The sequence below is a fragment of the Camelus bactrianus genome, chromosome X, assembly GCF_048773025.1.
Source record: "Camelus bactrianus isolate YW-2024 breed Bactrian camel chromosome X, ASM4877302v1, whole genome shotgun sequence".
Taxonomy (NCBI): domain Eukaryota; kingdom Metazoa; phylum Chordata; class Mammalia; order Artiodactyla; family Camelidae; genus Camelus; species Camelus bactrianus.
This window is the reverse complement of record NC_133575.1, coordinates 103,264,500-103,329,430: the sequence shown is the minus strand read 5'-3', so window position 1 is coordinate 103,329,430 and position 64,931 is coordinate 103,264,500. Positions and strand designations below refer to the sequence as shown.

Sequence of the window (64,931 nt, the reverse complement as noted above, 5' to 3'; positions counted from 1 at the left end):
GAACCAGGTATAAACTGAGTCTCCTGGGAAATGCAACCTGAACCCACCTAAATGTTACAGTCATCAAAAGGTTGGGTGTGATGAATGGTGAGAGAGAAAATGAAGAAAAAGAGAGAGAGAATGTGAACAATAGCTCTGGCCACTAAACAGGGGAGACACCACCTTGATACTCCGTGTGGAAAGGAGAGCACACCTACAATACATGGGGAACTACAGCTTCAGTGTCTTATGACAACAAAGAACAAGACAATGACTTATTCTTATCTGAGCAGCTGTAGTAGTGGGTCCCCAGCTGCATGGCTCCCTGTGCCAAGGGGAAATGGAAAATAATAGCCTCTCTTGTCTCCATTCCCTCTTCCTAGATGAGCTTTTTCCCACTGGAGCACTAGAGCAGGGATTTCTTCCTCCTTCTGGGATTCTGCCTGCCAGGGCCAGGGGCCAGCCTTACACTGACCTGATTGGAGGGGGACTAGGGGGGCACTAACCCAAGAAAATTCCCTTTATAGGGCCTGTCTTAAGGCCAGAGAATCCACACGGCAGATTCACTACTTTGGCTTAAGGCTTCAGATACTAGTAAAATCGAAATATCCTCCCTGCAAATGTGTCCCATCTTCGAAACATATCACACATCATTGATACACATACTATGAATGAGTTTATCATATCCCCTCCAGAGAACACAATCTGACGGTCAATAAGTGTAAAAAGTTTGGTGAGAGTAATAGCTAGGAAGACACAGATGGACTTGGTCAATTTCCCCTGGTGAGTTATGTAATAATAACAATAACACTAACTACATGGTGAAATTTATTGACTATACATGATCTCATTTTATCTTCCCAACAACACTATTTATTAACCCCATCCTGCAAAATGAGAAAACTGAGCTACAGGGAATCATGCAACTTGGCCAAGGTCACACGGCTAATAAGTGGATAAGCAAAGTTTGTGCACTTAATCTCTCTGCCATTCTGCTTCCCGGGCAGAGAAGCAACTGTGCTGTTTCTCTTTCATACATCTCTTTGAAACCAGACCTCTCGCAGTGGACTTAGCTGGATATTAGCGACGAAAATCTCTTAGGTCTTTAGTTTCCCAAACAGAAACGATGCAGCCAAAAGTACAGTGGCACCAGCAAAAATTTATTTCCTGCAGTTTGTTATCTGGAACCTGATGTTTCTATCACGAGAACTTCATTCTCCCATCTCTCCGCAAATGGCTGGAATCACAGTAGTTTTCAGAGTAGGATTTCACATGGGACTTTAAAATTTACTCAGCAAAATGTAGCATCCCAGTGTTCTAATTCATTGCCATTAAGAGTTTTCTTTGAAGCCAAATAGACCTTCCACATTCACATTCCAGAAATGCCCCCGCCCCTGCCCCCATGCTTTGCCTGGAAAAATCCTTCTTATCCTTCAAGGCCCAGCTCAAATGTCACCTCCTTTATGAAGTCCTTCCCAGCCCCACAGGCAGAATTAATTGATCCTCCTCTGTGCTCCCAGAGCACTTTCTATTAGCACTGTTGGAGAGCACTTGCCACGTTGTTTTAGTTAGTTGCGTAAGTAAGGTCCCTGAGGTCAGAGACCTGTCTTATTCATAAATCCTTTCATCCCCATATCCCTGGCCTGGCACATACCACATTTCATCAAATCTAAAACCCTATTGATTGTAACATACACCATTACTTTATGAACAAACCAAGAAAGATTTAAAAAACCAAACACTGACAATTATACTATGACATGCCATCAATTTAAAGATGTGTCCCAAATTCACACACACACACACACACACTATATATATATATATACACATACACACACAAAAATATATATATACAACACTGTGTATATATAACAATAACACTGTATATATAACAATGTGTATATATATAATGTGTGTAAATATATATATATTTAGTTAAAAGTGTGTCTTTGAAGTGATTAACTATGATAATAAGTGCTCAGCAAATGTTTCTAGGACTAGATTGTAAACTCAAAGTGGAGCAGATATTCCTAAAGCTCATGCTTCTTAGTAAGTCCAGAATTGGGAGCTGGTAGGGAGTAGTGTGCAATTGCATTGCTAATTTCAAATGTTTTACCCACCAGATTAGAGGGACGAGTGGCCTGATGAGCCATTCCTGTTAACAAACACCTCCACATCGCCCATCCAATAGACTAGAAGGTACAGTGACAATATGTTCTGATGTAAACTGGGGGCCACCTGATGCAACAAGTGAGTATGACTGTAGAGACAATGGGACAGAGCATTTGCGTCTGCCTGGATTCTGGGTCTTTAAGCAGTTCAACCCACTGCTGTTCCCATCTGCCCATGAAGACGGACAGCAACTGCTCGGCTTTCTCCCAGTTTGTTGCGGCCCTGCTTTTAAAAGTAAAAGCATCAAAAGATGTGATCCCTTCCCAGCTCCAAAATGTTGGCTCTCCTTGGCCCTCTGGACTTAGTGATTGTATACTGGCTCCCTGGAGAGTGTCTGGATCTTGGCTTTCTCTAGGTCCTTTCCACATGGAGGGCCTTGCTGGGGCCCAGCATCCCAGGCTGTCTCATCAGGAGCCTGTGTTTTAGTTCCATCCTGGAAATACACCCCCCAACCTGAGAGCTGGGCTAATCCGTGCACTTATCTTTTCTGCACCTCCCTCCACCACACTCCTTCCCCTCCCCTCAAGCATGAGCGCGCACACACACACACACACACACACACACACTCATGCAAGATAAACCAAGTTGTCACTGAAGACTTTAGATGTGTGGTTGGTTGATAGAAATTCTCCTGGAGTAAAAGCTCCTTTTTAAAAATTGAAATATACTAAGAGGATTGAGCCTAGTAGCTTAATACAATTTGTGAAATATTTTAAATGTGTAAGCTGCTCCGCACACTAGCAGTCAGGGACTGAAGGTCCTTCTGGGGCAAGGACAAAGGGGTCATTTTTAACGGGGTGATGGGGAGGAGAGTCAAACAGGGCAAAGACTTCCTAGTCTGCTTTTGTGCCTGGACTCTTGGTGGGAAGCAGTGACCATCGAAAACCTGAAAGTCACCTTCCTCTTTGAGTAGGCTGCCAGCTTCTGGGTGAAGTCATCAGGACTAAGTCAGAAAGCTCCAAAGATTATCATCTTCCAATTTAGTCCAATCTTCCCAGGCTGGGCAAGCCCTGCTCAGCTCCATGTCAGCCTAGTTCGTCTCCATTCAGTGCCTTTCCTGACCTTAAAGAACAAAAAGGAAACGAGAACGGAGAAGAAATAACCTCAAGTACTCCCTTTCTCCTGATTTATTATTGACACAGTATTTGGAGATGCTCAAAGTGTGAAAAAAAAAAAAAGAAGTTGTTGTATATTTCCTTTGAAAGGAGGGGGCCGGCAAAGCAGGTCCCCCGAAGTATTAGAACTGAACACGTCCAATGCCATGGGAGTTGTACTTCCTCACAGGTAGTTACATTTGTGATTAAAAGCACTGTGGTGAAATCACAGAACATTGAATTGAACAGAATTTGGATGATAGATCTACTCCCTCATTTTATAGACAAGGACTTTTAGGCCTAGAAGGTTAATTAGCTAGTTAATAACAAAGCAGGTCCTAGAACCCAAGTGTCTAGAGTCCCAGTTTGGGCATTTTCCATCAGGGAAAATACCTAAACCCTTACCATTGTATTCCACCTTCACAGTCTGTAGTTACATTTGGTTCATTGGACTTAAAAATACCATACAAATAGAGCTCCAATTACAAAAAAATCTTGTTGATTGATACAAACAAATGCACAGTCAATTGGCCCATAGTTTCCACCAAGGGCCTGAGTAAGTATAAAAGAAATTGTCACTGCCCGGGCTCTTTACAGGGCTGGATTCCTGTATAAATCAAGCCAGCTAACAGCTTACCTAGATGACATCCAACACCTTTCACTCCAGTCCCTGCCAGCTGGTGATGTAAACGGGACAGGAAGCTTCTACATTTTCCCCTGGTAGAATTTCCCCTGGTAGAATTTCAGAAGAACTGTGTCAACAACGCCCCTTGCTGGTCAACATAAGGAAACGCAAAACCCACTGCTGACAAAATCAGGGCTCTAGAGAAGGTCACAGCCATGTCTCAAAGTCTTCTAGTCTATGGGAACCATGGCCAGGTCAAGGCAAAAAGCCTGGGGAAAGCAGAGGGGAGGAATAAACTGCATTTTTGGGGAGATGTTAATATGTGCGTAGTTGAGGTTAGATCTCAGAGAAAGCAGATACATTTCTAGTATCCCACTGAGTCTGAATGGGCAGCTTTAAGACCCACACACATGTTATGCTTATATACATGAATGAGATTTTTATTGTTAATATCAACAAACCCAGATGGAAGAATATTCACGTGTCAAGGACATATTGCTCACAGATCACAAAATGGTTGTGGATTTGTATTCATTGATGATCTGGTGAATCACTACATGTTTTTGAGTGAAATATATATTTAAAAAAGATAGCTGAAGCTTCATTTCTGTTTGGATTCTGGCAAGAAATTCACTAGAAAGAGAAAACAGAAGCTTTGAAGTTAACATCTACACCTTTTACAGATATCCTGATTTACCAAAGAAGGAAATTATATCCCATTACACACGTTTTAAGTTGCACACAAAGAAAGCACCAGAAACACTGATTTGGCTCAGTGATTTGCCTAATGAAAGGTGTATTTTATTTTATTTTATTTTTAAGTTTTAAAAAAATCCCCCATCAAGCTGTCAGGATTATTTGATGACGATACAGAAGCAAAATGTTTCCTAAGCAACTCCAGGGCTCTGTTATTTCTTGCTTGTAGGGTCTTCTCAGCCTTCAGTTCACTCTTGATGGCACTGAGCTCTCCTCGGATCTTTTCCATTTCTAATTCATAATACAATTTCATTTCCTCCTTAAGGAGTACATTTCCGACCTCAGTTTGCCTCTTTAACTTCTTAACAGCTTCTTTTAAATCTTTGTTCTCAAGGCTCAACTTGTGGATGACTTCTTTGGCTTGCTCGAGCTCTTCTGTTAAGTTTTTGACATTTGTTGCTTTTTCAGAGAGGTCATTTCTTAAAGCTTGAAGTTCCCAGTCTTTCTTGGAAGTTTCCACCCCTGCTTCTTTAGACTTTAGGGGTTTTGTGGAGACTTCTTTTTTGGAGTTCAAAAGTTCTTTTTCTGCATTTTCGAATTCCTCTTCTATTTTTCTGCATTTCATCTTAAGCACTTCAAGTTCTTCATTCAAAATACTCAGGCGAAGTTTGGGAGACATTCCTTCAAAGAATTTCTTCTCTTTGTCTTTTTGTGGTGGAGTAAATGATTCCTCTGTACCCCAGGTAGGAGGCTCTTCCCCGCTATTAAAGCTTTCTTCAGGTGCAACATCCAAGTCAGATGACTCACAGGAGGCAGAATTTGTGTCTGCCTCATTCTTTGCAATGTTTATCTTTCTTTCTCTTAAATTTGGTTCCTGTTCGTTTTCATTTAGTTGAGAAATAAATTCTTTCCTTTTACATTTATTCTCTTCTTGAAACTTTCTACTCGACAAATTAAAAATTCCTTCCATTCTCTTGGCCTTATCTAAGGTCATTTGTTCAGAAGAAGAGTCAAGCTGAGAAGCCTCATCTAGAATATCCTGTGCACTGAAAAGAGGAGCTAACACATTCTCCTTCCAGTGTTTTCTTCTAGCATCCATTTCTTCAGGCACCTCTTCCAATTCCTGAAAAACAAAATTTAAAATCAAGGCACATATTGACACTGGCAGCTGGTGTAGTGGAAAGAACTAAGAATCCTGGCTCCTGGGTGAAAGAACCTAAATATTTGAGGGCTGGCTCTCCCTCTAACTCGCTGAGTGAGTAGGGCCTCAGCTCCTTCATTTATAAATGGAAAGGGCTAAACTAGCTAAGTTCTACAGACTCCTCCAGCCTTAAAATTCTCTGATCCTATGAAACAGAACCAATAAACGGGAAAACTTGGCTATTTATTGTGGGTAGAGAAAATAATTCTATGGGAAAACAACATGAAAACAGACTGCTTCAAAATAGTAAAAGTGATTTTAAATTAATAGGTTAATGTTAGTAAGTTAAACTTGTTTCCAAAGTGCTTGATTTTTTTTTTCTGGTTCTCTTCGGTTGGACTACTGTTTATTCACTCTTTAAAGTGACTAAAACATCAGGGCTTAATGCAATGTGAGCCGCTTTAGGTAAAGTATACCATGCAGACTTCCTTATGACTAACTCTGCCAAACGCCCTTCTGTCTTGACCTGTAAATTCCTGCTATTCCAGTCTTGGGCTTTGCTTCTAGGCAAGACTGCCAAGTGGACAGAATTCTATCCGTTTTGACAGCAATTTCGTGATGAGAACCGAATGTCAACAATTGAAAATATGAATGCCACCAAATGTGCTTTTCTCGAGATCCTGACTGCAAGTATAGTTTTAAGGTGACAACGTAGCATACTAAACCACAACCAGCTTTCTAAATTTATAAAAATTAGAGGCTATTTATTTTGTTTCCAAAAGAGTTTTCCCTATTCAAAGAGAGTCCATAACATACAGATTTCCTAAAGCACCAAAATATTTGATAAGAAACTATTTTTGAGTGAAGGGAGAAAGAAGGACCCAAACAACACACTGAAGGGCCACTGGCATCTGAAAGCACCAAACCGGTAACTGCAGTTACTGCCAAAGGGTGGGAAGAAGGAGGGGGTCACTTTATCCATTTTACACATAAATTTGCTGTAATATATTTGTAGCATCACCACTGAGAAAAATCAAAGTATGCCTGCATCTATTTTTCCCACGCACCCAAATGCAGTTTTATCTCGGCAACAGAAAAAATGGCAGTTTGTGTTCCTTTTTTAATTAATATTTTCTCTAATATTATTAAATATTACAAATGCAATATTATGTTATTTAATATACATTTATTTTATATTATATAAAGATACTAACAGATCTGCAGATTTTGGTAAAATACCGAAAAGCACACACACACACAAAAGGAATCTCATACCCACAGCCCTGAGATAAACACTTTTTGGTATATTATCTATCATTTTCTTTTTAACAACTATAGTTTAAATGCTAACACATTTTTCTTGCTATGGACAATAGAGAATAAACTTGATACCTACATGTACTGAACATGCCTGACTCCCTCCCACAGAAGAAGAGGGAAAAACCTCACTATCCCCATGGGTCCATCCCCACTGACAATTATTTGGCTTTGAGGAAAAGGAAAGGTACACATATTCAGTGAAGGTGTTAAAATGACTGGTTCCAAAGCCATAAACCAAGCTTTGAGTTGAGTCAATCGGACCACGGTAGGAAGCCAAGACTGGCAGTTCATGATGTGTATTTCCCATTGCAGCAGCATCTCCTTTCTCTTGAAACTATCCTTTCTGACTTTATCACTCTATTAGTCACCATCCAGAAGCATCAATGATCTATCTGTCCTTAAAGAGGAAGATGATCACAATCCTGCTTTCTCTCCTCTCTAGAAATACAAATGCAAACGACTGAGAGTGATTACCGTGATCATAAAGGAAAGGAACAGAGGAAAGAGAAAAGCATGGTGAGGCTAAATGCCAGTCACATTTTTTAGCGGTCAAATTTTTACCAGATGATTCTGTCAAAGTTTAAAAGTGCTCTCAGGTAGCAAGGGGAGAGAGATGACTATTCTTTCTATCTAATTCTGGATGAGAGGCACTGGTGAGACTGATCAGGAAGGAGGTTTGCAGAGGGGCAAGTAAGGTGAGGCCACTTTATAACTGGAGACAGCAACAATGACAAGCCTGAGATCTGGGTATAGAGAAAGATTAAAATGGAAAATTAATAATTTTGCACCTTGAAAAAGTGACTCCTATCTCCAAACCTCCTATAAATTTCTTGTGAAAAGTTATATATATATTTTTCAGTGTCACTACCTTTCTTCCGTGAGCCTCTGTACAATTTTCTGATATAGCCAATGCTTTTCACAGAACTGAGAAGAGTCCACTTATTTTATAACTGAGACTCAGAGAAGTTAAGTGACTTGTCCAAGTCCACACAGCCTGTAGTGGTAAAACTGAGACCCTGTCTCCCAGGTCAGTGCTTGTTCTAAAATTCCTCTTTATTCTTCTGCTAGGTTTCATTCCACAGATTGAAAGAAAACAACCCACTACTTTCAGAGCTTAGGTATTTTTAAAAGGCCACAAAAGGAGAGAGGAAAAATGAAGAGGGGAGGGTAAGGAGAATTCCATGTCACATATCAAAGGACAGAAAGAGAAAGGTTTGAAAAGCCTTTTGGAATTTCCCTCCCATGGCTTACACAGGGCAGGGTCAAAGGGTCTCTGAGCTGCTCCTTTCTTTCCCGTCCTTTCTTTCTTTCTTCTCTTTCATTGGCAAGATATCCTTTAAGGTCTTGTTCCCAAATCTAGTCACAGAGGAGGGCAAAGCCCAGACTGGGGGTAAAAGGTGCCAGTCTCATTTTCTCTTCACAAATTGCACTGTTTGTATTTTTACACAGAACAAGGTTGACATTAGCATTCTCTGGCAAGGGCAAGAAATATGCTTTGAGACAATGACACTTCTTCCTCTGCCCTGGCATGGCAGCCATTTTGCTTTCAATAAACTTGATTAGGTAATTTGTCACAGCATAAGGCAAATCAAACCAAAGCCATTACTGAAAGTATAAGCATGCCTTTTTAGTGGGTCAATTGCGAATATTTATTATTTTCAAGTGCCTACCCAACACTATATTGGGCATTGAAGGGCTGAAGGGTAGGGGAAGGAGGTCCAAGAGAAATGAAAAATTTAAAGAAACAAATAGCCAGGACACAGGAAAACAATATAAAGTCATATGACAAAAATAACATTAGTGGTCCTCTGAGCCAGTGATCCTCAGAAGTCCTTGGGACTGCACTGTTAAGGCATGGCCATCCATAGTATGGCTACACCTATCCATTTGTGGCTGACATGAATTAATAATGGACTCCCGAGGATTCTAGTTAGTGTCTCCCTGAAAAAAATCACCATTCATCCTCTGGTGACTTTCTTCTTTTTGCAGAGGCAAAGTAGTAGGACATTTTGGTGCCGCAAGGGATTTCTTGACTCATGGAAATGGTTTCTATTCACCTAAAGAATTTGGGAACCACTGATAAAATAAACTCAAAATGAATTTATAATGTAATATGATGTAACATAATGAAATTGTTGAGCTGAGCACAGAGTGATCACTTATTTTGGATCTTTAGGTAAATCGTTCCATAAAGATCTCAGGTGAATGTATATCTGTCTTCAAATAGCTCCAGAAATGAATATGCTGCTTATTGTGAAAGGAGAAACCCACAAAACCATCTTATTTTCATATTCAAGGTATGGGGCCTTGGAGAAAATGCTCATATTAAGATTGATAAGTGATCAAATATGTGAAATCTAATTATTTGTTTTCTACAATGTTCATACTTTAAATCACATGCTTTAGGAAAACTTAATAACATAAAATCAAAGATCTTTTTTCTCTGTTGCCTTATCTCATTTACATTAGAATTTGATTTCAAAATTTCAGGACCATCTCTTTTGCGTAAATCTAGACCTGTCTGCAAAATGCAATTATTCTTCCAGGCTAGGGTAGGCAGGGACCGGGAAACAGTTTGGGAAACCTCCAGGGGCTTTTCCCCATCTCGCAAGAGTCCTTTATCCCAGATGTTTAGAAAAGGTCATGTCCATCCTGTGATGGGCAACCCTCTGTCACTACCGTCAGCCCTCCTGAACTAGAGGTGTGGCTTTTAATCTCAGCTCTGGGGCAGTACGGGGAACACAAAAGGCCCTTCCTAGCCCAGGAACTTTTCCCTATCACTCTTGGATGGTTTCAGTTCTCCCAGCCCTCAGAAAAACTGCTTGGCCAAAATAGGGAAAAAAAAAAAAAGTCTGCTACAAAGAAAGGCACTGGCTTTATTTCTTTGCTCAATTGTCCAATCTGTTCTCATTTAAAATAGTAGTCCTCAACCTTTTTTTTTTTTTTTTGCTTCCACTGTTTCCAGGCACAAAATACTGCCATCATTACCTTCTCTTTGAGAAGATTCTGACCTGCCCACACCAGGGGAGTGTCCCCATCCCCCACCCTTTCAAAAATCACTGGCTTGCAGAAAACTATTAAATACCAAAATGAGGACTCCCCCAAACTGTCTGAAAGAAAGTGAACAAACATGTTTTACCATGCAGAATTGTAGGGAAGAAGGAAAAGGAAAGGAATTAATTCCTTGAGAAAGGAATTAGGCATGGACTATGGTGAAAGAAAGACTGAAGGAGTCAGATATCTTGGCTCCCTCATGTTAGAACTATGTGAAAACTTACCTTTTGTGAACCTCAGTTTCTTCACGTGTAATATAGGGACAATATACCTATTTTCAGGTGGTTAAGAGAAATTAATGAAAATGAAAATGGAAGCAATTTTAAAGTATACTGTAGAAGGGGAGAGTATAGCTCAGTGGCAGAGCACATGCCTAACATGCATGAGGTCCCGGGTTCAATTCCCAGGATCTCCATCAAAATAAATAAATAAATAACTGAATTACCTCCCCTCAACAAAAAATTTTAAAATAATAAAGTATACTGTAAACAATGGGTTTTGTTCTTTTTTAGGTTTTCCTTACCCTCCTTTGGAACATAAACCAGTCAAACAACCCAACTCTTCTCCAGAGTTGCCAGTCTGAAGTCATCAGACGTCAGAAAAAGTCAGTTTGAAAAAAAAAAAGTAAGTACTGTTAAGGTTAGTAGAGGGGGACCTACACAATCTTACATTAATTTCACCTGCATCTTTAGGGAAGAAGTAGCCCTACATCTGTAAGTTGTTGATGTCCCCAAATTTCCAAAGCTACATGGATTCTATCTAAGCAGAAAAGTGGTAGTTTTTTTCTACAACGGAAGATATTTGCATTTTTATCACCAGTTGCTTTCCCATGAACTTTCCAAATGTCGCAGTGTTTTTCAGAGCCACCCACAACTTCTTAGAAACATTACAGTTGGGGTACCAGTTTGAAGATCAGCGAGGGTGACTCTGCACTTGGAGTTTTCCCTGTGCTTCTGCATCATTTCGTACATAGTTTTATTTCACCAATTCGCTGTGACCTCCTGGCAGCTTACTCATCGTTGCAGCCCTTGCTGTCGCCTCACACATAGTAGCCCTCAATAAATATTTGTTGAATGAATGATTCTTAATATTCTTCCTGAAATTTCCGTACTTTGGTTCTAATTTAGTTTTTGTAAATACTTACAATTTCTCCTCTGGTTTATGAGGCTCTTTGAGGTGACATTTTAGGGAAAGGACTTTTATTTTTCCCTCAAAGTTTATTTGGCTCAGCTAAAGTCTTCAGGACACTTTATGAGGCTTTTTTTTTTTTGACAGTGCACAGACAGTGCTGATTAATGGTCTCATTAAAAGGTTGAAGATTTACTCTCTGTCTTTCTAAACACCCATAACAAGATAGCAGGCGGCACAACCGTACTTACAGTTACTGACATCCAAGACCTTCTGTCGGGTGCTACTGTCCTCCTTCTCCAGATTGAGCTGAAAAATAAAATGCCACAGCTTAATTAGAAAATATAATTACCCAGAATGCCTAAATCTGTGTTCATATCTGCGATGTAGCTTAAAATGACAAGTGACAGACTTAATGCTGTTTGGCCTATCTGAAATGTGATGTCAGACACTCTGAAGCAAGTTTTCTTTTAAACTTGTCAACCCAATTTCCCAACTATTACCCCACTAAGTCTTCCTTCTCCAAGCGGTGCAAATATCAGATGGGGCAAGAATCATGGTTGCATCTTATTCAACACAGTATCTCTTTGCCTTTAGCACCTATTGAACAAACGAGCCGCCACTGGCGGCGGCAGCAGCAACATGCTTGTTAGTAATGAGCTTGCCAAGTGCCACGTTAGCAGAGGCTGGAGCCCAGGCCTTGCCTCCCTCCCCCAGAGTCCAGTGAATTTGAAAAATCATTGAAAAGGGAAGTGATCCCGATTTTTGCCTTCATCTTTCAGAGTCCTCACATATGAGCCAAGAGTCCACTTCACGGGACAAACTGGCTCCTCTATTGTTTGGCAGATATTGAGAGCAAAGCAAAGTACCATTGAAAACTGGGCCCTGGGAACGGTTCCTACTCCCAACAATTCTTTGTTATTAGTGTGGAATCATTCTTTCTAGAAGAAAAGATACGGAGTCACCTTAATTCTGAAAGGCTGAGCACTATTAGTATGGAAATCACATTCTTGCTATAAAGCTGTATCTATGCATGCATAGTTTGGGGGTTTTCTCTGTAAATGGTTAACTGAAACTCCTGCCACCGCTGCTTCCAGTGGAGAGAAGGTGGCTCAGGTCAGGGTGCTGCCCCCCCTCCCCGGTCCCCACCGCAGGTGACCCCGTCCACCTCCCTAGTCCCTACCCCCTGGCTGGCGGGGCGGCGGGGAGAGGGCAGCGGGCGAGGCCTGACCCCACTCCTCTGTCCACACCCCGACTTCCACGCCCTGTTCCCTTCCCTCCCAAACGCCCGCCAGCTCCAGGCCCCGGCCCTAAAGGAGGAAGAAACCCGCAGTGGGGGATCAAGGCGGGGGAACGCGGTGCCTCCGCCCCGGGTCACCCAGGGAGGGCGAGGGGCGAGCCCCGCGGAGCCCCGCTTTCCCGGGCGCAGACGTACCTGGCGGCGTGGGTGGGGTCCGGTGGGCCCTGGCCTCTCTTCCCCCGAGCCGGTCACGAGCGTTGGGCGGCTGCCCTGGGTTCGGCGCTGGCCACCGCGACCCGGCCGGGCCGGTCCCGAGCAGAGCCTCTGCACTGCAGCGCCCGCGCGGGCCGCGCCGTTGCCTGGCAACCGGCCGGCTCGATTTAAAGGGACCCGGGCGCCTTAGCTCCGCGCGGCGGGCCGGGCGCTGCCTGGCGGCGGTCACCGCCCGCCCGAGCTCTGAGCATGCCCAGCGCGGCGGGCGCCGCGGCGGCTTCTGCCTGAAAGAAAGCCGAGCTCGAAGAGCGAGAGAGCCGAGTCGGGGTGGGAAGGGGCGAGAAACTGAGAGACGGCCCCACCCACGGTGGGCTTATTACGAAGGGTCTGGGTGACTCACAAAGCCTGGACACTGCAATTGCGGGGAAGGAGGAGGTGGCACGGGGCTAATCCCTAGGCCTACAGTTTCGCAACATGACACTGAGGACGGTTAGCACCTTCCAAGGTCGCCTGGATTCGGTTCAGGGTCCTTGACAATGTGGGAATTGCACCCCGCCCCCCGCCCCCCACCCCCTGACCATCAGCACAATGGTCCTGCCGGAATTTCTGCCTCTGGCCAACGTTCTAAGGGCCTGTGTCAAGAGAGCATGTCCCCTGGTCGTGCCCCTCTGGGAGAATGGGCTTGTAACCCGGGTAGCCCATGGTTTCCTCATTCAGCACTCAGGAATTTCTGAAAGCCACTCTTGCACCTATTTGAATTAAAATCTATTGCAGGCAACTAGTCCTACACTATTGGCAATGTAAAGTGATTTCCTTTTATCAGTCCCCAAACTAGTCTCTTCCAGCTTCAAAGGTTGCTCCCAAGTTCCAGGATTTGATTGGGAGAACAAGCCCATGTTCTTGATCATATTGTAGATTTCAGTCCTGGTATTTTGTCAGATAATTCAATGATCTTCTCAGACTTTGATTATCCTGGTTGCCCAATGTTGATTCATCCATCATCAAATCGGCCAAACACACTGACAACAGGCCTTGACCATAGTCTGACTGGGACTCAGCCTGGGCCTGACCAGAAGACAGGCCTGGCAAAGGTTGTGGGGCCTGAAATAGAGAGGGGTGGGAGTGTCCAAAATAGTCATTGTAGTGACTTTTAGGAAAGCTGGTATTTTCTAGGAAGCATGAGGGTGAAAGGAAACGCTCTCAAGTGCAAGGAGGTTTATGCACATTTTAAAAGTGGCTGTCTTATTTTTCAAGACCTAGTGAAGGGAATGACTTAGAAACAAGACCAGGATACATTTCAAAACTACAAAATTTCTTGGGAACCAGATCTAACAGGTGTTTGGTGGCTGGCAAGGTTGCATTCAGGTGCCCAGAGGCCTAGTTCTGTCTCCTTTTCCTCCTTAGAGAACCAGTATCAACAAGGGTTGGAGGCAGGAAGAAGCCTAATGTCAAAGTGTGTTTTTTTGTGGACCCCATCAGAATTAGTTTGTGGGATTCTGACATTTCTTCCCTTGACATTAGTTCTCCAAATTGCCTTGCATTTATCATGTCTATGTTAATTATTTTTAAAAGGATTCTATTTATTTTTGCCGGATGTAAGATCCCTTATTAATACAAGAAAAGAATCTTTCCTAATTGCTCTATGCCTCAGTTTCCCTGTTTGTACAGTGGGAATAATATTTGTACCTAACTCATAGGAGTGCTGTGAAGATTGAGTGAATTCATATTTTAAAAAATTTTTTGTTTAGTTTTACAGGGGGAGGTAATTAGATTTATTTATTATTATTATTTATTTAATGGAGATACTGGGGATCAAAGCCATGACCTCATGCATGCTAATCTTGCGCTGTTCCACTGAGCTATACCCTCCCCCCTGAATTTATATTTTTATTTATGTATCTGTTTTGCATTAATATTTTTAAAACCCTTAGAACAATGCCTGACAAACAGCAAATCCTATATACATGTTTGCTATTATTGTTAGTATTAGTATTATCTTGTCTTATAAATTCATTACCCTCCTAAGATATAAACACACTGATGGTGATAACTCAGGGTGTACTCTGGGAAGCGGAGTCAAAAGTCTTAAGAGTTAGAATGCCAAACCTTTATTTTCAGTAAAGTCCCAGACTCCCATTAGGCAGCCCCACTCTACTTCCATATCCCTGTAAAAATGCACAAAGGGTTACTTGGGTCTTGCTGTAATTCTATTTTTAAATATGGTGGGTCACTCCTTCATGTACTCAAGTATCAAATGGCTGACAGTAAACAACAGTGAGGACAGAGAGCTTTGTTATTCGAAGCCACTGCAGACTTGGAGATAGATTTTCAAATATGGAAGACAGAAACAGTTTACTACCCTCTGGAACTTTTATCAATCAATTCCAAAGCAACAAGGCACTTGATAATAATAGAATCATAACTCATACGATGGAACCCAACCTTCCTGTTTTAGCAAGTAGGATACTGAGACCCAGACAAGTACTGTGATTTACCCTTTGATCACACAGCAAAATCAGCTTCTTTTTGATTCCCCTGGCAAATGAGCCTTGCTTGAGTAGCCCCAAACCTAGGAAATTTGGGGTGATGAAAAAGTATATGTTTATAGGTATATGTCATATGTTGATATTGAAATTATTCATGCAGATAATAGTGATAGCTAATATTTCTCACACCTCACATCCTAGACATCAGCAGATTCTGTTGCCTGTGCCTTGACAATGTATTCAGAATCTGATGGCTTCTCATTGTCTCCACTATTATGACCCTGATCCCGCCCCCATCGTCTCTTGACTGGACTATGGCAGTAGACTCCTAGCTGCTTCTACCCTCACCCAGTGTTAGTTTTCTATAGCTACCATTATCACAAACCCGGTGGCTTAAAACAACAGACACTTATTCTCCCACAGTTGTAGAGAATAGAAGTCTGAAATCAAGTTGTTGGCAGGGTTGGTTCCTTCCAGAGTCTCTGGGAGAAAATCTCTCTCTCTTGATTTCTGGTGGTTGACTGCAATCTGTGGCCTCCTGTGGCTATAGACACATCCTCCAACCTCGGCCCCTGTCTTCACACGGCGTTCTCTCTGTGTGTCTTCACGTAGCCATCGTCCCTCTGTGTGCCCCAATTCCCCTCCTCTTATAAGGATGTTAGTTACTAGATTAGGGTCCACTTTAATCCAGTGTGACCTCATTTTAACTTGAATATATCTGCAAAAAAAACTATTTCTAACAAGAGCACATTCATAGATACCGAGGGGTAAGGACTTGAGCATATCTTCTGGGGGGACACAGTTCAACCACAAAACCTACCCACCATCTATTCCCAACCCAGATCCAGAGAGACCATTATAAAATATTAAGTCAGATCATGTTACCACTCTGCTCAAAAGCCAACAAAGTCTCTCAGTTTGACCTTGTAGTAAAACCCAAAATCCTTATCATAGCTCGCAAGGCCCTACAGGATTTGCATGGAGAATCCCCTCCCTCCTCCCCCCTCCCCTGCCAACCCCGCACACAATACCTCTTTGACCTCCTCTCCTGCCACTTTGTCCCTTGATGATTCCACTCCAGCAGTGCTGGCTGCCTTGTGGTTCCTAGAACGCCCAGGCAGTCTCCCACCATTTAGGACTTAGCTAATCTGTTCTCTCTGCCTTGAATGGTCTTCGAAACGTATGTGATTATCCACGTATCTTATCATCTTGCCTTCCTCAAGACTTTGTTCAAATCTTAGCTTCTCTGTGAGGCTTACCTCGACCCTTTTTTCTATCTATGTATCTATCTGTCGGCTCTTTTCAGTTTATTGCATGAAAGAGTTACACTAGCCCATGTTAAAAGCAGACTGCAGCGACCCTTCTACTTAATACTGTCAGCTTTCAACCTCTCCAGCATCCTCAGAAAACTAGAAATAGACTTACCATATGATCCAGCAATCCCACTCCTGGGCATATATCCAGAGGGAACCTTAATTAAAAGAGACACCTGCACCCCAATGTTCATAGCAGCACTATTTATAATAGCCAAGACATGGAAACAGCCTAAATGTCCATCAACAGATGACTGTATAAAGAAGTTGCGGTATATTTATACAATGGAATACTACTCAGCCGTAAAAATAATAAAATAACGCCATTTGCAGCAACATGGATAGACGTGGAGATTGTCATTCTAAGTGAAGTAAGCCAGAAAGAGAAAGAAAAATACCATATGAGATCACTCATATGTGGAATCTAAAAATAAAAGGACACAGATGAAATTATTTACAAAACAGGAACATACTCCCAGACATAGAAAACAAACTTATGGTTACCGGGGTTGCGGGGGAAGGGGTGGGAAGCAATAAATTGGAAGACTGAGATTTGCAGATACTAACTACTATATATAAAATAGATAAACAAGCTTCTACTGTATAGCATAGGAAACTATATTCAATATCTTATAGTAACTTATGGTTAAAAACTATGAAAATGAATATATGTATGTTCTTATATGACTGAAGCATTGTGCTGTACACCAGAAATTGACACAACGTTGTAAACTGACTATACTTCAATAAAAATATTTTAAAAAGAAATAACCTCTCCAGCATCCCCACTGCTCCTCATCCTACTCTACTTTAAAAAAATATATAGCACTTATTATTTTCAGACAAACTATACTATGTTGTTTTTCTTCTGTTCTCCCCATCCACCCCACTTCCAGGTTGCACTACGCATAAGCTCCAAGAGGGCAGGGATCTTTGGTTTGTTCACTAATATATCCGAAGCACCAAACAGTGCCTGGCACATGGGAGGCACTGAACAAATATTTGTTGACTATATGAATGAATGAATGAATGAATGACTCCATGTGCCAGGAGTGATTCCTTTAACTTTCACAACAATCTTAATGATGGAGGTACTATTATTACCTATGTTTTACGGATGAGAAAACTGAGGGACAAAAAGTTTCAGTAACTTGCCTTAAGGTCACATGGTTAGTAAGTGGTGGAGCTGGGATTTGAACTCAGGCAGGTTTGGCTTTCACAACTATGCAGCCCTGACATATAAAGGACATCTGACCACAGTTCCTGGGAGACCCTAAAGGTAGCTGTCTCTTGTTCTGCCATTCACGTTTTGCAACAGCAGGGGATGGGCAGTAATAGTTTTTAAACTATTGACAGATCATATGTTGCTGAGATGTAGTTTGATGTTTTTGTACATTGCATTGCACAAACTCTGAAGACTTGTTGTCTGGGTTCAAATACCAGCTCTACCACTTAGCTGTTATGGGTCTTTGAAAAAATTGCTTAACTTGTCTGTATCCCAGGTTCTTCACTGGTAAATTGGGAGTAATTATAGTACCTATTCACAGGGCGGCTTTGAGGGTAAATTAGCCAATATATATATAAAGCAATTAGGACCATGCTTGGTAACTAGAAAGCACTCAGTAAGACTTAGCCATTGGTAGTAGTAGTCACATGTAATAGTAGTAGTCACATGTAATAAAAGTGTCAAATTTTGACCCAGTCTTGCCTGGAGTACAGAAGTTGTTATACAGGTAAAGCTTATCTCTTGTGTTAGAAGTTGGAGTAATAGTTATCTTAGAGGAGATCGTGCCCGAAAAAGGGCACCAGGCAGGCTTCTGGGGTTCTGGTAATGTTCTATTTCTTGAGCTGAGCACTGGTTATATGAATGCTTTTCCTTGTGAAAAATCACGGAGTCGTACCCTTAAGATTTGCAAATTTTTTCTGTTTGGGTACCTGAATAAAACCTTTATTTAAAGACAACTGATTTCAGCCTTATGTGACTTTCTTCTAATTCCTCTATTCTTTTCTTAAATTTCCCCCAAGTCACATTTATTCAAGCAACAAATGCCGACTATCTCAACGTGCCTGGAGTTGGGCTAGGTGCTGAAAGTATTCAGATAGACGAATGCAGTGATGGAAGTATTAATAAAATAAGGGTGAGCTCAGATAAAAAAGCGGTCAGTCAGATGGCAAAGGGATTTGAGTCAAGAAGTGTTAAGCTCCTTAGAAGTTGAACCTCTAAGGTGGATCTTGAAAGATGAATAGTATTTCTCCAGGCAGACAAAGGAAGTAAATAGCAAGTGCAAAGGCGCGGAAGCACAAAACAGCATGACAGGTTGGAAAACCTAAGATAATTCAGATTTACTGAAACTTAAAGTGCAAGATAGGGGAAGCTGGACTGAAATTAAGAGCCTTCAGAAAAAGGTAATACTTGCTGGTGAAAGTGATTTTGGTTAAACGAACTATTTGGAAATCCAAATAGACGCATTCACATAGTTGATTTGCCTTACAAAATCATTCTGGGTTCAGGAAATATTTATTGATTTATCTGCAGCTTGTCAGGTAGTGTGCTAAGTACTGGACACCCAAAAATTAGTAAGATCAACAAATCATAAGCATAAGAAACATGAAGAAAACTACACCAAGGCACGTGATACTCAAATTGCTTAAAACTAGTGATAGAGAAAAATCTTAAAAACATCCAGAGGAAAAAGGAAATGTTGTATACAGAGGACAACAGATTTTTTTATCAGAAAAAAACGAAAGCCAGAGGACCGTGGAACAACATCTTTAAGGTTAAGAAAGAAAAAAAAGTCAACCTAGACTTCTTTACTCAGTAAATGTATCTTTCAAAGCAAAAGCAAAATACTTTTTCAGATATACAAAAGCTAAAAGACACATTGTAACTGACTGTACTTCAAAAAAGAAAAAAGCTAAAAGAATTCATCACCAGAAGACTTGAAGTCCAAGAAATGTTAAAGGAAGTCCTTCAGTCCTGATAGAGGATGAAAATCTGGATCTACACCAAGGAATGCAGAGCCCTGAAAAGAGTGAATGAATGTGAAGGTAGGTATAAAGACTTTTTTCTCATTCGAGTCTCTTTAAGGATAGTCAATTGTCTATAGCAAAAATTATCAGTATTTTGTGGATTTATAACACATATAAAAGTAAAATGTAAGACAAAAATAGCACAAATGATGGGAAGGAAGAAATGGAAGCATAATATCACAAGGTTATTGTATTATATGTGAGTGTTATGTAGCACTCGAAGGTACTCTAATAAGTAAAGCATGTATGCAGATAGTTCTCATTTTGCTTGGTTTCAATATGCACAGTTTCGTTAAATTCAGTTACCACAGTTGCATTAAATAACATCACTCTCCCAACAACACGGTTCACATTTTAGTTACCACAGTGTATTAACTGTAATTGCATAAAGTACAGACTTTGCTGCTAGCTCTTCAGTCCACAAATTAACTATGTAAATAACAGATGTGCATCATGATCAGTAACCAATCACATCATTTCGTTCCACGTTTGCTGGTGATTAGTCATTTCACAGCTGTATTCAGTTTATGCACAGACAGGAAATGTGTAGTTGCGTTGATTCCATGAATCCCAGTGATCAATCCAAGTGACATTTTACTAAAATGGATTAAACAAGAGAATTGGCCAACAATTCCTTTACATGTGGACATCCAATTTACCCAGCACCGTTTGTTAAAGAGATTATTCTTTCCCTATTGAATGCCTTAGCACCCTTGTCAAAAATCAATTGACTATAAATTTGAGGTTTTATTTCTGCATTCTCAATGCTATCCCATTCATCTATATCTGTCTTTGTACCAGTATCACACTGTCTTGATTACTGTAGTGCTGTAGTAAGTTTTGAAATTAGGACGTGTGAGTCCTTCAACTTTGTTCTTTCTCAATATTGTTTTGTCTATTTTGATCTCCTTGAATTTCCATATGAATTGTAGGGTCAACTTGTCAATTTCTGCAAAGAAACCAGCTGGGGTTTTAATAAGAATTGCCTTGAATCTGTAGGGGTTGTATACATTTTTTTGGTGTATACTTTTTCCATTCTTTTCCTTTTTTATTGTTTTGCTTCCTTATTTTTTTTTTATAATTGTGGAAGTGGTTAGTATTTTTTACTCTTATTTTTTATTGAAGTGTAGTCAACTTACAATGTTAGTTTCAGGTATATGGCAAAGCAATTCCATTTTATATATATGCATACATACATATATATTTTTTTCAGTTTCTTTTCCATTATGGCTCATTACAAGAAATTGAATATAGTTCCCTGTGCTATACAATAGGACCTTGTATAAGCTTTCTTATATTTTTTCTTTGCCAGTTTTTAAAAATTGAGTTATAGTCAGTTTACAATGTTGTATAAACTTTCTTATATTTTTGATATATCTCAGTGAATAGCTGGTTTTATGTTTCTTAAGACCAGTCTGATAACCTTTGTTCATTTTAGCTAGTTAAATATGTGGGTTAAATCTACCATCTTATTTTGTGCTGTAAATCCCTCTTTTCCATGTTTCTTTCCCTTCTCTCTCACTTTTTTTTTATTCCACAATTTCCTTCTCTTCTAATTTCCAGATTATTCCCTCTGCTTTTATTTTTTAATGGTTATCGATTCCTGAGACTACAACATGAAACTTACAAAAATTTGGAACTAATCAATACTCTCTTTCCAGACAACAAAAGAACCTTTAAATATTAGGTTCATTTACTGATCCCTCTCAATTTGTGTTGGTATTACATTTTAATTCTCTATATATATATACTTTAACTCTCTAAGACTTAATTATTTTTTATTCGGTTAATCTTTATATTTTTTCCATATATTTTTTACTTGTTTTACCCTGCTCTCCTTTCTGAATCTCTGGTATCTGCAATAACTTTTATTCTACCTTTAGAATTTCCTTTAATGAAGTCCTACTGATGGCAATTCCTCTCATTATATTTTACCGTCTTGCTTGAAAGATATTTTTGCAAGGCATACAATTGTAGGTTGATAATTATTTTTTATTGGCACATTGACGCTATGATTCGATTCTCTATTGGCTCTGCTGTTGCTGCTGGGAACCGGCTGTCTGTTAGCTGTCTAGCGTCTCTCCCTTCTTTGAAAGTAATCTATATTTTTTTCTCTGGCTGATCCACTCTGATGTCTTTCCTCAGTTCTGAAATGCTCTCAGCTATTGCCTCTCTCTCCTTCCCTTCTGGAACTCTGATTAAATGTATACTTCAGATCTGAGTCTATCACTATAAACTCCAAGTTTCTTTCTTGTTTCCTTTTTTGTCTTTTTTCTGTTAGAAAAACTTTATTATAACACCTACAAGATGTTGTATTATACAACTTGGTTTGAAAGTTACCAAACAATAGCAAAGCCTATCTAGAAAATCACTTTGCATCCTCTTTCATATACTGTATCTCTTTACCCCTCTGTGCTGATTTCTAAATAATTTTTTCCTTTTTAAAAATTGAGACATTATTGCTATATAATATTATATTAAATTCAGGTATACAACAAAGTGGTTCAATATTTATATATATTGTGAAATGATCACCACAATAAGTCTAGTTAACATCTGTCACCACCACATAGTTAAAATTTTTTTTCTTTTAAGAACTATTGTCTTATAATTTCTTCTGAAATGTTTTCCAGTCTATGGCCACACCACCCTGAACACGCCCGACCTCATCTCAAATGTCTTCCAATCCACTAATTCTCTAATTAATTGTGTCTAATTTGCTGTTAGTTTCTTCAATGTATTGAGTTCTTAATTTCAGTCATGATTCTTTTTTTACTTCCAGTTCAATGAAATCATTTTTCAAATATGGTTATGCTTTAGAAATTCTTGTTTCCCACACATATTTTTATTTCTTTAAACATAGTAAGCACAGTTCTTGTTCTATGCTTAATAATTCGCATATCTAAATTATTTCAGCATGTCTCTATTGTCTATTATTTTCACTTGTGGCAATTCAATTCCTTGATTGATTATTAACTTTTTTTGTGAGCTGCTCACTTTCCTTGTAAAATAATTTGAAGATACAAACTACTATATACAGAATAGATAAACAGCGAAGTCCTACTGTGTAATGAAGGGAACTATATTCAGTAGCTTGCAATAACCTATAATGAAAAAAATATATATAAATGTATAACTGAATCACTGTGCTGGACACCAGAAACTAACACAAGGTTGTGAATCAACTACACTTCAATATAAGAAATAATAATACAAATTGAATAAATTCTTTGAGATCTAGGACCAAGCTGAATTTCCTCACAAAGAATCTAAGACCCTTAGCTTTTGCTAAGTGTCTGGGAACATTAACAGGCTAGAATCACTTTAAATTTATGACTAGAGATTTCTTGAGTCACCCCAGCATTGTGAATTGGGGCTGCATGATGACAGCTTCTAGGTCACTTTTTTTTTCTCCTTGTCCTGCTTGGCACTACCAACAAAATATTCCTTTGTAGTCCCTGGGGGAGTAGGTGGGAAAGCATGTTAAGTTCTCCTTCACTGAGGGTTTCTTCCTTCTGGGCACCAATTTAATAGGAAAAGGGCATCTATTAGACGTTTCACATTTAATTGGTCCCCGGGCTTCTGTCTTTTACCCCTGTGTTTTGGGTGGCTTTTGCAAAGTTGAAATCCCCAAACTCCCCCAAATTCCTCAGTTGTTTTCAGGACAAAGCTGATTTCACTACTTCACTTCTCTCTGTTCTGACAAGTATCTTAAGTTTTACCCTGAGAATTCCTCACCTAGTGGATCTTCAAGGTTTTTAAGCAGATATTTTTTCATCTATGATCCAGTCCTTTTTGTTGTTTTCAGCAGTGATGACATGCCAGAAACGGAAGCCTATACTCCCTCTTTGGTCCACTTCAACATAGCTTCTGGATTCACTAAAACTCCTTTTACAGAGGTCAAAAAAGATCATGAAGCTGCCATATCGATTTGACATACTTTTCATTCCTATCAAATTCAACCTCTCCACAGTTTCTGACACACCTGATTATATCCCTTCCCTCTTGGAACCAGTTTCTGGGGTTCACAACCTCTCCCTTTCCTATGCCACTGCTCAGTGGCCACTCCTCTGGGCTCGCATCTGCCTCTGTTCAAGTCTGCATGTTCTCAGCCACCATTCTGCCTTAAGCTACCAGCATCTATCTCTTATTTTCCTTCAATAGCCTCCTCGTCATGTCCCCTGCCTACTCTTCTCTCCAAGCAATCCATTCTCCCCTCAGCAGCCAGAGTGACCTGGCTAGGCTGATCCTTTCCTTGTCCTTTGATTAAAGAGTGGAGGTTTTTACTCAGGATATTTTGGTCTGTTCCTATTGGCATTTCTGGGTTGCCAGCTTCTTCATCCCAATGTCTGGGGAAAATGAGACAAAAAGAAAACCCAAGGAACACAACACCATCTTGTTCCTTGGGGCCCAAGGTCCCTAACCAGTATAGTTTGCTTCAGTCCAACATTCAGAGTCTTCTGTTTGTTTCATATATAATGTACAGGACTTTTGCTTGTACTTGGAGAGAGGAATAAGAAAAAGTATGTCTACACCATATTCCTGAAAAAGGACATCTTCTTGATAAGTTTTTTTAAATTGAAGTATAGTTGATTTACAATGTTGTGTTAGTTTCTGGTGTACAGCATAATGCTTCAGTTATACATATATGTATATATTCTCTTTCATTATAGGTTACCACAAGATACTGAATATAGTTCCTTGTGCTGTACAGTAGGACCTTGTTGTTTATCTATTCTGTATATAGTAGTGTGTATCTGCTAATCCCGAACTCCCAATCCTCCCTGTTCCCCCCCTGGTAACCGTAAGTTTGTTTTTTATGTCTGTGAGTCTGTTTTTGTTTTTTAAATAAGTTCATTTGTGTCAATTTTTAGATTCCACATATAAGTGATATCTTATGGTATTTGTCTTTCTCTGTCTGACTTACTTCACTTAGTATAATAATCTCTAGGTCCATCCATGTTGCTATAAATGGCATTATTTCATTCTTTTTATGGCTGAACAGTATTCCATTGTGATATATACACCACAACTTCTTTATCCAGTCATCTGTTAGTGGACATTTAGGTTGCTTCCATGTCTTGGCTACTGTAAATAGTGCTGCTGTGAACATCTTGTGTCTTTTCAAATTAGAGTTTTCTCTGATAAGTTTTTTTTTTTTTACAAAGAAACAAAACACTTTAATTCTCCATGTTTCTAATATTTTAAATTATAGTATACTTAATATTCACTTTACTATATTTCTCTTTTCTGTATACATTTATAAGCAACAGTAAGAGAGTTTTAATATTTTAATAAAAAAATTCAGGATCACATAACAATTGCTACTTTGTCATTATTAGGATCTCTTTGTATAGTTCAGCTTTCATGGTCATTTTTATAGTCCAGCACTACCATGCAAAGAGAGGACTTCCTGTACTATAAGCCCTAAAAAGCAACCATTAAAATAACACTACAAAGACTATCACTAATGTCAACAAAGGAGGTAAGAAGTAATAACTTAAAATACTCAACCCAAAGGAAGACAGAAAAAGAAACTCCCCCAAAGAGAGATGGGACAAACAGAAGATAGAGAGTGAAAAGGTAGACTTAAACCTAAACATACAAATAATCACATTAAAAGGCAGAGATTGTCATGTTGAATAACAAAGAAAGCTTCAAATATATGTCACTTTCAAGAAACTTCAAATATAAAGACACATAGGTTAAAATCAAATGAATGGATATAAAGATACTGTACTATCACTAATCAAAAGAAAGCTGAAGTGGTTATATTGATATCAGACAAAATAGATTTCAGATTAAAAAGTATTACCAGAGGTAAAGAATATCATTTCATAATGATAAAGCAGTCAATTCTTTCAGAGTAGGTTAAGAAGCCTAAATATTTTTGTGCCTAATACCAGACCTTCAAATTATATGAAGCAAAAGCTGATTGAATGCAAAGGGAAATAGACAAATCCATAATTATGTTGGAGACTTCAACAGCTTCTCTCAATAACTGATAAGACAAATAAACAGAAAGTCATTAAGGATATAGAAGACCTGAACAACATTATCAATTAATTTGAGGTAATTGACATTTATACAACATTTCACCACCAGCATCAGAATACATATTGTTTTAGTTATGCACATTGACCAAGATAAAACATACTCTGCACCCAAAGTAAGTCTCAGTGAATTTAAAAGGATTCAAACAAAGCATATTCTCTGATAACAATGGGATGAAATTAGAATCAATAACAGAAGGACATTTGGGAAATCCTCAAATATTTGGAAACTAAATAGTACACTTCTACATGACATATGGGTCAAAGTAGAGCTCAAAAAGATTTTAAAAGTATTTTGAACCAAATGAAAATGAAAACACAACATATGAAATTTTATGATAGGCAGCTAGAGCAGTGCTTAGAGGAAAATATAAAACACTAAATATCTATATTAGAAAAGAAGCCAGTTCTAAGTTCTCAAATCAATGATTTCAACTTCCACTTAAAAAATCTAGAAAAAGAACAAATGATCTCAAAGTAAGCCAAAGAAAATAAATAACAAATTTCAAAGTAAAAATCAGTAAAATAGAAAAATATTCAAATAGAGAAAAGCAATAAAATTGATTCTTCTCTTTGAGAAGACAAGTAATACCTATGAACCTCTGACCAGACTGACCAGGAAAAGCGAGAGAAGACACAAATTACTAATATGGAATGAGACAGATGACATCACTACAAGGTCTGTGTATATTAAAAAGACAGAAAGAGAATGTTATGAACAACTTTACATCAATAAATTCAATGACTTAAATGAAATGGACAATTTCTTTGAAAGAAACCATTTACTAAAACTCACTCAAGAAGAAATATATAATTTGAGCAGCTCTCCATTAAAGAAATTGAACTTACTGAAAAGCTTTCCACAAAGAAACTCCAATCCCAGATGACATTATTTGTGAATTCCATCCAGCATCTACAAAAGAAATATTAATTCTACACAAACTCTTTTAGAAAATGAAGAAGCTGTATACTACCAATTCATTCTAGGAAGCCAGTGTTAATCTGTTACCAAAACTATACAAAGGAATCACAAGTAATGAAAACTGCAGGCCACAGTCCCTCATGAATATAGATACAAAAATTCTTAATAAAATATTAACAGATTAAATTAAACTATACAAAAGATAAAGCACCCAGTGAGGTTTTTCCTGGGAATGAAAGGTTGGGTTAACATTTGGAAATCAATGTAATTCAGTATATTAAACCAAAAAGAAAAAAATTTTGATCATTATAATAGACATAGAAGAAATATTTAACAATAATCAACATTCATTTCTGATAAAAATTCCCAGTGAACCAGGAATAGAAGGAAACTTCATCCACCTGATACTGGGCATCTACTAAAACCTACAGCTGATATTATAGTCAGTGGAGAAAGGCTGAAATGCTTTCCCTCTAAGATTGGGAGCAAGGTTAGAATGTCTGCCCTCTCCACTCATATTCAGTATATTACTAGAGACCAATGCAACAAGGCAAGAAAAAGCAGTAAAATCTTTCCAGATTGAGAAGAAAGAAGTAAAACTGTTTTTATTCTCTGAAACATGATCATCTTTGTAGAAAGTCCTATGGAAGCTACAAAAAAGTTATTACAATTAATGAGTAAGTTTAGCAAGGTTGTTAGATACAAGATCAATATCAGAAAATCAACATGTACACTAGCAACAAACAATGAGAAATGGAAATAAACAGTATCTTTTACAACAGGATAAAATTATGAAATACTTAGGGATAAATCTGGCAAAAGATGTTAAAGACCTATACACTGGAAACTATAAGACACTGATGACAGAAATCAAAGAAGACCTAAGTAGACGAAGCAATATACTGTGTTAATGGATTGAAAGGCTTAACACTGTTTAGATAAAAATTGTTTCCAATTGATCTGTATGTTGAACACAATCCCAATCCAAATTCCAGAAGATTTTTTGGTAGAAATCAATAAGCTGATTCTAAAATTCATATGAAATATATGACAACTGATTTTTGACCAAGTGCAGATGCAGTTCAGTGGAAAAGGGATTGTATTTTCAACAAGCAATACTGGAATATTTTAATACCCATATGCAAAAAAATTCTTTATCCATATCTCACATCAAATGCATTCACTCCAAATGTGTCACAGACCTAGTATAAAGTATAACCTTAAATCTATATAGCTTATAAAAGAAAATATTTTTTGATCTTAGATGAGGCAAAGATTTCTTAAGTATAACACCAAAACACATTCATGAAAGAATAAATTTATAAACTGGACTTCATCAAAAACTAAAACATCTGCTCTTCAAGGTAACCAGTTTAAGAAATGTAAAGGCAAGGCATTGACTGAGAGAAAATAATTGCAAATCTTATATCTAATAAAAGACTTAATAAAAAGATAAGTAACCCAATTATGAAGAAAAAGCAAAAGATTTGAATAGACCTGTTACCAAAGAAGACATATGCATGGCAAATAAGCACATGGAAAAGATGCTGAATGTCATTAGTCATTAATGAAATGCAAATTAAAACCACAATGAGATACCACTGCATACGCATAAGAATGACTGAAATTAAAAAGACTGATTATACCAAATTTTGGCAAGTATGTGGAAGAACTGGCACTCCTATACACTGCTGGTGGGAATGTAAAATGGTATAAGCGCTTTGGAAAACAATCTGGTAATTTCTTTTTCATTTTATTATTATTTTTACTGAGGTACAATTGACAAACCACATTATATAAGTTTCAAGTGTACAACATAATGATTCAATATTTGTATATATTGCAAAGTCATCACCATAATAAATCTAGTTAACATCTGTCACTATACATAGTTACAGACTTTTTTTTCCTGTGATGAGAAATTGGGGCAATTTCTTAAAAAGCTTAATATACACCTACTATATGATCCAGCCATCCTACTCCTAGTTTATTTATCCAAGAGATATGAAACCATATGTCCATTCAAAGACTTGTATGTGGTTATTTATAGCAGTTTTATTTGTAATAGTCAAAAACTGAAAAGCAACTCAAATGTCCATTCACAAATGAGTGCGTAAACAAATTCTGGTATATTCACACATTGCAACACAATTCAGCAATAAAAAGGAGTGGGGCTTTCGTTACATACAACAACATGGATAATCTCAGAATAATTATCTTGAATGAAAAAAGCCAGACAAAATGACTATATCCTACATGATTCCATTTATATAGAAATTCTAGAAAATGCAAACTCATCTATAGTGACATAAAGCAGGTCAGAGATTTTCAAGAGATGGGATGGAGGAGGCAGGACTACAAAGGGGCACCAAGAGACTTTGGGGGGTGATGGATATGTTCATTATCTTGATCGTGGTGATGATTTCATGGGTATATACAGATGGCAATAATTATCAAATGACACACACAGTTTGTTTTATGTCAATTATACCCCAATAAAGCTGTTTAACAAGTATTTTTAAAAGTTGCAACTAAAAGATGAATAAATTCTGGAGACCTAATGCACTGCATAGTGATTATAGTCAACAATACTATATTATGTATTTCAAAGTTGCGAAGAGACTGAATCTTAAATGTTCTCACCACAAAAAGAAGTGGCAATTACGGTGGTAATCACACTGCAATATATAAGTGCATCAAATCAACACATTGTACACTTAAAAACTTACACAATGTTACATGTCAATGATACCTCAATAAAAAATAAAATAAACAACAAGAAAGAGGAATAAGGACAGTGAGCATTCTGGAGAGAATTAAAGGAGATTGTAGGCTAAGACACTGTTGGAATCTCTAGGGAGGGGCATGTGTGAGTTTTGAAAAGAGGACATTTTGTTGCATTGCCATGATTTGTTTGCAGTTACAGTGTCCAGTTTATTTTTAAATTTCAAATAGCACTAAAGGACGCCACATTTTTGAGTCTATCAAAAGAGGCATAGGTTTTAAAAAATTACAAAATCATGGTATTTTGTTTTCAAAGAACAAATTTCAGCATCTCTCTTTCTATTGCTTTAGACACATACGCATTTTTTTTTAAAGTCAAACAGTAGAGTAAGGTTAAAAATGAAAAAAGAAAAGTCTTCCTCTATCTTTGTCCCACTTTAATCTTGTCCCTGGGCGTTACCATCATTAATAGTTTCTTGTAAATTCATCCCCAAATTTTCTACAATATACAAGCAGAGAAAGAAACATTTTTTGGGTTTATTTTTATTTTGTTTGGATGCTGATAGGATCACACTAAACACAGAGTTCAATACAAATAGCTCTCCATTATTATTTTTAACAGCTACATGTTATCCCATTGCCTGATGTACCTTAATTTATTTAACTGGTCACTCATTCATGGGTATTTAAGCTCTTCCCAGCTGTTTGCTATTTCGGTATTGTAATGAACATTCCTAGACAACGTTTGCTGTACTTGTGGGCATATATTTGTAGGAGAAAGTCACAAAATTTGGATGGCAGGGTCGTGTAGAGTGATAACATGCATAGACGTTAGCCCTACAGAGGTTGCCAGGATTTGTATTCTCACTGTTACGGTTTGAAGAGTGCCTGTGGGCTTCCCCTGCACCCCTGCCAACAAGGGGAGGTGCATAATGCTGTTTTAATGTGCATTCTTGAACTGTGAGTGAGGTTGAGCATTTTCTTATGTTTTACTGGATATTTGTATTTCTTCAAAGAAGGACTTTGCTAAAGAGAGTTGAAAATGAATGGATGCATATACACTTTAGGGGAACACAGCTATTATGGTAAATGAAACACACTTTTATCTTACTTGCACTTAAAAAATAAAACTTTGCTATTACTAATCTAAGTGTTAAACATATAAAGCCAAGAACAATAGAAATACAGTTTTCTGGCATTTTGAAAAATAGACCAATGATCTGTAATGTGCCATGGGCAGTAAAACATATGGTGGGAATTAAGATTTTCAGAGGGATAGAAAGGATGGCTTGTTTCTTTCACTGGCTAAAAGGTTATGACCCACCGTGCACCACGTGACCCGTCAGGACCTAGTGACCTACCAATTATCCTGTGGAAAATGGAACTCTCTAACTCTTCCTAACTTTTACCCAAATCCGCAGCTCCTGCTGTGTTCCCCATCTCTGTTAAAGGCATCACATCGGCCCAGTCGGCCGAGCTAGAAATCTAGGGGCGTCACCACTTCTTTTTCTTTTTTTTTTCTTTTCTTTTCTTTTTTTAAATTGAAGTCTAGTTGATTTACAATGTTGTGTTAGTTTCTGTTGTACAGCAGAGTGATTCAGTTATACACGCATATATATTCTTTTTCATATTCTTCTCCATTATAGGTTATTAAAAGGTACACTTCTTTTTCTGCCCCAAGCAGCCGCTCCCCGCCCTCACCTCTTTCACAGGGCCTTTGTGAGGCAGAAACAGGGTCCCAGGTCTAGAAGAACCCGACACGTTGTCAGGCAGGTGGTGGTCAGCAAAAGAGATTTAAGTCTTTTGCCTTTGGCAGCATTTGCTCTATCCATCAGCTCCACGCCCAACAACAACAAAACCCCCAAAAAACCAAAAACTATTTTTTGAAGTAATGCCCCCTTATCATTGTCTACCTAAGGTTTCTGCCCTCCCTGTTAAGCTGTATACCTGGAGGAATTAGTGTACTAGACATTTACCTTTCACCAGGCGGGGATAACGGAGTTGTCCAAGTAGAATATATTACTTGAAAAATACTCTAATCTTTTTTCTTTATAAATAGAAAGGATGCTAATGATTTCTTCTCTTCTTACAGACCAGCATTGTTATTTTAAACTTCGGTTTGGAAGGAAAATTAGATGGAATGCTCTCAGTAAGATTTTGGAGGTGGGAGATCATATGAAGGCAAGGGCAGAATGTCTAATTGGTGATGGGAAGTGAAATAAAAATCTACAGTCACCACCTCCTGACCCAGTTATAGGTTATCAGTATCTCCTCTACCACAAAGCAGATTTCTGGCCCATGTCTTCCACCACCTTCTCTTGGTGGGTGCTCCGAGACTACAAATTCACTTTAATATGTCTATTATCCTCAGCAAAACATAATTAAGAACATAAATGGCCTGCTTCTAAAAATAATATTGTGCATTTCAAAACAAAATATTATGAGGTTTGGATTATCTGCTGTTTCGGATTATCTCTGCCACTGCCCTAGAGGGTCGAATTTCCTCTGCAGCTTTGGAGCCCTTGAAAACATGTGTTTAGTTATAAACATAGGTCCCTCTGGGGAATCTCCAAATGGGAATGTTTCTCTAGTTTGTGAGTGAGAAATGCATGCATTTCCTTTGACACAAAGGAGAACATTAATGCTTGCCAATTTGCAGATAATTTCAAAGTGGGTTCTAACCCCCAAATTTTACCAGTCAGCAAAAATTTTTCTAGCATCTATTTGGCAATGAGCATGCATCAACTCAAGAAGTTTAGTTCTTAAATACTATCCTGCAACATATTTTAAAGTGTTAAAAAAATGAAAAGTATTTGTACGCACTTTTTCTTTGTTTTTTCCTTTTTTGAAAAATTTGTTTGTTTTTTCTGAGAGGAGGTACTTAGGTTTATTTATTTATTTATTTTTAGAGGAGGTACTGGGGATTGAACCCAGGACCTTGTGTATGCTAAGCGTGAGCTCTAACCATTTGAGCTATGCCCTCCCCTGTGAAAAGTATTTTTTAAATTAGAAAAGTAGTCTCCCAGAACACCCAGACCCTTATGCAGGGGCAAACACTGTTAGCAATTTCATAAGAATATATTTAGAAATTATATATACAAATACATGTACATCTGTGTATATTTATCCACTCCTTTTTACATAAATGGGAACCTATTATTCACATTGTCCTACATTATTTTTCACTCACTGTATCTGAGAGATTGTTCCATATCAGGAGATCTATCTGTCGATCAACTAGCTTTATTTTTTAACAATATCGCGGTACTCCATTGTGTGACTATACATTAATTTATTTAACCAGTTCTTATTCTAGATATATAGGTTGTTTATAGGTTTCTTTCCCATTACAAGCAACACTGCTATAAACATTACACTCGCTCCTTTAAAAAAACAAATGTAAAACATATGCAAAAGTAGAGAAACAGCACAGTGAGCTGCTATATACTGAACACCCAACTTTAACAATAATCAACTAACTCATGGGAAAAATTGTTTCATCTATACTCCTCCACTTCTCCCATCAAATTATTTTGAGGCAAATTTCTTCCATAAATATTTCATTGTGTAACTGTAGAGATAAGGACTCTTAAAAAAAAATAACCACATACCATTGCCATACTTAAAAAAAAAAACAATTTCTTGATATCAAAAACATACTGTCAGTGTCAAATTTCCCCTAAGGACAACTGTTTAGAGCTAACCTATGAAAAATCAGAATCCAAACAAGGTCTCCATACTATATTTGATTGGCATGCCTCTTAAGTCACCTTTAGTTTAGAAATTCTCCCTTCTTTTTTTTTTCCCCCTTTGCAGTTTATTTGTTGGCAAAACCGTATTGCTTGTCCTGCAATTTCCCACATCCTGGGTTTTGCTGACTGCATTGCATGGGGTTGTTTAATATGTTCGCCTCTCTTTTCTCGTATTTCATCCAAACTGGTTGTTTGATCAGCAGGCTTCATCAGATTCAGGTTTAATGCTTTGGCAAGAAGACTTCCTAGATGGTGCTGTGTACTGGTATATAGGTGGGAGGGTGACTGTTGGATAAACTCCTTTAAGTAAAATTGCTTGCTCCATTTTTAAATTTTTGATAGCTATTATCAAATCTCCAAATGCCTTTCATAGAAATTATACCAATTTACATTTCCATCTGAAATAAACAAGAATCTCTGTTCTCCCATACCAGCATTGCTTTATCAAGCTCTTCTCCATCTTTGCCAATCTGATAGGTAAAAACTGTCATCTTGTCAAGGGTTAATACAATCTACACTTGACTAGCACCAGAGTTCATATTACTGCAGCCCAGTTTCTTTCTTTTTAAAAATTAATTAATCAATTAATTTTCTAGTGCCAGTACTGAGGATTGAACCCAGGACCTCATGCATGTTAAGCATGTGCTCTGCCACTGAGCTATTTCCCTCCCAGACTCCCACAATTTCTTTCTTCATTAGCTCATGTGAGTACAATACTGTAGGTTGATAAATCTGTAACTGTGGTAACATGACAAATGCTCTAAATGAGCCAAAATGAATTGGCATGGGTGAAATATTTGTTAAAACTTAATGTAAAGCTACGTGTGCAATGCTACTGCCTTTGGTTTGCCAGTGCATACACAGTTCCAAGAAATCTTGTGTGTATATTTAGAAAACTGGTAGAATTTTCCAAGTTTAGAGCAGCAACCCTGGGTTGAGTATGTGGAGGGATCCAGTGATGACTAAGACCAAGATCATTGTGCCAATGAGCTTACAGTCCAGTAAGGGAGGTGAGACCCTTGATTATAGTGCAGAAGGAGGGGCCCCTTCACCTGGAGGGATCAGGAAGAGGTGGTATTTCAAACGGGCCTTTGAAGAATGGATACCTCTCAGAAAGGCAGAGATGGAGATGGCATTTCAGATGGCAGGGAGGGCATGAGCAAAAGCTGGAGATGAAGAAAGCATGTGATATAGCCAAGGATTCCTGATCCAGCCAGTTGGGCTCCAGAATAGATAAAGGACCTGTGAGGAACTGAAGGGACCACAAACCTGGGGAGCTCATTAGCATAGTTATTTATGAGACACAACTTTTTGAATAATTAAAGGAAGATAACTGTTAGTCTAAAAAGTAAAAGGCCAAATAGGTGATTTTTAAAAAATAGTATCAAATGCATCTTTTGACTAGTAGTCACTTTCAAACATTTTATCATTATATCTTCTCTTAACAATCTTCAATGAGAACTTTCTGTGCATTTAATATATGCCAACCAAACACAGTTTCTATAGTGTTCCACGTAGCCTGCTTAGGAAAAAAAGAAGCAGCTACATTTCTTCCTTGCTTAATCAAAGCTGGATGGCACTGAGGGATTTTATTTGTTTGTTTTTAATTATAGTTTAGAGTAACAAACAACTCTTGAGGGAAAATTTCTGAACTCTTAATAATCACATCACATTCAGCCCCAGTGAATTTCTCCACATTGTGACTGGGGAGAAGCTATACCATTCATCTTCCAGAAAGCGAGGCTTCTGTGGACAGCAGGCTACAACAATCATTAGCATTTTTTCCTGCCAGATATTAAGAGTCATGTCAAAGAATAAGCACACTCTGAAGCAGTGCTGTCCAATAGAACCTTCTGCCATGATGGACACATTCTATATCTTCATTGTCTAGTACAGTAGCCACCAGGTACATGTGGCTATTGAGTCCCTGAAATGTGGCTAGTGAGACTGAGAAACTGCATTTTTTGTGTTGTTTGATTTTCATTAACTAAACTTTAATTATAAAATAGCCACATGTGGCTATTGGCTAGTGGTGCAGCTTTTCACTAAAAATGGTTATTCACTTTTTCCCTGGAAGATTGAGTTATCTATGAAAATAACACACACCCATACAACACGAACTCACAAAACACTTTAATGTTCATGCTCTAATGAGGATGAGAGAGTCAGTCTGGAGCAATAGAACTTTTCACACCATGAACATTCCACTTATAGTCAAAGGCAATGGTAATTTACTTCTTTATGCTGGTTTACTGAGTCCTATTCTCACAACAAAGGCAAGCATGCCTGCGTTGTACAACACACTTTCAAGTACAGATAATGAAAGATTAAAATCCTTAAATGGCAATAATCAAACTAGGAACACCGCTGCTAAATTCTTTGACTTTAATGGAGCTGGATTTTCTTTTTCCCCAAATGTCTTGAAGGCTAACCCCTCTGGATGCTTCAGGCAGTAGAATTATGCCTGAAGTTACTAACCAAGAGCCCCCTTTGCAGACTTTTTAAAATGGAATTTCAGATTCATTAGAACAAAAGGATGCACTTTTCTCGACCTTGGGAGCTTGTGATCATTGGGAGATGAAAAGAGTAGTGACACTAAGGAAAACTATTGTCCAGAAAAATAAGCCTCTCCAAGGGGCACCAGGAATCCACAATAAAATCCCTGTTTCCAAGAAAATCCAGGCATTTCCATCAAAAAAGCCTGGAAAGATAAATAGAATGTCCTTAAAAGCCACAGGTTTTTAATAATACAAAATGTCTAAGTCCAGAGTAAACAAAGAGCTAAGAAAAACTAACATCTACTAACTCAAGTTTCTCAAGACCCAGGTCGTGACCTAGAGACTGATCACAAGGTATTTTCAAAAGAACTGCTTTTCCTGCGCCTGCGATGAGTTTATTTTGTGGAACTTATTTGGCTACAGAATGCAACAACTTCAAGAAATTTTAAAGCCAGGTGAATTACAATGACTCCTTCAGTTCACAACAATAAGAAATGGGATTTGGGGCTCATTTAAAAATGGATGTCAATGTCTTTCATGTAACACCCAGAATGAACTGGGCTGATTTGTTGAATCTGAAGTTAATACTTATTTTCATCGTATCATTATCCTGATACATTAGTTCCCCTCTCACCTGAATTCCCAAAAGTGATTAGTGAAGCTTTTCAAAATGTGATGGATTCTTCATCTTCGATGCTTTCTGAATGAGCTATTTAAGTATAATTCTTTCCGATTTCAACCCTCTAGGAGGCAGAAGTCAACAGATCTCTCTTCCCTTTGTTGCACAAGCTATTTAAACTTGCTGCTATACCACATCCTTTCTCTTACCGGCTGACTTCCAGGAACTAACCTGTGGTTTTGAAAACAGTATTTTCCATAGCAGGCTGTATTAGTTATTATTGACATTATTCATGTATTCTGAAGGTGTGCCCCAGGGCTTCTACCAGGGGCTATTAAAAAAAAATCAAAGAGCAACAAACGAAAAACAGAAGTCTTGTTCAACCACCTAAATCTTAATTCATTTGTTTTTGTACTTAGCATTTTGTTCACTGAAATAGGCTCTGAAAATATTAAAAGCAAGAACAAAACTTATTTCCCATGGTCCCTAAAGTGTTTTTTTGGATGATTTTATAAATAATTCAAGAATATGTCATTTTCCTTTTTAAAGTTCTGTTAAGTAACAGCTCCTGAGAATTAAGCTGTCACTACTGAGTCACTGTTCTCCCTGGAACTAGCGCTGTAGCTTTTGCAGCCTTTATCCAATAATGAGTGAAACCATCCTCTTTCATACTGGAGGATTTATTTAATGTAAACTATTTTGATTTTTTAATGATTTAGAATAAATGATGTCAGACAGGCAAAAAAAGAAATCATTAAAGAGTAGGCTCTCATCATGCTCATTAGAAGAATGGTTTTCTGAGCCCTTTTTAAAAGTCTGGTTGAGGATGTGTGTCAGGGCTCAAGTTTCTCCACTTTGAAACATAATATAGAAAAGCCGAGGGTTTTTATACGAAATCAAGTGTGTTTTGTGCTTAAGTGGGAAACATTTCAACATTGTAACTATGGTCAAGCTCTCCACTTTGAAATAGAAGGCTCCGAGGAAAGAGCTATGGCTAGTTTGTTGCTGAAAGAAAGCATCTTTGTGACATGTTACTGCTGTCCCTTTGGGTGAAATGGCTACCAGCACTAATCTAAAGGTCAAGCTGGTAACAATGCTCTCTGAGTAGTGCGTTTTAACATCATAAAAAAAATCTAAAAAACGAAAAAGCGAAATCCAACCTCTCCCTGCTGATAATTGTACAATTTCAATTTTGTTAATGATACATTTATTACGAGCTCAGAATTAGGACAGTAGGGAATTTAAATAAATGTAGGATAGTGTCTTAATCCTTAAAGAACTTAATATGTGAGTTTAAATAAGTGTATGGTGGTGTCTTAATCCTTAAAGAACTTAATATGGGGTTGGCCTGCTGAAACATTTAGGAAACAATGTAAATGCCTAACTGGCAGCATGAGCAAGGCAAGGCAAGGGAAATCCACTTTAACTCCGAGTTCTCCAATTTTAAATTTCTAAAAAGCATAAGTGCTTTTTGCAAATGCTGACGCAATTTTTTAAAATGCCATTTTGGCAGGGAAGATGAACATTTGATAAAGTGTATATTAGTGAGAATAGACTTGCTACACTCTTGCAACTTGTACATTTCAGGTTGGAAGCACTATGCATGAGAGGTATTTAGCAGATATTAAATTACTTGAGGTCTGATTATCTGGGTTCTAGTTCAGCTGTGTAACTTGGAGCATGTCGCTTTAACCTGCTGGCTGTGCTGAGCTTTCTTGCTGAGATTGGTTTTAACAGAGCCCTTCCAGCTCTACAATTCTCTGGTTGATATGAAAACTCTATTATAGTTTGTGTTTGATCTTGTTCATGTGTGTGTGTGTGTGTGTGTGTGTAGATACAGACCCACACAGATAGACACAAACCCTATATATTGTGCTACATACTGGTTGCCATGGGCAACCACCACAGAAAAGGAAAGTAGTTGGGTTCAAATTCCTCACAGGTCTGCATAGTCCGGGAGGACCTGAGAGCAAGTTGTACCTCTGTCACCGACTCAGATGAAGTGCTCCTCAGCCATTTGTCTGTTTCTCTGGTTCTAGAACATGGCCCCGTAGGAATGGGTTGGAGAGGTGGGGAAGCCTGTGAGGCTGGAATCACGGCTCCTCCACTTACTAGTTGTGTGGCTTTTGACAGTTCAAAAACTTCAGTTTCCTCGATTGTAAAATGGGGAGATGGTGAAAAGATTTGCTCATAGGGTTGCTGTGAGGATTTCTATGACTTAATATATATGAAGCTCAAGCACTTCGAAGAGTGCCTGGCACATAATACATATTCAATAACTGGTAGCTGTTATTATGAGGTGAATATAGAGGGAACCCATTATTAACAGAGATGGCTTGATGACCTGGAAACATTGGCAAAGCAATATTAACAGCTAACATCCACGCTGTGGATAATGAATGAGAAAAAAGGAAGAGTGGCTGGTGCTATTAATAGAGCGGTTGGTGCCAGAAGGCAGTAAAACTTCTATAAGCCTTTGCTGTCCAATGTGGTCGCCACCAGCCACATGTGCTATTGAGCACTTGAAATGTCTTTAGTCTCAAATGAGATGTGCTGTAAATATCAAACTTGGATTTGGTTTTAGAAGAAAGGTAAAATACTTCATTAAAATTTTATATTGATTGCATGATAAGTTTTATATTGCTATACATAAGTAGATCTTGCATGTACCAGTTTAAATAAAATATACTATTAAACTTAATTTCACTTGTTTCTTTTTCCCTTTTTACTGTAGCTACAAGAAAAGTTTAAATTGCATGGATGGCTTGTACCGTCTTTCTATTGGACAGTGCTTCTCTAAAGTGTTAGAGGACCCAGCTGTCCCTATCCTTAATTTTACCCCCAGTATGTCTCTCAGTAGAGGCTAAACCACCATGTGACTTTGTCCCAGAAAGTTCTATTTCCTGTCCTCTCAGAAGCTCTGAGAGAAGTCATATTCTGTCACCGATACGGGCACTTGACTGTCCTCTGATTTACTAACCCAAATGCTCCCACCATGGCTTTGCTAGGTCTCCTTTGTGGTGAGAATAAAGATTTCTGAAATGGTGCTGAGTGATAGCCTGGCCTGGCACTCGAGCACCAGCTCCATCATGTCAAGTTACTTATCCTCCCAGAGCTTCAGTTCATCATCTAGAACAGAAGGGTGACACTAACAATTGCCTATCTGATAGGGTCATGGTGGGAGATATTTATGTAAAATATTTATAGCAGTGTCTAGCACATAGTAAGCCCTCAATCAGTGTTAAAGATTATTAATTCCATCTTTGCTTGGTGTGTTTTTAGGGGTGAAGGATCTGAATTAGGAGATCTGTTTTGAGTTTAGGTGAAAAATCTATCCAGGCTGATAAGGTGGTAGGATCACCAAAGATTTAGCATTTCAGGTTTGGTATCCCTCTTTTAAGGGAACTGATGGAGTAGAGATAACAGCTAAGATCATTTTTTAGGGGCCACGTGGGAGGGAAGAGCAGGCTTTGCAGAAGGGGAAGCAAATAAAAGGGCAGAGATTTCCTGGAATTGTGGCATTTAAGATTGCTGAGAAGGGACGACTGAGCAGGATATATGGAGACCTGAGTTGCACACTCAACCTCTCTAGGCCTCATCTTCTGCAAGTGGAAATAAAGATAACTCCAGCCATCTACCTCACCAGTTTTGGGTGAATCTCAAACAAAACGATATATGTATATTGATGTGCTTTGAAAATTGTCAAGCTCTGAAACAGGGGCCACCGAGATAGGTACTCCTTTTTTATACAATCGAAACAAAATGGAACTCCAGCACCATGGTAGTTCAGAGAAGGCTGTGTGCTGCCTTTAACAAGGAATGTTTCCTGCCGGAGGTGTAACTCGAAATGACCCTTAACGAATGGGAGGAGAGAGAACTAGAGACCCGCCTAACTCTCTGCTAATCACGTGTCCATGTCATGAGGTGAAGTATTAATCCGCTTCGGACACAGTCATCGCCAAAGGGGTTCCCAGAATCTTTCTGCTGAGTTACATGAATGAAAACCCTTATTTATAGCTTAAAAGATGAGGTAAAATGCAACCCAAGCCTCGGTTTCCAATGCTCACTTTTGTGGAGTATTTTTCTGTATGGTGTCTACGTGGAATTATGCCACATTCATTCCCGATTTACTGCGCTCTTTGTGACCAAATTTTTTTGTTAACATTTATATCCACCAAAGAAGAACATTTTTGGCAGATTATTGAATACTTAAATGTAACAAGCATCTCAACTTTATGAGAAATGGCAATTTAATCAATGAAGAAAACGGACAGAAATAAAGAAAAAAGTTCATGACAGAGATAAAAAGCTCAGGTCTCCATTAATTCCCCACACACCATCTCCACTCTCTTTCCAGAGGTAACTAATTCATTATTACTATTATTGCAGCTTAAAAAAAAGACCAGGAAGAAAGGGGGGCGGTGGGGAGAACAAAAAGGAGGGGGGAGCGAGATAAAGAGTAAAGATTTATGGAGTGGGAAGAGCCCTCAGAGGTAATCTAGTAAGTGATTTGCTTAAATGTCATTCAGCTAGTTAGTGACAGAGAGCAGACTCAAGCTGAGATCTCCTGATTTGCACTCCACGTCCCAGTCAACACTACCGCACCGTTTAGGGAGAGAGTTGGTTAGAGCAGCGGTGGGAAGGGAAAGCCCCAAATTCCCAGCCTCAGTCTCCTTAGATTCCCAACCCCCCCCCCCGGCTTTGAGATGCAAAAACCTCTCTCTAACACTTTGAACTGGCTTCCCTTAATCTTCCCCTGTGCCTTTCTATTCCAAACCACCAAAAGGAACCTTTCTGTGAGCTGTCGAAATCTTTACTGAGAAACTCCCTGGAGTTATCTTTATTTACTAGGGGGATATTGCTTGAGCTCTCAGTTATATATTTTTAGACAAAGTTAAAGAATTGCTCGTGTTATCTACTACTTTACATAGGGTTTGGGGTCGTTAGTAAACACGTAGTGTTGAAATAGAATTTACAAAGTGGAAGAGAGCTGGCATTTCTGATAGCCCCCAGTACAAATATTCAACCTAGTCACTAGACCAACAATGGAAGTGTCAACACACTCTGAAAGGGTCTCATAAAACTACAAAGTTGAAGTTGTCTCCACCATCACAGAGTTTACAATCTATTTGGGCGGATGGACAAAGCTCAATTATCCACAATAGCCTCAGCAAAGATGTGACAATACCTCATCTCATTAGCATGTTAGCATATGCTATAAAATATGATAATTTTCAACTCAGATGAACGCTTTTTATTCTTTTTCTCTATAAAAGGCTGGGGTGGGGATCCAATTCATGACATTCCTATACAACAATGGGGACACTGTTTCCACATTGCTCATTCCAAAAGGCATTTCTGAAAGCTAGAGATAGATGCCTTTTAGAAAGTAGACCACATTTTCTGGCACAATAGTTAATTTATTCTCCTTTGATGACATGCCTGGTGGAATGAAGGAAATGGGGGGGCATTCCATAAAACCTGATGAGGCAGAATTATAACACAGATGGTATAACAGTTTATACAATATTAACAGCTCTTTTAATGTCAAGCTAGTACATATAAAGGCATCAGAGAGTGAGCTGTGTTTCTTCTTTTTAACTATATAGTTGAAGAAAAGTCTAAGAAGCAAGTAACATGAGAGGAAAATTTCAGTTGGCGGTTACAGATTTGAACATAAAGTTGTGTTCCGATGGTCAAATGTTCACTATTATTTATCATGATTTGGAATACCAATCTGGAATGGGGGCATGAAGGGTGAGAAATGTACCCATTTCCTGTTTCCCTGTGTGACAGCCAGGTTCTCTGGAACACTTGAGTAGGAGGATGGTAGTCTATGTGCCTTTCCAGCTGGTATAATCAGGTCATAGTTAAAGTGTGAGGATGACTGGATTGTTACATTTTTGATAGCACGTGTCTCCCAAAACCCTCTTTCAATGCCTTGCTTGCATCACTGGTGCCCCAAATCTTAAGCAGGGGATCTTGGCAAGGAGTCTGAGAAATAGACATCCGGCATCTGCAGGAAAGAGAAAAGAAGAAAAAAGAACATTTCTTGAGGTGCCATGAATTGTGATCACTCCATTCCTTTCACACATCATCTCATTTAACCTCACAACAGCCCTACAGGAAAATCAAGTTTGAAAATAAGTCAAAAGTGATCTAAACTTCTTTCCAAATTGACCAAAATAGTGGTTTTCCTTATTCTGGCTCTGTGACAATTAGTAGAGGCATACTAGGCAAGTTATTTGGGGGGAGGTGTCTCAGTTTGTCTGGAAAATGAAGAAGTGATTAGGTTAGATGCCCACTAAGGACATTGCCAACATAAAATATTGGCTCAAACTGTCCTTTAAAAGATACCCTGCTATGTCCTTTGAAGGTTCAATGCTGTTATGTACAGTATTTCATCATAAACTTAGTATTGAAAGAACATAAGAACTGGACCAGGAGTCAGGCGAAATGAAAGGCAAATTGGAATTTGGGATATTTTTTCCCACAAATTGTGCTCATCGGTCAAAAACTAAGGTTTATTTCTGTAGTCGCAAATATATGATAGTGTTAAAAGCCAGCAAAATTAATTTTAGGATTAATTTATTAAGAGCTTTAGATTTTAAATAGCAAGACTTTTGTGTACACTTGGTAACTTTGTTACTGGAGTTAAAGAAAGATGCAGCATACGTGCAGGGATTAATCAAGTACAGAGATTAGTTTAAGAATGGTGGGTTTGAATTGTAAATGAAATAGTTGAAATTGCAGAAAACCAAGGGACTGTAGACCAAAACAAGCATAAATAGGACACTTTGTTTAGGAACCAAAATATAAAATGAATTCTCTTAACTTTTATATTTAAATTTCTGACACAGAAGTAAAAATCAAGCAAACGTATGATCCACCTCCTCCCTCCCCAGTAGCTTTTAAAGATGTTATAAACAGCTATTTAAAGAAGAGCCTTTTGAAGCTTAATGAAGAAGGGTCATTAGTTGAGTGGGACAAATATAGCAAATAAAAATTGGTCTTGCTTTTGTTAGGTGATTAACCGAACTGATGAGATCTGTTCAATGTCTAGTTTGTTGATTATGGTTAGACAGATAAAATTTTTTGAAAATGATTTGAGTTGAGGTATAAATACAAAGATATAACTATATCTAGTAGCTCATAACAGATACAACATCCAGATGGACTAATAATAATAATACACTAATAATATAATGTCAGAAGACTAAGTGTATTTCTGACAAATGAAAAAAACATGATTAACATACACAGAGGAAAAGATATTTTGTTTCAGATCAAATTAAAGAAAGCTTCAAAGAGGATATAGTTGGGTTTGAAGGCAAGGTGTATATTTTGCTCTAAAGAAGCGACATACTACTGTTGGTCAGGAGCTAGTGGTCCCATGCTCTTGTTTAAACAGTCTTTAAAGCAAAATTGCAAATGAAATAAATATGAAAGGATTTACAGATTAGTCAAGTATTACATTCTAAAAATATAATTTAACCCTAAATATTCACCAGGATTATTTGTCTTGCTGGTTCTCCAAAATCAACAAGCAGACTCTATATTTAAAATGGCCTTGTTTATTAGCCTTGATATCCTCCAAGGAAACACTGAACTTTGGTCTAGTTAATTAATTATAAAAAACATAAAAAGGTTAAACATGCTGTAGTACAGTATTTTTTGGTAATACATACCAACATCTCATGTTTGCTTCTTTAACCTTGAGTTCTTGAATACTGAACACACATCCTATAATAATGTTCTTTAGTTCAACAAGTTTATCAATTTGGTATCTAAACATTTTCACGAGTATGCAACCCATACTTAAGTCATAACTTTCACATTTTCTTCTTGCTTTCATCTTCTACCAGCACAAAACCGTTTTAATTAGTAAAGATGTTTTAATAAGCAGCAGCTATAGAAATAGGGCCACTAACAGCTATGAACGAGCTGTTTGCCTTAGTGATGTGAATCATATTTTAAATCTAGGGAGTAAAGCTTCAAGTAGTGAAATTCACTAGGACCTGAAAAAGTAGGCGATGCTACAGACAGATCACTCTTTTCTGAAAGAATACAAATATCCACAGAGCTCCAAGTAGGGTTATAAATTCTATGATTTTTAAAAAAAGAAAACCGTGTCCTTCCATGTTGGATTTTTAAATCATTAGCCTTCCTGTTGACTTAGACATCCTTTCCAAAATTTCCAAAGTAAGCTCGATTACATTTGTTTTGAGAAAAGAAAATCCCTCTTTCATTTTTAAAGTAGCTGTCCTCTGTAGGCTGTATCTGTTGAAAGATTCCCTTTTACAGTGAGTGTTAGCCCTGTTATTTAAGTTGTTCCAAGCTTTCATTGCCGTCCTTTCAGGCATCTGGATAATTCAACACATTTCACTGCGCCTTCCTCCTCAGCATGAAAAAGGCCAGACAATAGTTCTACTTCCTTCAGCAATCACAAGTCAGGAGACAGTTAAAGAGAATCTCTAAGCTTAGCAGAGAACTACCAAGCTGAGGATAAACGTTATCTTTGAGGACAGAAAAAAAGAGAGGGAGAAGTTCTAAAAAAAAATACCACTGTCCTCTCCTTGCTCATAGGTAGTAGAATAATACCATGCTTTACTTCCGTTACAGCAGAGAGAATACAGAATGACTTAAAATTTTCCAACTTAACCTTAAATAATAATCTGGGATCTCCAGTTTTTACTTCTTAATCACATTTTCAAGTAACACTTAACAGTGTAAAATTATTCTATAATGGGATAATCTTTAACACCATGATTTGCTTGCTTTGGAAGAAAATGTGATGATGATAAGTTTTTGGAGATTGCATTTTGAATATAAAACTGTATCTTTCGTCATGTTCCACACCATGACTATTTTCACCTAGAAAATTTAGAATGGGGCAAAGATGGGCAAATTTAATCAGAAAAGTGATTGAAAAAAAGTGATGTGTGTAAAACATTTCTGTTTTTATAGCTTTTTCTTTGATTATAGTATTACAGTCTGCTAGCAATTTTATGGTTTGTAATACCAGAAGTTCCACTTCTAAGGTCACATAAACAGGAAAATCAAAGTGTTTCAAACAGAGTGTAAAAATACCTTTAACACTATTTAATCTTAATAGTGAATCACTTTAATGTCTACTGAGTCTATTCTCAAGGTAGGAGGATTAATTTAAGAAACAATTTTTCTACTGACAGAAGGCAGGTTATTTTGTTATCTTTTCAATATTTGCATAAGTATTTTGACCTAAAATATTCAAGCTGTAAAAAATATTGTTGTTAGTGAGAGGAAACTGTTTTATCATACTACTGAGAGAAGCAAAGATCGACGGAACAGTAATTTTAAAACATCACATGTGAACAAAATTAGTTCCATGTTGTAAGTGCTAGCACCAACATACTTCATTCGATTTATGCAAGATGTAATTTCATTCTATTGTAATTTAATTATTCTTGCCATTCAAAACAAGATTAACACATGAATAAAGGTAAGAAGTGTTTGTAAATAATGAAACATTATTTCAAAAAATCAAAGTTAGCAAAGACCAGTTTATAAAAGTAAAGTTTACTAACAAATGAAATTTAATGAAATGTGTATTTTAAAGTTATTCACATTTCAGAAAATTGATCCACCTCTTCCTGCCATTTGATCTTCATAAAACCCTTTCAGATTGGGATAAATACATTTTTATTTTCAATTAGTGAAATTTTCTTCTTAACAAGGGGTAAATCTTTTGAAATTGATATTTAATTCACATTGACACTATTTAGTTGAAGATGTATTATTTATTTTATTTACATGATTTATGTGGGCATATGCTATTGAAAAGAAACAACATTCAGAAGTTCATTATTAACTCTAATTTGTTCCTTTGTTTGGCTGATATCAGTTTTCATAAACAAATTAAGGCTTGGTGACAGAAAAATTCAAATTTGTTTTATTTCAGGTTAATTTCTCTTAATATTCTTGACATTCAAAACAAGACTGATTCTTTTTTAAAGTATGAAATGTTTGTAAATAAATAAATACTTATTTTAAAAAGAAACAAAGTGAAGGTCAGTTTTATCTGAATCTCATGAAATCACAGTTCTTGCTCTAGGATCAAATAGCGAAATAGCATTTGAGAGATTTTTCTCCTTAGATACCCCCTCCCCCGCCATATTGTTCAGAGACTGTTCTATCTGCTGGCTTTGTTTTAGGCCTCACGGGCCCACATGAACACATGAACACAGAACCACACAAGTGTAGCAAAACACATACTGCAGGAGGACACTGAATTCCTGATCCCAGGCAAAACTAGAGTGTAGGAGACCTTAACTGCAAGTGTAGTCCAAAAAATTAAAGTAGTAAACACACATAGAACAAAAGCTCTATTCTAGTTGTGTGAGGAACATAATACTCTTAAATTACTTTCTGGTTTCCATGGGGACCTTTTTGTTCTAAGATACCAATCATTAGGTTGAACAGAGCCACTTAATATTATTTCTAAATCAAGTGAAATGATTTCTCAACTGGGTAAAATGTCAATTACCAGTATTTTGGAAGGTGTGAAAAACCAAACTACTTGAGGTTGCTGCTTTATGTGGCACAATTAAATCTAGAGTTCAATATAAATAAGGAATCCCTCTCCCCTTCCCAAGCAGATAGAAGCTCAGAGTATCTTTATCTTGGGAGAATACTTTGCAGGCTAGCTGTTTTTTGTTTTTTTTTAATTCATTACAAACTCAAAATAGCGGCAAGAATTTTAAATTCTGATGAGAATTCTTAGGCTAACAAAAGATAAGTTCGCCCTCCCTTTGGCCAGTTTCAACACCTTGCTTACACATTCTTAACAGAACATTTGGGCTTCTGTGTTAAGTGTATGTTCTATATGAGATACATATATACTACTCATACGCATACATACACTCATACAGATACACACCCACACAGGCCAATCTGGGCGTAAATGATGTGACTGGGGCTAGGAGTTGTGGCTCCTTTATTTTGCAGAATGCCTAAGTATTGTTTGTCTCACAATACTGGGAGTGAGCAGGAGCCTGGTGGGAGCCTGGAGCCTTAAGCCCTGGGCTGTGGTCTGGGGGAGGGGACGGGGTTGTGGGGTCACAAGCTCTTAGCTTTTAGCCTCAGCATGACCACAAGTTTTAAAGCATGAAGGGATCACGTGCTTTTCTTTTAGCTGTTAGTTATTCTGACTTTTTGGGTGTGTGTGTGTGTGTGAAATGCTTTGTTCTTTAGCTTTTTTTTTTTTTCTGATTCTCTAGGTATTTTGGCTGATGATTACATTTTTTCCAAAAGAAAAAGACAAAAATAAATTACTTGTGTATCAAAATGTCCTAGTTTTTTTTAAAAAACCTATATCTTGTACTTAATTTTACCTTGCACCACACAGGTACTGAGATGGAATAAATTATTCTCGCCAGCTGGGAACTTGATCCAGACATTCTATATGTTGCAAGGCTTTAAAAAAAAATTAAGAACAAGAAAATATCCTGGTAAAGCAATCTCAAAATACCTTATTCCGGGTATTGTTCTGGCATTAAAGGGAAGGAGGGGTGGGAGGAGGGGTAGGAGTTGGGGGGGCGAGTAGGAAGACTCTGGAGGATGTCTTGTTTAAAGAACTGTTTAAAACTTTTGGAAAATTTTAACCTGGCGAAGTCCCTCGACATGGTATTTCCATTTGAAAGCCTCTACTCAGATATGTCACTTTTGGGGAGCTCCTTCTGCTCTTTCCATTTTAATAGGATGAGTTCATCTTTTCCAACTCTCTTCTGTCTCTCAAACCGAGACACATAGACAGAGTCGGAATGCCAAATTAAGACTTTTGATGATAATGAGACTTATTTGGGAACATTTTCCAAAATCAGGGCAATGGGTCTTTTTGTTCTGATGGTGAAGAGGATGAAGATATGTTTACTCATTGACCGGGAGCTCTGGCTGCAGCTGCAGGACACAATTAATTATGCTAATAGTTTGTGAGGAGCGGATGTAACTCCCCTACCCCCCTTATTTCGGGGGGGGGGAGGGGAGTTTGGCAAAAGGGGAAGGAGACGCCCTGGGGTCGGATCACATGATATTATCTTCGCGCCACTTTCGCAAAAACCCTTTTTTTACTCCAGGTTTTGCTCAAGCTCAAAGGTACTGTTCTTATCTCGCTTTAATACAATGTTTCTAAAAGTCGGGCTTTGAGATCTCTTCCCTCCCCCTCCTCTTCTTTCCACTGCTAGTCGTTACCATTAAAGGTCGAAAGTTGCTTTGCAGTCGGTGCAATCTCACAGGACGGATCTGGTTGGGTAGTAAACTTTGGGCTGCGTAGTTTCCAGAAAGTATCAGGCAGACGCGCCAGAGTGGGCTGCAGTCTGTTTGCGCCTTTTATGAAAAAGGGGAGAAAGCCCACCTGTAGGAGTGACTCCCATTGGAGAAATGAGTGTGGCTTTCGTTGCATCCACCGCTGACTCCTGAGGGGCGCTGGCCGTTCAGGTTGGACTCCATCTCGGGCCAGAGGCGGGGAGGCCAGTCTTTTGTAACCGTCTTGCCTGAGCTACTACTGTGCACCAGGTTGAGAATCACATGGCGCCCTTGTCCTCCTCGGAGCTTTGGGCTGCCACAATCTACTGCGGTAACAATAGGGGGGAGGGAGGGGTCGGCTTCATTTGGCAACCCCTGCACCTCTCCCTCCTTACCCCCGCTTGCCTTCCAGTGCTTTCCTCCCTCAGATCCTGCGTGCTCACTGCCCTCTCCGATTTGTAACTCATCTCCCGCACTACCCCCCGCCCCCCAAACTCCCTCCCCGCGCCCATGTCCGCTGGGGATGTGGAGTAGGTATAGTGTGATGACCGCATTTTGCCCAGTGTTCAAAGTGTAGTATGCTTAATTCCATTTTTATTGTGCTTCGGAAACTAAGACATAGTCTTACTTCTCGCAGACTGTTCTTGGGCTTTGGCCTTCAATTGGTTCTCATTAGCTGTGGAATGAGAAGAGAAAGCAAGATAATTACACCGTATCTTCTTTGCGTTTGTTCGCGTACTCGGTGGCTGCTACCGTTAACGGTGCCTGCCAAGAAACCCTGATTTAGTGGGTGAGGGGGGGGCCTGGCAAAGGCGAAACCCTCCTAACAGTAGCACCAGGTGCCAGAGGTTAAAACTTTCACATGTGCATAGGGTGAATATGCTGTGTCTGTATTTCTTTCCTCCTGGGGCCTTAGGAACACTTTCAATCTAACGGCGAGGTGGCGCGCATGCGCGCGCCGGGTGGGGGACACCCCGGTCCCACGGCTCCGTGGGCCTCGTAGTCTATCTCCGGTGGGGGGATGGGGCGGGCGCCGCGGGAGACGGACCGGACGAGGTGGCAGCGAGTGCGCCATCCTGGGCCCGGCGCCAGTGGCACCGGCTCCGGCACCGGACGCCGCCCGGGCCGGCGTCCCAGGCGCGCCTTTAATTAAAGACTCCAGCTTGGGGGAAAGAGGGGAAAATGCCGACTGCGCTCTGCCGTGGGTAACTGGGACTCGGTGGGGTTTTCGCTTTGGCGGGGTGGGGGTTCCGTTTCCTAATTCCTGTGCGGGCCGGGTGGGCGGGGGCGGGCTTTTTTCCCTGGGCTATTAAAGGCAGAGGGGCGGGCTTTTCCCAGGGATATAGCTTCGGACGGAGTGCCGAGGAGACGGAGCGCTCCTCAAGTGATGGTAGGAAGGCTAGTGTCCCCGCGTCGGTCTGGCCCGGGGCGCTTTGGGTGAGGCGTGCTCTCGCGGCCCCGATGAATTTCCTGAACGCAGTTTCTCGCTTCTCTTCCTCCTCGGGCTCCGCAGGAGGCTGCGTTCGCGCCTGGTCCCCGGAGCGCTCGGGTGGCGCGCGCAGCCTGGGGTGGATGTCGGGTAGGGGGCACCGGGAGAGGGGTGGCCGGTGCGGGATCGCCGCGCGCGCCACCTGCGAGGTGCAGGCGCTGGTCCGGCCCCGCATGGGACGGCCCGGGCGGACGGCGGGGACAGAAGAGGGGACCTTCGTTGGGGCAGCTGTGATCAGGGAGTTAGTTGACTGGCTGGGTGGGAGGGGACGGAGCGGGCGGGACTTGAGAAAAGCAAAGTAGCGGAGCGCAGTTGAGGGGTAGCGGGGAGTGCGCGGGAAGCGAGCCCCCTTTTCTCCTCCATCGCTTACCTTTAGGTTCTAGGAGAACTTTGGGGGATGTGGAATGAGGGGGTGCACGTGGAGGGGAAAAAAGGACTCCCCTCCCCCTTGGCTCCTCTCCCACCAACCCGGGAATGGAGGGGGAGGGAGGCGTGGGCTTGGCGCGTTTTTGGTGCTTTGAATGGAGAACTCCGTTTCCCATGATGCTTTGTTTCTTTCTCTTTAATCTCGGCGGCGGCGGCTGCAGCACGAGGACGGGAGCGCGTGGTGTGAGCAGCTGGAGCACACCCTGGGCGCGCGGGCGGCTCCCGGACTTCAACGGGAGCCCTAGGTAAGGGTGTGAGAGGCGCCGGCAGAGGCCGAGGGCTTCACAAAGGCGGACGGTGGGGGGTTCGGAGGATGTTTGTTTTCTTTTTACATCTTAAAGAGGTGGGAGAGTGGCTGCCCAGCGCGCGCGCGAGGTATACCAGATGAATGGTTCATCAAAGAACGGTAGTAACTGGAGAAGGCGCTCCCTCTTACTCATGCGGGGCTTAGTATTGCCAAGTTGAGTGAGCAAATAATATGCATTTTTGAGTCCAGTTTGGAGTACTTTTGTTAAATGGAGAAAAAATACTTTTACAGGCGGATAAACCCAATTTGAGAAGAAAAATGGTACTTTTCTTTCCTATATTAATTTTAGCCTTCTTTCCCTACAGAATTTAGATTGTAGGTTTAAGTGTAATTTTTATGAATCCGTTTAAAGAATTTTCTTTTAAAAAGACTGGATTAGTGTGGTATGGGATACTATGAAGGAACCTCAAAATTTAAAGTTCCCTCTCTAGTTAAACGTATTACAGGTTCCGTGTCTCTAATTTTTTTTTTTTGACAAAACTTAGCCTATCATGGAAGAAGTAGGGTAAACTTGTGAGCCCTTTTCAAACGGGGGCTCACTTCCTTGCTGCATATTCTTAGGTAAGATAAGCGCTTGGGAACGGGAGAAGGTTTTCTTATGGACGATAATGACATGAAGGGAAGAGGAGCTAATCTGCCTTCTTTGGGTTTAATGGAGAAAATGGGTCCATAAATGTTTAAACAGAACAAGAGCCCTTTGAAATAGATCAAAATGTGACATCTCTAGGCCATCTGTGCATTATGTGAAGAGTGAGGAAGGCTGTGTTTCTTAAACCAGCTCTGAAATTTCTCTCATTTTCTATTAATGGGGTGGGGGCAGGGAATATTCATTGAATCTAACAGTCACTTTTTGTATGGAACCCTACCTCAAGAAGCGAATACTCACTCTGATTTTTATATGTATCTTTCTCTGGATAAGCCTCTTGTAAAATCTGGGGGAGAGATAATGGACCTGCAGATTTTCTGGGATGCAGATACTAAGTTTTCTTAGATGGAGAGGGGAAGTCCAAAATCCGCTTATCCTTAAGAATTGGACTTCTGAAATTGCCAGTGTTATTTGTGTTCAATTCTGTGTAAATAATTCAGAGTATTAATATTTCTCAGGATTTGGCTGAAACTCCAAAACCTAGCTTGGACTCTCTAAGCCTTATTGAAAAGCTTGTTTCAGGAATATTAACTAGTAGTATACTTGTTGGGTGTCTAATTTTTTTTCTTTCTTTTTTTTTTTTGTTTTTGTTTTTGTTTTTAACCAGGTGAGTCTGGATAGATCTGTGAGGACGGAAAAGAAGAGCTCATGGAAGGCAGTTTTGCTACAGGAATGGGCCTTGGCCATGTAAAAGTGCTTACAGTGCAGGTAGCTTTTTGAGATCTACTGCAATGCAAGCACTTCTTACATTACCATGGTGATTTAATCAATGGCTACTGAGAACTGGAGTTGGTGCGTAATTAAGCTGTTGGTGCTTTGGGGCTGTTCTTCAGACTGTGTCTCTTGTGTTAAGGTGCATCTAGTGCAGTTAGTGAAGCAGCTTAGAATCTACTGCCCTAAATGCCCCTTCTGGCACAGGCTACCTGATAAACAGCATCGAAAAGCACGCCTTGAGTAACAATTTGAGTGGGACACGTTTTAAAGGTTTGTCTTTGGTTTTCTCATTGTTTGTTGGGAGCAGATGGTGGGGGTTGTGTGCAGCGTGTAGTTTTTATTTTTGTTTTTGGTTTTTTTTTTTTTGCACCAAGGATAAGATCGGATCCCAGTAGTACCAAAGTGCTCACAGTGCAGGTAGTTTTGGCATCACTCTACTGTAGTGTGGGCACTTCCAGTACTCTTGGATAATGAATCTCTGGTTGATGACGAGAACATTCAAAGACACTGCTACTTACAGTTAGTTTTGCAGGTTTGCATTTCAGCGTATATATTTATATATGGCTGTGCAAATCCATGCAAAACTGATTGTGATAATGTGTGCTGTCTACGGCTTTCTGACTGTCTGCTCACGCATCTCCAGTTTTCATACCCATTCATCCGTGGGTGGGGATTTGTTGCATTACTTGTGTTATGTATAAAGTATTGCACTTGTCCCGGCCTGTGGAAGAAAGGAGGATTTTATCGTCTTCTTATTTTAATTTTTAAAGGTTGTAAAGTTCTGATATTTGGTAATTGTAAAGTGACCTGTTTTGCTGTTGTCGGGTGGATCACGATGCAATTTTGATTAGTATCATAGGAGAAAAATTGCACGGTATCCATCTGTAAACCGCAGGACCCTTGACGACAGTCTGCGTCAGTACTTAAGTAAGGTGGTAAAATCCTTTCTCTGGTTATTGCTATTAAAGAATATTTTGAAATGCATCTGGAGCTGTAAAAATGATCACGATTTTTAAAATAAAGTGTTTGAAATCATGGCAGGTTGGTGAAGGATCAGACTGTTACTGAATGTAAATGGACCTAAATTTGTAAAATAAATGAAATTTATAGATCTGAAAAAAATTGGACTCTTTTTTTTTAAATGATTAACAACACTGGAAGATGTTTTTTAAAACACATGGTGGGGGGAGGTCTAAAGGAAAACTTGAGCATAGCTGCTTTTCAAGTTTGCATGTACATAAAGCACCGAGACACCTAATTTGGGGAATTTTATTATGCTAACAAATAGTTGGACAAAATATGCCCATTCTGTTTCAAGTGCAGGTGCTTATCCACATGGGGCGGGGATGCAAAGTTGTAAACCAATGGGGCGCCTGCCCTTGAGGAACTGGGCACACTTGAGCTCTAACACAAGGGAAGAGTGAACTCGTGAATCCGCTTGGTTTGGGGTTCTGCGATGAGAGCATTTGGTGGAAGGGCCACTGAGATGGAGAAATGCCGCTTTGCTTTGGAGGCTAGTAGCTGTTGGAAACCTGGACGTGGCCTTATTAGAATTTGGGGGCCAGGGGCTCTGTAGGGTGACTAATCTTGAGCAGAAATTACTCATGCCCTGCTAGTTAGCTGTTTGAGACAGATCACAAGGTAGAAAAAGTGAATATTGACTAATAACACGATCAAAGTGTTAAGCTTATTCAGCCAGTCGTCACCCAGATTAGACAGTTTGGGTCCTGTAGTGGTTCTTAAACTTTAGCACTTGTTGAAACACAGATATTCCTAAATCCTACCTCCAGAGGTGGATTCCCTGGATCTGGGGTGGAGCCTGAGGATTTGCACTTCTAACTTAGGTACTGCCAAATATCACCTCACTTTGAGAACCACTGTTGAAAAAGAATGAAAGACCTCAACTTCTAGGACAAATAAAGTCAACAAAGGAAGTTGTCTATTTTAAATTTCATCTTTAATTTTTAGTTCTCATCAAAAAGAGACGCTGGCAAACTAAAGATGTACGTGTATGTCATTCTTATTTTATTTCCTATTGCCATGGAGTTTTTGAATTTAAAACCCTTTAAATTTTCCCTTATAACATTGGTCCAATTTAATCAGTAAGAGGAGCTTGTTGCCTAAGGCTTCCGTTTCCTCATTAGGGGAAACAGTGATAAGGTTGGTCTACCTCAAGGATATGCGGGTTAAGTATTTTCTCTTTGGTGGTAGTGGTTTGGGGGATGGATTTTAATTCTTAGTGATGAAGTGAAATGTTAATGAAAAGGGACTTTCGGTAGTAAATTCTGTCTTCCAGTATTAAGTAAGTGTGTGTGATTTTTTTTAAGTGACTAATGCTTGAGGCAATTGTACAAGCATAAAGGACTCCACAGATACTTCCTGTGCTCTCTGATGCTTACTACTTTGTTGGTACCTAATCATAGTTAAGTTTGATGTGGCAGCAAAGCCAAGGTCTCCCTCCCCTCTAATAAAGTAGCTCAGTAAAGGAGGGGATTAAAGCCTATTTGTTATAATCCTTAACACCACCAAACCTCCGCTTTAATAATACAAGTTTATTGTCTCTAGTGGTTCACTGGTGCTTTACCAAAGGTGGCTAGTCTGCAGACGGTTATTGCAGTTTCCACATTTAATGGGCATGTGTGGAGGGGCTGTGTTCCTGAGGCGTAGGCTACTCAGCCTGTTGGAGTTTCAATTCCTTCGTCTCAAATCAGGGCTGACGTAGGTGATCCTAGGGCCTCTTCTAGCTTCAAAGAATCTGATCTGTCTTTGTTAAAGTTAGATATCTCAAATCATGCTAAAAGTGCTTTGCATTTAAATCATTTGTTTAGAATTTGGGGGGAAAGTGTAATTTCAATCGGGAGTCACAGGCAAAATTAGTAACATACCGTACATACGTAACTTACTCATTTCTGACAATGTACAGTAAGGTCAGGAGAAGCACTACCAGATATATTTTTTGCCTTTGATTCAGAGGGTGGTTTAATATTCCATGGTTTCTCAAGGTCATCAGTGCGGACATTAATTTTCCCCAGACAGAAGGGTCGATGTGGCATCGGTTTAATTAGCCCAAACATATGTTGACTTAGAAGCTGCCCTTTTGGCAATCCTTTTATATTAGCTTTGAAGCCAAGGGCTGTATGAGATTTTAGCCCTAAGAATCCTTATTTATAGATCATAGTTCAGCTTTATTCTTAAGTAACTGTGGAGACTGAAGCCCAGGAAGAAGTGATTTGCTTGAGGGTTTGATAAATAAATGATTAGGGACCAATATGGTGAGTGCCAGGCTAGATGTTCAAAGGCAGGAGGGGGACCCATACCCCAGGCTGGGACTAGAGTGTGCTGGGTCAGGAAATACTGCCCAGGGTCCAGGCAGGCAAGAAAGCCAGTGAAGGGTCTTTTTCAGGCAGAGTTGCTTCTGCAAAAAGAAGAGGTCAGATGGAGGCCCTTCCAAAGAACTGCTCTTAGTTCAGAATATCTGTCCCGGGTGAGGAGAGAAGTAAGTTAGGGCCCTATCATAGAACCTTATCCTGAATGGAAAGGGAAGTCACTTGAGAGTTTTAAGCAGAAACGTGACATAACCCAAATTTGTCCATTTAGTAAGAGCTCTCTGACAGCAGTCTGGAGGCTGACTTGAAGAGCACTGGGCCTGAAGCCAGTGAGGAGCTGCTTTACAGATGGGAGAAGGTGAGGATTTGAATCAGGACAGCAGCCCCAGGACAGGGGTAGAGGCAGCTTTCTTCTGCAAATACATGGATAATTTTAATACAATTCTAACCAACATCTTGAAGGGATGGTTTCCAAACTTCACGATGATTCAAAAGTTCATCTGTAAGAATAAATAGGGACAAACAGTCAAAAAAAAGGTGAGAAAAAAAATGAATCGTGGTGTGGCACTTGTATTAACAGATGTTAAAACCTATTATAAAGGAGCATTTTAAAAGTGATGCTAGTACAAAAACAGACACCTGTTGCTGAGACATCTATGCTGTTCTACTGATCGGAGTGTATATAAGTATTTAGATGATCATTAAGGTGTCATTTCAAGTGGGTAAAGAAAAGATAGGTTAGTCAATAAAAGTTGCTGGGATAATTGGTTAACTATTTTGAAAAAACCTGAAACAAAAGAACAGCTAAAGCTCTCTCACCCCACATATCAAAATAGATTCCAGATGGATGAAGAGTTGAGTACAGAAAATGAAACTGCACATTATATGATTCTCTTCTTTATATTTACATTTTGCATAACAATTAACAATAAAAATTAAACTATAAAATACTAAGAAGAAGAAAATAAGGTGACTATATGACCACGAGATTGGGAAAGGCTGTTTTAAGCGTAACATCGATGCAGAAACCACTAAAAAAACTGCACATCAAAAGTGATCTTAAAATTCAAAAAGCAAAAAACAAACTAAAAAATCATAGTGTTTAATGTAATATGTATGAATAGTAAAGTAACTTCTTCCCTTCCTCCCTTACTTCCTTCTTTCCTTCCTTCCTTCCTCCTTTCTTCTAGAAATGTTTATTGAAGATCTCTGAAGTGCCAGGCACCTCTTAGTGCTAGGGAATCAGTAAGGACAAAACAAAGTCCCTGCTCTCAGGAATCTCTACTCTAGTCAGGGGAAACAGAGACTGAACAAAATTAATATTTATTATGTCAGATGGCAAATGCTATGTAGAAAAATACAGTAAGTGTATTTGTTTGCTGAGGCTGGTGTACAAATCGGGTGGCTTAAAATCACAGACATTTACTCTCTCATAGTTCTGGAGGCTAAAAGTCCAAAATCAAGGTGTTGGCAGGCCCTGTGAAGGATTTAAAGGATGATCCTTCCCTTCCTTGTCTCTTCCTGGCTTCTGGTTTTTGCCCTCAGTCCTTGGCATCCCTTGGTTTGCAGACGCCATCAGTCCAATCTCCGCCTCTGTCGTTAAATGATACTCTTCCTGTGTGTTTGTATGTATGTCTTGTTTGTATGTCTTATAAGGACCCTAGTCATTGGATTTAGGGCCCATCCTAACCCAGTGTGACGTCATCTCAACTTGATTACATCTGCAGAGATTCCATTTCCAAATAAAGTCACATTCACAGGTACAGGGGTTAGGACTTGAACATGACTTTTGAAGAAACACAGTCACCCCAGTACGGCAAGGTAGGTAAACAGTGCTGAGATTGGTTGCTATGCTTAACTACTACGATCAGGGGAGTTCTCACTGATGAGGCAACAATTGAGTAGAGGAGGAGGGGTGAGGGAATGAGCTATGTGGAGATGGAAGGAAGAACACAATAATTAATCTTAATCTACAAAGAACCAGATAATAATAGCTAACATTCACTGAACACTTTCTGTGTTTTAGACACTGCAATAGTAAATGCTTTCCATGCATTATCTCATAATTTTCACAATCCTATAAGACAGTAATATTCTGTACTATATCCATATTAGAGATGAGGAAATTGAAGTTCAGAAAAGTCAAGTAATTTGTCCTAGTTGGCACATCTAGTAAGCCAACAGCCAAGTCCATATCCTTCTGTTTGCAGAGTCTAAGCTAACAGAATAATGGATATAAAAGAAAACAATTCCTAAGTGATAACTTTTAAAAAGATCGTCCTCAGTAGTAATCAATGCAAATTAATACAACATGAGATTTTTTTCCCCACATATCAACTTTAGCATGGGTAAAACGATTGGGGATACGACTATATAATGTATACCTCCATTTACATGACGTTCTAGAATAAATTAATTTCTGGCAGGAAAAAAATCAGAACAGTGATTGCCTTTTGGTAGGGTAGAAATGTCCCAATTGTGAAGGGGCATGGGAGAACTTTCTGGGGTGATGCAAGTGTTCTGTATCTCGACAGGGGTTTGGGCTGCATGGGGTATATGCATTTGTCAAAACTCATCAAAGCGCATACACTTCAGATTAGTGCATTTCACTATATGTTCATTTTACTTAAAAAACAAATATTGAACTCTAGTTAATGATAAGCATGCTAAAGCATGCAGGGATAAGGTGGACTATGCTGCAACTTACTTTGAAATGCATGAAAAATTAAGGTGGATTGATGGATGGACAGATAGATGCATGGATAGACATGTGCTAAAGTCAATATAACAAGCTGTTAACAATAGTAGAACCTAGGTGATAGGGATGTGTGTGTTCACTGTACAATTCTTTTAGCTTTTCTTTATGTCTGGGAATTTTTATAATAAAATTTTGGGAGAAAAACATGATTGGAAGAGGGAAGAATGTAGATGATTATAATAATGACTAATATTTACTGATGTTTAGTATGTGCCGGGCCCTGTGCTAATGCTTTGCATGCAATGTGTCTTTTAATTCTCACAATAGCCTCTGAGGTAAGAAATTCTATTCTCTCTATCTTACAGAAGAAAATGAGGCCCATAAAGTTAAGTAACTTGTCCCAGGTGACACAGCTTCAAGTAGACGAGCCAGGCTATGCATCCAGCCTGATTCTAGTGTCCTGGTCCTATATGGAATTAGATAGTAAGTGGGATCATCTTGCTGATAGTTCCCCTAATTAGAATGCCATAGCACCGGGAGTAACCCAACTCCAAAGTTGACACACTTTATCCTGACTAATTGCAGTCTTTCTAGAGCAGCTCCCAAATTTGTGGCAAGCACAGCTGAAATTCAGAGGACCAGGAGGTTCTGGTGCTAGGTAGATTGTGGGAAGTGAGGAGGGATGGTGATGGAGAAAGATGATGAGTTCACTTTTGCACACGCAGGTTTTTGAGGTCTTTGGGACATCCAGGGAGAGTTAGGGACAGAAGGTACTAGAGCGGGGGCCACAGATCTGATTCTGCGTGTTTGTGATAGCCTTGGCAGTGAGGAGAGCAGAGGGTGCCCGGGACAGAACCTCATTTAAAGAGTCAATGAATTAGAGTATGGGGCCAAACTGAGGGTAGAAGAAAAGGCAGAAGAAACTGATGTCATAAAGATCAACATTTTTTGTGTATCCCAATTTCATGTCAGTTTCACTTAAGAATATCTGGTCTTGTGTCTGAAGATGCCTGAACATTTCTATATAAACGGTTTTATGTAAGCCTGTCTTCTATAGGAAAATATGAGAAAATTTCCTCATGCGTTATATTTACCATATTTTCAACAAGACAAAGGAAAAGCAAGTTCATTTTAGGAACCATAAAATTGCTTCTGTTTATGGTGAAGTGGGGGTTCTTCTGTATTATTCCAGTAATTCCTCTTGTTCTCCAAGATTTTTTCCAGCCCCAGGTTACTTTGACTATATGCCAGAGCGCTTTGAATGCTTTAGGAGAACCAAAATGCCAAACTGCAGCTGTTTTTACAGTGCTCCTTTTTTGCTATTGCTTTGAGTGATTTATGTAGAATTGTACTTAAAGGACAATCCTATTTAAACTCTGTTGTGCATGTTGGAGACCTGGAACGGTTTTTTTCCAACTGACTTGTCGGAAGCAGTTATAATTTCTATCTATAATATTGGTTTTTAAAGTATATCAAATTTGATTTTAGTACAGTCATTCAACAAAGGCTTAAGCATCTCTAATTTGCTTAAATTGCTTTGGTCACCAAATCAGGGATATTACTAGATCTATTTCTAGGAGCTGCTCAAAAGCATCGACTTGGGAAACAATGTTACAGCCATTGTCTCTAACTTATTTCAAGCATACCCCATGGTTTTTCTGCATTGAAGAATTTGAAAACAGCCATAGTTTAGCTTAATGCAGAAGTATGTTATTTTAACTTTGACAGAGCTCTTACATTTTAGGATGGGAACAGACTGTATTGAATACAACTGGAAATAAGTATACCTGTTTGAAGGTAAAAACGTATCTTCAATAATTTTTCCACAGACAAAAACTTCATAGCACCCCCAGGGTTTTAGGTGCTGATTTATATTATACCATGGTTGATTCAGACAAAATTCAGTTAGAGATTTATAATCTTTAATATTAATAATTGGAAGCCATATTTGAATAAAGAGCAATTCTTTCCTTTTTAATGGGGCCTGGTACCTTTTTTAAAATACATATTGTTATTGAGTATACTCAGTTTACAATGTTGTGTCAATTTCTGGTGTGCAGCACAATGAGAGCGCTTCTTTCTTGAACGTGAAAGAATATCTTAAATCAGAAACCAAGAAGATTTGTTTTTGCTTCATCAAGTTGAGCAACTTTCACTTCCTTTCTTCCTGGCCCAGCAGTGTGATCTTCCTCACATTTCAGACTACAACTGAAACATATACTTGTAGGTACGTTATTAACAATAAGCGCTTTTTTAAAAGCACTTTTTTAAAAGTTTGACTACGTTGGTGGCTCATGCAGGCACGTGTGTGTTTAGCACTGTGGGGTTTTTTGTTGGTTTTTTTTGTTTTTGTTTTTTTTTTACATTTTTTATTGAGTGATAGTCATTTTACAATGTTGTGTCAAATTCTAGTGTAGAGCACAATTTTTCAGTTATACACGAGCATATATATATTCGTTGTCACATTTTTTTTCTGCTATGAGCTACCACAAGATCTTGTATATATTTCCCTGTGCTGTACAGTATAATCTTGTTTATCTATTCTGCATTTTAAAATCCCAGTCTGTCCCTTCCCATCCCCCACCCCCTTGGCAACCACAAGATTGTATTCTATGTCTATGAGTCTGTTTCTGTTTTGTATTTATGTTTTGTTTTGTTTTTTAGATTCCTCATATGAGTGATCTCATGTGGTATTTTTCTTTCACTTTCTGGCTTACTTGACTTAGAATGACATTCTCCAGGAGCATCCATGTTGCTGCAGATGGCATTATGTTGTCGGTTTTTATGGCTGAATAGTATTCCATTGTATCAATATACCACATCTTCTTTATCCAGTCATCTGTCGATGGACAGTTAGGCTGTTTCCATGTCTTGGCTGTTGTAAATAGTGCTGCTATGAACATTGGGGTGCAGGTGTCTTTTTGAAGTAGGGTTCCTTCTGGATATATCCCCAGGAGTGGGATTCCTGGGTCATATGGTAAGTCTATTCCTAGTCTTTTGAGGAATCTCCATACTGTTTTCCACAGTTAGCACTGTGTTTTTAAAGTGTGGTCAAATGAGTTTCCACCAAGCCACCTTAGGGGCATTGACCTACCATATGAGAATCTCTACCTTAGCTCTTAGTACAGATTCTTTGGGATAGTGAATGTCAATCACAAATCATCACATTATTCTTGACAAAATCAACATCATTCTATCAATTTGTGTGTTTGTGGGGGGATGGGATAATCAGTCAGTAGGGGTTTTAGTTCTGCTGAATTAATTTTTTAAATTATCACCCCAGGCAACGACTGATCTAAGCAAGGAAATACTGGCAAAACCACTTTGAATTTTGGTCTGAGTTTGCTGCCAACTTTGCTACGTGACCTTGGGTGTGAAAATTAAACTCTGTTATTCCCTTACCCGTAAGTGGAGAGAACCACAGCTTCCTTTCCCTATTAAAGGTTTGTTTCACCCTGTAAAGAAATCAAGGTGCCTGATCATCGGGCAGGACAAGGATCCAGTAGTGGAGATCTCCCATAACTTTTTGCTGAAGGTTAAGCCAGAGATGGGGAACCCTAGCTGGAGCCAATTTGGAAAATTACAGGACATTAATCTGCTGCTCTGCCAGCTGATTGTTTTAGAGGACAGCTTATCCAGACTTCATAATGGTGGGGGAGGGTATAGGTCAGTGGTAGCGGGCCATGCTTAGCATGCATGACGTCCTGGGTTCAATCCCCAGTACCTCCACTAAAAAAATAAATAAACCTAGTTACGCACCCCCAAGTAAGCAAACAAACTTCATAACGGGGAGACCCTAAAGTGAAGGCATCTAGGTTCCATCCTAAAGTGTAAGCACATACTATTTTTTGCAAATTTTGGGGGTGACTTGATTTGTCCACTAAATTCCTATCTTATTGAACTGACTAAGTAGGTGAATAGCTACCAAAGCAGATAGCGTGAACTTAAGCAATTTTCAGGCTGGAGAACACCGACTGCTCAGGCTAGAAGGGAAAGGAATGAAGTGCTTACTCTGTGCTGGATGTTTTACACATGTTGTCATTGGATCATCACAAAGATCCTGGGAAGTAGGAGTTATCTCCATTGAGGCTCAGAGCAGTTACCTGTTGTATTTTTAAACTCACCATAATTTGGCCAAGGTCACAAATCTAGTAAAATAATAAATTGGCTTAAATGCCACTTCTTTAGAGAAATCTTATTTGATCACTCTGTGGAAGGTAGATCCCCCCTCATCCCCACACACTATTTCTATCATAGTGTTTACTGTGTGACACATTTATAGTTATTTGTTCATTTGCTTATCTCTTGCCTATTTCCCAACTAGAATGTAAGCTTCATAAGGGCTTGGACTACCGCAAGATCAGCCTTGTTCATCTCTCTGTCTCCAGTGCCTGACTCAGTAATGGACACATAGTGGATACCCCATAAATATTCCTTTAGGGAATGAATGAATGAATAAAAAACTTGCTTGACACAAGACTCTTTTTTTCTTTCCACAACATAACACTGACTCACATGTTTAGAGATGGAAAAGTTGAGTTAAATAACTTGCCCGGGAGCCCTGAGACAGGTCAGACCACGAAGGCTGATTGTGGTAGAAAGACCTGTGGTTATGTCAGCTCACACTGGCCCAAGTCGCTTGTACTTTTGTTTGTTATGGAACCATCAAACGAGCAGCACAAAGGAGCTGGGATCACGGACAGAAGTCGGGGAGTGGATGCAGTTCCCAATGACACGGTTTCTTGCAGAGGTCTGGTGGTCAAGGCAGTCCTCTAGGGGTGAGGAAACTGCCAGGTATGGAGAGCCCCAGAGCCAGGCTTAAAACCTTCTGTAACATTCTGCCACATCCTTCCTCCAGGGTCTGCCCACTACAGCAGGCAATTCTTTGCTGCATGATGGTGTCATGCTGAAGCTTTCTCTGTCTTTCTGGGTCTTTGGGCTCCTCAAATGTCACAACTGGTTAGTGGTAGAGCAAATTTGGCTCTCTTGGCTGAAAGCCAGGTTCATTTCACAGTGCATACAGATGTACTTTGCTATTACTGCCAACATAGTAGGATATGATGTCATGATTATCTGGGAAATACCCACATAGGAGAAGGGAAGAGTCAAGTTGTGGGGATGCAAGAGTCAAGTCAGAATCCTGAGGTTCTGGTCCAGAAGTGGCTCACAGTGGAGGAAAGTGTGTGACCTTTGGCAAATTACTTAACCTTTCTATGATTCAGTGTCTATCTGTACAATGAGAATATGGGAAAGTTTTTAATGCCCTTAGTTTTAGCCCATTACTCCAGTAAGTGGAGATAATTAGGGCTAGTGTGAGGTTTCAATGATATAATAAAACATAAAAATTTAGCAAAAGTCTTGGCCCATAGCAACCACCCAATAAATGTTAGTTGTTATTATGACTACTAAAAAAAAAAAGACATTATTGATGAAAATTAAGTAAGTCAATATCTGTAAGGTACTTAGAAGAGTATCTGATACATAGTAAGCTACGTATTAGGGTTTGTTAAATAAGATTAATAAAAATAAAAATAAAATAAGGTAGAAAGAAAGCGAGTTTTAGGTAGAGTGGCTTAAGCTATCTTAATGCCTTCAGCATTCTGAGTCCCTAATTGTCAAATAGGATTTTTCCCTCAGTGGAAATGTATCTCTGATTTTACCATTTTCTTCATAGGTTTCTAAAATCAACTTTATAGAAACATACTTTACAGTCAGCTTTGTTAAAACAAAGAGCTTTCTCCTGACTCCCACACTGGAAAGGTTCAGAGGCCCACGGATCCCAGGAGTTAAATATTAGAGCATCTTGCGAGACAACAGGGAAATGCTAGAATTATATGTTTCAGCAGATGTTTTATGATGGAAACTCATTAAACTATATGAACATGTGAAAATAATACCCTGCACTTCTATGATACTTTTCGCTTTTTCCTTCAAAGTACTTTCATGTCCAGCATTTCAGTTTTTCTTGCAAGGTCTGTGTGTGGTAGGGAGAGCAGGCATTCTCATGTGACATAAGAAGAAACTGAACCCAGAGAGGTTCAATTGAGTCAACCATCATTTATTGAGCCCTTACAATGTGTGAGGCATTTGTCATGCAAAGATGGATAAAACATAGTACCTGCCTTTAATTAAACCAATTCTTGAAAGAGAGTATGTTAAATGTTCTAGAGTGGTACATAGGATACAGGAGGGCCATGGTGACCAGCTGTGTGTGTGTGTGTGTGCGCGCATGCTCGCGTGTGGAAGGGGGAGGGAATCAGGGCAGGCTGCACAGAGGTGCTCATTGGGTTGGGTTATAAATAGTGGTGCACTGGTAAATACTTCAAATCTGCCCTCTAGGGAAAACCAAGCCCTGACTTGTGGCATTTGCCAAGTTCGGTGGTGTAAATACTCTCACCAACTTCAAGCTACCAGTGCGAAGTCGCTGAACACAGAGTTGGGAAGAGATGTGCAGCAGCACGTCTTTATGGAGTGTTTCCACCACGAAGATGCAACGGACATAAACAGCATCACAGACACAGATAATAGTAAAATAATTAGAAAGTGATATGTTTTGAGTATTTATTATCTTCATTTTTAATATAGTTTATTTAATTTGAAGTTAAGTTAATTTCATTTTAAATAATGGTGGTGTTTAACAACCAGCTCACAACATTTATGTTTAACAATCTGCTCCTGAGAGCCTGTGATCTGATTCCAGCAGGCCATGGGCAAAGAATGAGTTGCTAGGTATGGAAGAGGGGAAGGACATTTCACGTAGAAGGGAATCATGTGTGTCAAGGCAGCAAGCATATGAATCAGTATGGTACGTTTATGAAACTGCACACGATGTGGTGAGTGTTCTTAGAAATGGGTTTTCTGTGATGCTAATGAATTTTAAGCTTCAGGGCTTCTCACTTGTGGGGCCTCTTCCCCCAGAGAGTCTCTTACCTAATTTTGAACTCTTAATTTTGTATTCTTTTTCTTAAAGAGGCCTCATTG

General features: G+C 39.2%; 1 protein-coding gene across 1 annotated transcript; it reads right to left on the bottom strand.

The window, feature by feature from the left end:
• Window positions 1-4,645: 4,645 nt before the first annotated feature.
• On the bottom strand, window positions 4,646-13,010 carry CCDC160 (coiled-coil domain containing 160). The gene is made up of 3 exons (XM_010968480.3): window positions 12,648-13,010; window positions 11,464-11,521; window positions 4,646-5,692 (listed from the first exon to the last, which is right to left on the bottom strand). Exons 2-3 carry the CDS (start codon window positions 11,473-11,475, stop codon window positions 4,691-4,693), a joined length of 1,014 nt encoding a protein of 337 aa, XP_010966782.1. The 5' UTR covers window positions 11,476-11,521; window positions 12,648-13,010; the 3' UTR covers window positions 4,646-4,690.
• Window positions 13,011-64,931: the final 51,921 nt, after the last annotated feature.